Source organism: Ceratotherium simum, chromosome 4 (assembly GCF_057802395.1).
Source record: "Ceratotherium simum simum isolate JZ-2026a chromosome 4, ASM5780239v1, whole genome shotgun sequence".
Lineage (NCBI taxonomy): Eukaryota > Metazoa > Chordata > Mammalia > Perissodactyla > Rhinocerotidae > Ceratotherium > Ceratotherium simum.
The window spans coordinates 655,755-720,079 of record NC_141903.1 but is presented as its reverse complement, the minus strand read 5'-3'; the positions used below and the strand labels follow the sequence as shown (position 1 = coordinate 720,079).

Genomic DNA, 64,325 nt, shown 5'->3' with positions numbered 1-64,325 from the left:
TTACTGCCCTTAATATTTTTCCTTTGTCATTGACTTTTGCCAGTTTTAATATTATATGCCTTGGAGAAGGTCTTTTTGCCTTGATGTAATTAGGAGTTCTATTGGCTTCATGTACTTGTATGTCCAGTTCCTTCCCCAGGTTTGGGAACTTCTCTGCTATTATTTCTTTGCACAAGCTCTCTGCTCCTTTCTCCCTCTCTTCTCATTTTGGAATACCTATAATCCTTATATTGCTTTTCCTAATTAAGTCTGATATTTCTCACAGAATTTCTTCATTTTTAAGAAATATTAGTTCTCTCTCCTCCACCTGCAGCATTTCTATATTTATGTCCTCTAATATACTAATTCTTTCCTCCATAACATCAGCTCTATTTTTTATGGTTTCTAGATTATTTTTTATCTCATTAATTGTATTCTTCATATCCAAAATTGCTGTTTGCTTTTTTTTTTTTTTAGAGTTTCAACCTCTTTGGTGAAATATTCCTTCTGCTCATTAATTTTATTCCTGAGCTCATTGAACTGTCTTTCTGAGTTTTCTTGTAACTTGGTGAGTTTCTTTATGACAACTATTTTGAGTTGTCTGTCATTTAGATTGTAAATTTCTGTGACTTCAGGATTGGTTTCTGGAGATTTGTCATTTTCCTTCTGCTGTGAAGTGTTACTGTGGTTCTTCATGTTGTTTGATGAATTGATCCTTTGCTGGCACATTTGTGGTAGTAATAGGTCACAGATTCCACCTGCCACCACTAGGGGGGAGCAGGAGCTGTGTTTTCTGATCCTGCTCCATCTGCTGGAAGTTGTGTGGGTAGGGCTGCTCCACATTTGTGCATGCTGGCTGCAGCCACTCTGCAGGTTGTTCTCATGTGGGCAGGGCCTCTGCACTGGGTGGGCAAGTCATGAACCATAGGTGGGGCCTCTATGTTTGGCAGAGGGGTTGCTCTTATGCAGGTGGGGCTCCTGTGCTCAGCTGGGGACTGGCTGAGCTGCTGCACTAGGGAGGTGGGTCTTCTACATGGGGGCTGAGCCACCACTTGGTCAGTCTTGCAGGTTGCTGTGCCCCAAAAGCAGGGTGCCTTCTGAGTGGGTAGGGCACCTTCTTGCCTGTGCTGTGGTTGGTGGGTGGGCACCTTCGTGGGGGCTGAGCTGCCACCACTTGGTGTAGAGCATTTCCATTGGCAGGGCTGCTGTGACATGGTGGGCACTTCCATGGTCCAGGCTACAACTCCAAAAGCATTCACACAGGCTGGGCTGCCCCTGCCTCCTCTTACAATCATGATGGCTGCTGCGTGACAATCTGCAACTTGGCTCACTGTTGCCAGAGAGTGGGAGGGGTGCACTCACCTAATTCCACTGCCTCCCATGGATCCAGTCCACCCACCTTCAGATGCACAGCTATGTGGATCTCTCAGGTTTCCTGTTGTGTTGTGTAGGGAATCCTCTGCTGGTTAATGAATGTCCATTTAGTTGTCACTAAGAGGGGAGAGACAAAAGGAACTCACTCTGCCATGATGTTGACATCACTCTAACCAGTTTGCTCTTTTTTTATGTTTTATGACTCTTCCCTGAATTTTTGTTTTGTGGTTACCATGAGGTTTTGTATAAAAGAGCTCATAGATAATATAGTCTTTTTTCTACTGATGGTGTCTTATCTATGAAGGTTCTGTCATTTTCCTCTTTCCCTTTTATGTTTTTGTTGTCACAAATTATCCCTTTTTATATTGTGAGTTCATTACCAAATTGAAATGGTTATAGTTATTTTTAATGCTTCTTCACCCTTTAACCTTTATGTTATAATTAATTGTTTACTAACCTATTCTGATATAGAGTTGCAATTTTCTGATCCTGTCTGTCTATTTGTAACCTTGCTCAAAGCTTTGTATACCTTTGCCTTTTCATTTCAGGTAGGAGAGCTCCTTTAAACATTTCTTGTAAGGCAGGTATAGAGGTGATGAACTCCCTTAGCTTTTGCTTGTCTGGGAAAGCCTTTATTTCTCCTTCATATCTGAAGGATAACTTTGCTGGATAGAGTATTCTTGAATGACAGATTTTATCTTTCAATATTTTGAATATATCATTCCATTCTCTCCTGGCCTGTATAGTTTCTCCTGAGAAATCTGCTCTTAGCCTAATGGGGGGTTCTCTTGTATGTTATTGTTTTTTTTTCCACCCTGGATGCCTTTAATATTCTTTCTTTGTCATTGACTTTTGACAGTTTTATCATCATGTGTCTTGGAGAAGGTCTTTTTGAGTTGAAATGATTAGACATTCTATTAGCTTCATGGACTTCTGTATCCAGTTCCTTCCCCAGGTTTGGGAAGTCCTCAGCTATTATTTCTTTAAATAAGCTCTCTGCTCCCTTCTTTCTCTCTTTCCCTTCTAGTGGAGTCAGATAATTCTTGTAGAATTTCTACATTTAAAAAAAATCTTAGTTCTCTCTCTCCTCTTCTACCTGCATCATTTCTACGTTTCTCTCTTTGAGCTCATTAATTTTCTCTTGCATATGGTCTGCTCTGTTTCCAATGCTTTCTAATGTATTCTTCATCTCATTTATTGAATTCTTCAGCTGTAGAATTTCTGTGTGGTTTTTCTTAGAGTGTCAGTCTCTTTGGTAATATATTGCTTCTCTTAATTGATTTTATTCTTGAACTTATTGAACTACCTTTCTGAGTTTTTGCTCATTGAGTTTCTTCATGACAGATATTTTGAATCCTTTCTCAGTTAGATCACAATCTTCCATGACTTTATGTTTGGTTTCTGGAGAATTGTTATTTTCTTTTTGTGAAACCATGTTACCACGGTTTTTTGTGGTGTTTGCTGAGTTATTCCTCTGCTGGCACATCTGTTGTAGCAAACATTTCTCTTATTTAAGTATAGTTTTATTTGTTTTGATTCAAACTTTTCAACTGATTGGAGATTGGAGGCCTTTCTATTGTTTTTCAGTAAGTGGTGATATATTATTAGTTTTTAGTTTTTCTTACCTGAGCTGCCTTTAGCTATTTTTGAGGATCAGGATGTTCCAACCTCCACCAACTGTATTCCAGCTGTTATTGGTATTCTCATCTTCACCACCTCTGCCTCTGGGGCTACTAATGCTTTGCTGTTGCCAGTATTGCTGTGGTTGCTGGCTTCACCACCAGGAGTACAGAGATGGCTGATGCCTCTGCTGCAGTCATGATCACCTGGATCGGAAGCTTTGCTGCCATGGCAGTGGGTGGGGGAGGGTGGAGTGTGAGCCACATTTGTGAAGCACTGCTTCTGCTGTTACCCATTACCTTGTGGCCACAGGTGCCACTGAAGTTGGGAGGTAAGCATGCCTCTGCTGCTGCTACCAGGCTCCAAGCCACAGCTGGGGGCCTGGGACCATGGAGGTCCACATATGCTGCTGCTCTTTCCCCATGGCTGCATGTACTGCCATGGCTGGCTGGCTGGAGTCTCACCCATGCTTCTGCTGTTGCTTACTGTGTTCTCTGGGGCTAGGGGTGGCTGGCTTAGCTGTTGCAGCAGGGTTCTAGAATCTTGGGCACCACCTCTGCTATTCCTCTGTTTCCACTCCTATGTGTGATTCAATCCATCCACCTTTGTATATACTGACCTGTGGATCTCTCTGGTATCCTGGTGTATTGGGTAATGTAGCCTTTGTTGTGTTATGGATCTTTTACTTACTATACATTGAAGGAGAGAGACAAAGGGATCCTCTCATGCTGCCATGATTATGACATCTCTCATTTTTGTTTATTGATCTTGTATACTGCAAGTCTGCTAAACTAACTTATTAGTTCCAGTAGTTTTTGGTAAAAAGTCCATTGAAATTTCTATGTAGAAGGTTATGTTATCTGTGAATAAAGAGAGTTTTACTTCTTTTCCAATGCAGATGTCTTTTATTTCTTTGTCTTGAGTTATTACACTGGCTAGAACCTCTAATGTAATGTTGAATATAAGTTGTGTGAGCAGATATCCTTGCTTTGTTTCTACTCCTAGGAGATAGCATTTAGTCTTTCATTATAAGTGTGATGAACAGTGACATCAAAGGCTGCAGAGGCCGCACATTTCAGTGGAAACAGACTTCACAGGAAAGTCACTAAACAAACAAAAAGTAGTGTAAACAACAACTTCTGGGGGATCAAAATTCAGGGTTTCTACAATATATTGTCTAGAATGTCTAGTATTCAACAAAAATCTATAAGCCATACAAAGAAATAGGAAACATATATAGGAAAAAAAGCAGGCAATAGAAACTGCCTTTAGAGGACCCAGATGTGGGATTTAGCAAAAAGAATTCAAAGTGGCTAGTGTAGATATGTTCACATATCTACAGATATGTGAACTATGTTTAAGAAACTATGAACTATGTTTAGCAAGAACTATGTTTAAGCAAATAAAGAAAACTATGTCTAAGCAAATAAATAAAATTATGACAATGACATAAAATGGAGACTATCAATAAAGAGGTAGAAGTTAATAAAAATAAAAGGAACTAATGGAAATTCTGAAGTTGAAAAATAAAATAACTGATACAAAAAATTTCTAGAGGGGCTCAACAGTAGAATTGAACTGGCAGGAAAAAGAATCAATGCACTCAAAGATAGATCAATAGAGATTATCCAAAATACAAAAAAAAAAAAAAAAGAATAAAGAAAAATGAACGTAGCCTCAGAGTTCTGTGGGAGACAACCTAGAATAATCAATGTTTGCACAATGGGAGTACAAGAAGAAGCTCAATGAACTCCAAGTTGGATATATTTAAAGTCATCCACACTTATACCCATAATAGTCAAACTGTTGAAAATGGGAGATAGTGAGAAAGTTTTGAAAGTAATGAGATAAAATTGACTCATCATGTACAGAATAACAACAATAAGAATAACAGCTGACTTCTTGTTAGAAACAATGGAGGACACATGTGTGATAACATATTTAATGTAATAAACCAGGAAAAAAACCCTCTCAAGTGAGAATCCTATATCCAGCAAAACCATCTTTCAAAAATGAAAGTGAAATAAAAGCATTCCCAGATAAACAAAAATTGAGAAAAATCATTGTTAGCAGACCTGCATTACAAGAAATACTAAAGCAAATTTTTTCAGTCTGAAAATAAGTGACACCAGACAGTAATTGAAGAATAAAGGACAAACACCAATAAAGTCAATTTTATAGGTAATTATAATACAGTATAATTATATATTTTCTCTTTCTTTTCTTACCTTATTTAAAGATAATTGCATAAAACAATAATTATAAATTGTATTGTGGCCTTTTAGCATATAAAAATGTAATATATGTATAACAATAATAGCACAAAGAAGGTGGTAGAGAATGAAGCTATATTGAAGCAAGGAAACAACACCAAACAGTATATTGAATCCATAAGAAGAAATTAAGAGTACTGAAAATGATAATAAGTAGGTTAATATAAACCAACTCTGTAAATATATTTTTCTCCTTCTCATAGCTTCCATAAAAGACATAAGATTATATAAAATAATAATTATAACACTGTATTATTGGGTTTATAACATATATAGAGGTAAATATGACAATAACAGCAGAAAGAAGGGGGGAAAAATGGAGCTATACTAGAGCAAGCTTTCTGTATTTTACTAGAATTAGGTTTATATTAATTTGAAATAGACTCTGATAAGTTAAGGTGTATATTGTAATCTCTAGAGCAACCATTAAGAAAATAACTTATGAAAATAGTTTAAAAATCAATAAAAGATTTAAAGTGGTACACTAGAAAAATCCATTTAATAGAAAAGAAGGTAGTAAAAGAAGAAACAGTAGAACAAAAATATCATGAGACATATAGAAAACAAATAGCAAAACGACAGATATAATTCCAGCCATATCAAGAGTAATATTAAATGTGAATAGATTAAGTAATCAGATCAAAGGGAAAAGATGTTTCAGATTGGATCAGAAAACAGGATCCAACTATATGCTGTGTAAAGAAGACACTCTTGATTCAAATATACAAATAGGTTAGAAGTAGGATTATGAAGAAATGTATCATGCAAACAGTAACCACAAGAGAGCAGGAAAGGCTATATTAATATCAGGTAAAATAAACTTTAAGACAAAAAAATGTTGCTAGAGACCATGCCAATTTATAATGATTAAAGTCACAATTAGTTAAGAAATAAAAGAATTATAAACACATATGAACCCAACAATAGAGCCCTAAAATATATGAAGCAAAACTAACCAAATTGAAGGGAGACAAACAACTCAACAATAATAGTTGGAACCTTCAATACTCCACTCCCGATAATAGACAGGATAACTAGACAGAAAATAAGAAGAAGGTAAAACACTATCTACAAACTATACCTGACATCTATTGAACACTCCACTCAACACCACCAGAATACACATTCTTCTCAGTGTCTTGACATGGGTACAGCCATGTTTGGCCTTTCCATTAACCTACAGCCACCAGCACACAAAGAAATATAAAGCTGCTTTCTGTGTGGTGGGAACTGGCCTTTTCCCAGGAACTGGCCTTTCTCCCACGGAGATAGTTGCAATTTGTAAGGATTTCAAGGTCCTTTGGGTGTCACGGCCTGGGGAAGACTGGCCATCTGTACCAGGCTGGGATGATAACCAGGGAAAACAATGCATGTACACAACTGTCAGGCTGGGATGATAGCCAGGAGGCTCAGTGCACGTATGCCACTGATAACCATCTGTGCATGGGAACACTGAATGCTTGCTGCGTAAACTCTGTAACTGCTTATATAAACTGCTGGAAACTGAGGCCTGGTGAGAGTCTCACCTGTGGAGGGGACACCTGGCCCAGGACGTGTGATTCCCGCCCAGCCATGTCAATTGAAGCGACTCTGCCCCGGCAGTGGGGCATGGATGTTGTGAGTAATCTATCTGAGGTGCTCTCTTTTCGGTCAACCTGGTGTTTCTCTTTCCAGTTGATTTGTGTCATTTCGCTTCAGTCGATCTGGTGTTTCCCTTTCTGATCGATCTGATGTTTTTCCCTCTCATTATATGACCTATTCGAATCTGCTGCTATCTCAGTCGATGTGGATGTTTTCCCTTTCCAGTCGAGCTGATGTTTTTCCCTCTTAATATTTGACCTATTTGGATCTGTTTGCAGACTATTGCCTTTACTCTCCTCTATATAATAAAATATACCTTCAGTCCATTTGTTTGGAATGGAAAGTTTCTTTTACATCTCCGATCAAATCCCCAAACCTCTCATAACACTGAGGTATACATGGCATAATCTTCAGGCTAGACCATACGCCATACCATAAAACAATTCTCATAAATGTAAATAAATAAATGATGAATAAATAAATGTATAGAAGTCAACAAAAGGAAATTTGGGAATCCACATATATGTGAAAATTAAGTAACACATTTTCAAATAACTAATAAGTAGGAGAAGAAATTACAAAGGAAATTAGAAATTAAGAAATTGAGCTGAATTAAATAAAAAGCACAAATAACCAAATTTATGGGATGCATGTAAAACAGTGTTTAAAGGGAAATTTATATCTTGAAACACATATATTATAAAAGAAGAAAGATCTCAAATCAATAACTTAAACTTCCACCTTAAGAAACTAGACAAAGAAGAGGAAACTAAATCCAAAGTAAGCAGAAGGAAGGAAACCATAAGAATTATAGTGGGAAGAAATTAAATGGGAAACAGAAAAAAATAGAGAAAATTAATGAAACCAAAACTTAGTTCTTTGGAAACATTTAAAAAAATTGACAAACCTTTAGTAAGATTAACCAAGAAAAATGAGAGAAGACACAAATTGATAAAATCAGGAATGAAAGGGGATATCACTACCAACCTTACAGAAATCAAAAGGATTTTAAGGGAGTACTATAAACAACTTTATGCCAACAAATTAGACTTCTAAAATGAAATGGAAAACTCCTAGAAAGACACAAGTTAGCAAAACTGAATCCAGACGAAATAGAAAATCTAAATATATCTGTAAGAAGTAAATATTGATAGTAATTAAAATCTCCTCAAAGTAGTAAGTGTGGCTGTAGTTATTAAGGGGTAGGATTAGAAGGCTTTGTGGTGATGGTAGAGTTCTGAATCTTGATTGTGTTAATGGTTATGTGAATCTACACATGTGATAAAATTGCACAGAGCTACACACACACATGCATGTGCACACATGCACACACACACACAAATGAGTGCACGTAAAATGGTGAAATCTGAGTAGGTGCATTGTACCAATGTCACTCTCCTTGTTTTAATATTGTACTTAATACAATATGCAAGATATTATGCAGGATATTACCATTTGTGGAAACTGGTACACAGGATCTCCCTGTACATTTTTTTTGCAACTTCTTGTGAATGTATAATTATTTGAAAATAAAAAGTTAAAAAAATATTCCCACAATAAAAAAACGCAGGACCAGATGGGTACACTTGTGAATGCTTTCAATAATTTAAATAAGAGATAATATCCACCCTTCACAAATTCTGCCAGACAATAGAGGAGGAAGGATACATCCCAACTCATTCTATGAGGCCAGGGTTATCCTGGTAGCAAACTTAGATAAAGACATCACAAGAAAAGAAAACTATGGGCCAATGTCCTTAGTGAATATAGATATACACACAAAGAAAAATCTTAACAAAATAAAAGCAAACTGAATCTGACAAAATATCAAAATGATTATATACCATGACCACATAGGATTTATCCCAGGAATACAAGGTTGCTTTAATATCTGAAAATCAGTTAATGTCATTCACAATATTAATAGAATAATGGACAAATACCATATGATCATCCCAATAGTTACATAAAAATGTTTCACAAAATCCACCGTCCACTCACAACAAAATTCTTCATAAACTAGGAATAGAAGTGAGTTGCCTGAAGCTGATAAGGAGCATTTGGAAAATATCCACAGCTGACACCATACTTAGTGGTCTTAGTGGTGAAAGACTAGATGCTTTCCATCTAAAATCAGGAACAAGAGAAGAAAGTCTACTCTCACCACTCCTATTCAACATTACACTGGAAGTTCTATCCAATGCCATTAGGAAAGGAAAAAAACCCATCCAGATTGGAAAATAAGTAAAGCTGTCTTTAGTCACATAGAACAAGTTTCTATATATAGAAAATTCCAAGGAATACACACACACACATACACACACACACGTGCTTCTACAACTAAAAAAGGATTTCAAGAATGTTGCAAGACAGAAGATGTATATATAAAAATTAATTTCATTTCTATAAACCAGCAATATATAATCTGAAAGTGAATGTAAGAAAAACAATTTCATTCACATTAGCAGCAAAATGAATCAATACTTAGGAATAAATTTAACAAAAGATGTACAAGACTTGTACAATGCAAACTACAAAACATTGGTGCCAAAAGTTAAAGAAAACCTAAATGAATGGAAAGATATCCCATGCTCATGGATTGGAGACAATATTGTTAAATGGCAATATTCCTTAGTTGATCTAAAAATTCATGCAATCCCTATCAAAATTCCAGCTGGTCTTTTATTTTTTTCCAGAAATTGACAAGTGGATCCTAAAATTCATATGGTAATTCAAGGAACCAAGAATAGCCAAAACAATCTTTAAAAAATAATAAGGTTGGGGAGAGTGATGTCAGCAAAATGGCAGAGTGAGCTGTTCCCTGTGTCTCTTCCCCTTTGAACTACAACTAAAAGGACATTCATTGATCAGCATAAGATACCCACACAGCACACCAGGATGCCAGAGAGACCCAAGAAGCTACACATCTGAAGGTGGATGGACTACCCCCCAAGGAGGTGGTGGAGATAGGTGAGCACCCTCTGGCCCCCAAGCAGCTGAGTGCATATGTGTGACTACTTTCCCAGCTGGAGTGATCATAGCACTGCTGTGGTCCCAAGGGTGGGAGCGTGCCTCAGCGAGACTGTGGAAACAGGTGATGGCAGCCCTAAGCCCCTCATGTGATCGCTTCCCCATCTAGTGGGAGAGCCCTCAGGGCCACACAGCCCACAGAGAGTGGCACAGACTTGGACCCAGTGGGGAAGCCCATCCCACCAAGCACAAAGGCTGGTGCTACCTAGGAGCAGAGGGTGGCTGAGCTGCCTCTCAGGTGAACAAGCTCCTGGCTGCCACGAACACCCATAGTACTGCTGTGGCCTGGAAGGGGAAAAGCGGGTCTCAGTGAGACTGTGGGAGCAGGCGGCAGTAGCCTGGATCCTCCATGTGATCACTCTCTCATCTGGTGGGAGAATCCACAATACCACCCAGTCCCAGGGAGTGGCTTTGGCTCAGTCCCAGAGGGGAGGTCCCACCCACCAAGCACAATGGCTGGTTCCACCTAGGAACTGAGGGCCACTGAGCTCCAAGTCCTGCAAACAAGCTCCCGGCTGCTGTGAACACCCATAGTACCGCTGCTGCCCCGAAGTGGGGAAGCATGTCTTGGTGGGCTGTGAGAACAGACAGCAGTAGTCTGGAGCCCCCATGTGATCACTCTTTCATCTGGTGGGAGAATCCACAATCCCACCCAATCCCAGGGAGTGGCTTTGGCTTGGTTCCAGAGGGGAAGCCCCTCCCACCAAGCACAATGGCTGGTGTGACCTAGGAACAGAGAGCAGTTGAGCTCCGAGTCTGAGCAAACAAGTTCCTGGCTGCCGTGAACACCCATAGTACTGCTGTGGCCCTGAAGGTGGAAGCACAACTCCATGGGTCTGTGGGAGCTGGTAGCAGTAGCCCTGAGCCCCCCATGTGACTACTTTCCCATGTGGTGGGAGACCCCACAGGGCTGCTGCGATCCCAAGGAGTGACCTAGGCTTGGACAGCCACACCTGACAGGGATCATGGCAGTGGGCTCAGATTACACAGCTCCTGCCCACCCCCCAAGTGGCAGCAGGTGGAACCTGCATTCAGAAACTATCACTATGGGCCAGCACAAATCCACTCCATCAAATGGTATAAAGAAATATATTAGTACTCCAGACCAGAAGGAAAAAGACAAACACCCAGAAACCAATCCTGAAGGCATAGATATATACGATCTAAATGACAAAGAATTCAAGACAGCCATCATAAGAAAACTCAACGAGCTATGAGAGAATTCTGAAAGACAGTTCAATGAAACCAGAAACCAAATTACTGAACTGAGGAAATTCTTCACAAAAGAGATAGAAACTATAAAGAAAAACCAAACAGAATTGTTAGAAATGAAAAACACAATGGATGAGATAAAGAAAAATCTGGAGTCTTTAAACAACAGAGCTGGGGATATGGAGGATAGAATTAGCAATCTGGAGGATAGGAACACAGAAGTGCTTCACATGGAGGAGGAGAGAGAACTTAGACTAAAAAAAAATGAAGAAATTCTCTGAGAAATATCCAACTCAATTAGGAAATGCAACATAAGGATTATAGGTATTCCAGAGGAAGAAGAGAGGGAAAAAGGAGCAGAGAGCTTGTTCAAAGAAATAATAACTGAGAACTTCCCAAACCTGGAGAAGGAGTTGGAATTACATGTAAAAGAAGCCAACAGGACTCCTAATTACATCAATGTAAAAAGACCTTCTCCAAGGCATATACTAGTAAAGCTGGCAAAAGTCAATGATAAAGAAAAATATTAAGGGCAGCTAGGCAGAAGAGAATAACCTACAAAGGAAGCCCTATCAGGATTTCAGTGGATTTTTCAGCAGAAACCTTACAGGCTAGGAGAGAGTGGAATGATATATTCAGAATTTTGAGAGACAAAATCTGTCAGCCAAGAATACTATATCCATTGAAAATATCCTTCAGATATGATGGAGAAATAAAAGCTTTCCCAGATAAAAAAAAGCTGAGGGAGTTCATTGCCACAAGACCCATCCTACATGATTTGATCAAGAAAGCCCTCATACCTGAAAAAAAAAGAAAGAAAGGGTTTACAAAGCCTTGAGCAAAGAGATACATAGGCAGACAAAATCAGAAAATTGCAATTCTTGGGGCCGGCCCGGTGGCGCAAGCGGTTAAGTGCGCGCGCTCCGCTGCAGCGGCCCGCGGTTCGCTGGTTCGGATCCCGGGCGCGCACCGACGCACTGCTTGGCAAGCCATGCTGTGGCGGCGTCCCATATAAAGTGGAGGAAGATGGGCACAGATGTTAGCCCAGGGCCGTCTTCCTCAGCAAAAAAAGAGGAGGATTGGCAGATGTTAGCACAGGGCTGACCTCCTCACAAAAAAAAAAAAAAAAAAAGAAAATTGCAATTCTCTATCAGAACAGATTAGCAAACAATTATAACTCTAAATATAAAGGGATGGAAAACATCGAAAATAAATATTATCACTTCATTTTAACCACAACTTCACAACACGTAATGGAATAAGTTGTGACAACAACAACTTAGAAGGAGAAGAGGAAAGAGATGAAACCTGCTTAGACTGAGGGAACAGAGGCTATCAGGGAATGGACTATCTCATCTACGAAATCTTTTATACAAACTACACAGTAACCACTAAACAAAAAATCAGAACAAAGACACAATTGATAAATAAAGAGAAAGCTGAGAAAACCATCATAAAGAGCCACCAAACTGAATTAGCAGTCCAAAATACACAGGACAAGAAACAAAGGAAATACATAACAACTGAAAAACAAGAGATAAAATGGCAGCATTAAGCCCTCATATATCAATAATCACTCTAAATGTAAATGGATCAAATTCCCCAATTAAAAGACACAGAATGGCTGGATGGATTAAAAAACAAGACCCAACATTTTTCTGCCTCCAGGAAACATGTATCAGCTCTAAAGACAAACACAGGCTCAGAGTGAAGGGATAGAAGATGATACTCCAAGCTAATGGCAAACAAAAGAAAGCAGGTGTTGCCATACTTATATCAGACAAAGTAGACTTCAAGATCAAAAAAGTAATGAGAGACAAAGAGGGGCAATATATAGTGATAAAAGGGACACTCCACCAAGAAGACATAACACTTATAAACATATATGCATACAACAAAGGAGTAGCAAGTACATAAAGCAACTATTAACAAACCTAAAAGGAGATATCAACAACAACACAATAATAGTAGGGGACCTTAACACCCCACTTACATCAATGGATAGATCATCCAGATGGAAAGTCAATAAGGAAATAGTGGACTTAAATAAAAACCAGACCAGATGGACTTAGTAGATATATATGGAGCACTCCATCCAAGCACAGCAGATTACACATTCTTCTCAAGCACACGGGGAACATTCTCAAGGATAGACCATATGTTGGGAAACAAGGCAAACCTCTATAAATTTAAGAAGATTGAAATCATAACAAGCATCTTTTCCGACCACAGTGCTATGAAACTAGAAATCAACTACAAGAAAAAAACTGGGAAAGTGACAAAGACATGGAGACTAAACAACATGCTACTGAACAACCAATGGATCATTGGAGAAATTAAATCATATCTGGAGACAAATGAAAACGAAAATACACCATACCAACTCACATGGGATGCAGAAAAAGTGGTCCTGAGAAGGAAATTAATAGCAATACAGGCCCACCTTAACAAACAAGAAAAATCCCAAATAAGCAATCTTAAATTACACCTAATAGAATTAGAAAAAGAAGAACAAAGAAAGCCCAAAGTCAGAAGAAGGAGGGAAATAATAAAAACTAGAGCAGAAATAAACAAAATTGAAACCAGAAAAACAGTAGAAAGGATCAATGAAACAAAAACCTGGTTCTTTGAGAAGATAAACAAAATTGACAAACCCTTAGCCGGACTCACCAAGAAAAAAAGAGACAAGGCTCAAATAAATAAAATTAGAAATGAAAGAGGAGAAATCACAACGGATACCACAGAAATACAAAGGATTATAAGAGAATACTATGAAAAACTGTATGCCAACAAATTGGACAATCTAGAAGAAATGGATAAATTCTTAGACTCATACAACCTTGCAAAACTGAATCAAGAAGAAATAGAGAACCTGAATAGACCAACCACAAGTGAAGAGATTGAAACAGTAATCAAAAACCTCCCAAAAAATAAAAGCCCAGGACCAGATGGCTTCTCTGGAGAATTTTACCAAACATTCAAAGAAGACTTAATAGCTATCCTTCTCAAACTATTCCAAAAAATAGAGAAAGATGGACTACTTCCTAACATATTCTATGAGGCCAACATCGCTCTGATACCAAAGCCAGACAAGGACAATACAAAGAAGGAAAATTACAGGCCAATATCGCTGATGAACATAGATGCAAAAATCCTCAACAAAATATTGGCAAACAGAATACAGCAATATGTTAGAAAGATCACACACCATGATCAAGTGGGATTTATATCAGGGACAGAAGGATGGTTCAACATCCCCAAATCAATCAATGTGATACACCACATTAACAAAATGAGGAATAAAAATCACATGATCATCTCAATAGATGCAGAGAAAGCATTTGACAAGATCCAAAATCCGTTTATGATAAAAACTCTCAACAAAATGGGTATAGAAGGAAAATACCTCAACATGATAAAGGCCATATATGACAAACTCACAGCCAACATCATACTCAACTGAGAAAAACTGAAAGCCATCCCTCTGAGAACAGGAAGAAGACAAGGGTGCCCACTCTCACTACTCTTATTCAACATAGTGCTGGAAGCTTTGGCCAGAGCAATTAGGCAAGAAAAAGGAATGAAAGGAATCCGAATAGGCAATGAAGAAGTGAAACTCTCGCTGTTGGCAGACTACACGACTTTATATACAGAAAACCCTAAAGAATCCATTAGAAAACTATTAGATAATCAACAACTACAGCAAAGTTGCAGGATACTAAATCGACTTACCAAAATCAATTGCATTTCTATACTCTAATGACGAACTAACAGAAAGAGAACTCAAGAAGACAATCCCATTTACAATCACAACAAAAAGAATAAAATATCTAGGAATAAATTTAACCAAGGAAGTGAAAGACCTATACAATGAAAACTATAAGACATTATTGAAAGAAATTGATGATGACATAAAGAAATGGAAAGATATCACATGCACATGGATCGGAAGAATAAACATAGTTAAAGTGTCCATACTACCTAAAGCAATCTACAGATTCAATGCAATCCCAATCAGAATCCCCAGGACATTCTTCATGGAAATAGAACAAAGAATCCTAAAATTCATATGGGGCAACAAAAGACCACAAATAGCTAAAGCAATCCTGAGAAAAAAAGAACAAAGCTGGAGGCATCACAATCCCTGACTTCAAAGCATACTACAAAGTGATAGTAATCAAAACAGCATGGTCCTGGTACAAAAACAGACACACAGATCAATGCAACAGAATTGAAAGCCCAGAAATAAAACCTCACATCTACGGGCTCCTCATCTTCGACAAAGGAGCAAAGAACATACACTGGAGAAAGGAAAGTCTCTTCAATAAGTGGTGCTGGGAAAACTGGACAGCCACTTGCAAAAGAATGAAAGTAGACCATCTTCTTTTGCCATATACAAAAATTAACTCAAAATGGATTAAAGACCTGAAGGTGAGATCTGAAACAATAAAACTCCTGGAAGAAAGTATAGGCAGTACACTATGCGTCATTTGTCGTAAAGGGATGTTCTTGAATTCCATGTCTGCGCAGACAAGGGAAACAAAGGAAAAAATTAACAAGTGAGACTTCAGACTAAAGAGCTTCTGCAAGGCAAATGAAACCAGGATCAAAATGAAAAGACAACCCACCAGCTGGGAGAAAATATTTGCAAACCATATATCTGACAAGGGGTTAATCTCCATAATATACAAAGAACTCACACATCTGGACAACAAAAACACAAATAACCCAATCAAATGTGGGCAGAGGATATGAACAGACATTTTTCCAAGGAAGATATACAGATGGCCAATAGGCACATGAAAAAATGTTCAATATCACTAATCATCAGGGAAATGCAAATCAAAACTACACTAAGCTATCACCTTACACCCATGAGAATGGCTATAATCACCAAGACAAAAAATAACAAATGTTGGAGAGGATGTGGAGAAAAGGGAACCCACCCACTGCTGGTGGGAATGCAAACTGGTGCAGCCTCTATGGAAAACAGTATGGAGATTCCTCAAAAAATTAAAAATAGAAATACCTTATGATGCAGCTATCCCACTTCTGGGTATTTATCCAAAGAACCTGAAATCAACAATCCAGAGAGGCTTATGCACCTCTATGTTCATTGCAGCATTATTCTCACTATAGCCAAGAAGTGGAAGCAACCCAAGTCTCCATCGACAGATGATTGGATAAAGAAGATGTGGTATATACATATATTATGGAATACTACTCAGCCATAATAAAAGAGAAAATCGTCCTATTTGCAACAACATGGATGGACCTGGAGGGTATTATGTTAAGTGAAATAAGCCAGAGAAGGACAAACACTGTATGACCTCACACATATGTGGAATATAAACTAACACACGGACAGAGAGAACAGTTTGGTGGTTACCACGGGGAAAGGAGTTGGGAGGAGGGCACAAGGGGTGAAAGGGTGCGTTTATATGGTGACTCACAAATAATAATGTACAACTGGAATCTCACAATGCTATAAACTATTATGACATCAATAAAAAATAAAAAATAATAAAGTTGGAGGACATATACTTCCCAATTTTAAAACCTATAAAGCTGCAGTAATCAAGACAGTTTGATAGTGGCATAAGAAAAGACACATAGCCAAAAGGAACCAAATTGAGACTCCAGAAATAAACCCTTACATTTATGGTTAATTGATTTTGGACAAAGGTGCAAACAAAATTCATGGGGAAAGGATAGTCTTTTCAATAAACAAGCTAGTGCAACTGGATAGCCACATGCTAAAGGATGAATCTGGACCCTTACCTCACACAATACACAAAAATTAACTCAAAATGGATCATATACCTAAACATAAGAGCTAAAACTATAAAATTCCTAGAAAACAATAGGAGTAAATATTTGAGATCTTGTCACGTATGGAAAACCTCACTCTTCTTCCTATGTGTTTCTCCTGTACTCTCACACTACTACCACACTCACAACACTTCTGACACCAGATGTGTGGGATTTCCCCACACCAAGCAATTCTGTGACACCAGTTGGGTGTCCTACAATTTAACTCAATTATGACACTATCTACCTGGAGATAGCATTTCAAATGCCACAGGTTAAGGGCTCAAGTCCTACAAGACTGGCCCCTACTCATGTGCCAATCACAAGTGGTAGGTCCCCAGGTTACTCACAACTCTGTTTGACTTGGCTATAACCCAAAGTTTCCTGTGACCTCCTTCCCCTCAGATTCAATTATTTGCTAGAACAGCTCACAGAACTCAGAGAAACACTTACTTATATTTATCAGTTATATAATAAAGGATATGATAAATGATATGGATGAACTGCCAGATGAAGAGATACATCGGATGAGGTCTGGAAGGCTCTCAAGTGTAGGAGCTTCTGTCCCCATGGAGTTGAGGTGTGTCACCCTCCTGGTACATGGATGTGTTTACCAACCTGGAAGCTCTTCAAACCCTATACTATTGGGACTTTATGGAGGCTTCCTCATGTAGGCATGACCAATTATTAAGTCCATTTCTAGCCCCTCTCTCCTCTTTGGAGAATGGGGGTGGGGCTGAAAATTCCAAGCTTCTAATCATGGCTTGCTCTTTCTGGTGATCAGCCCCCATCCAGGAGCCATCAAGGAGCCCAACCAGTCACCTCATTAGAACAAAAGATGCTCCTAATGCTCTTATCACTTAGGAGTTTACAAGGGTTTAAGAGCTTTGTGACAGGAATGGGGACAAAGACCCAATATATATATTTCTTATTATAAATCACAATATCACACCTTGAGGTATGCAAAGATTTCTTAGATATAACACCAAAAGCACAAGTGATAAAAGAAAAAATGATAAACTGGACTTCATCAAAATGAAAAACTTTGTTTCAAAAGAAATCATTAATAAAGTGAAAAGATAAGCCATAGATTGGGAGAAAATATTTTCAACTTATTTATCTGATAAGGGACTTGTATCCAGAATACATTGAGAACTCAAATTCAGTAATAAGGAAAATGATCGATTAAACAAAGGGCAAAATATTTGAATAGACATTTTGCCAAAGAAGAAATCTGAATGGCCAATAATCTCATGAAAAGATGCTTAATATCATTAATTATTAGAGAAATGCAAATGAAAACCACAATGAAGTACCACTTCTCACCCACTAGATGGCTACAGATGGAGATGACATAACAACTGTCGGTGAGGACCTGGAGAAATGGAAACCCTCAGACATTGCTGGTGGGAATTTAAAAGGCAGCAACCACTTTGAAAAAACAGTTTGGAAGTTTTTCAAATGTTAAACATAAATTTACTATATCACCCAACAATACTCCCCCCCCTAAAAATGTGTCCCCACAAAGATTTCTATGTGAATGTTCACAGCAGCATTGTTTACAATAACCAAAAAGTGGAAACAACTCAAACGTCCATCACCTGGTGAATGGATTAACAAATATGGTATAATCATATAATGGAATATTTTTCATCCATAAAAAGTAATGAAGACAAAAGAAAGATCATGTGAAGATACAGGAACAAGATGGCTATCTGCAAGCCAAGGAGAGAGGCCTCAGAAGAAACCAACCCTGCTGACACCTTGATCTCAGACTTCCAGCCACCAGAACTGTGAGGAAATAGATCTCTGTTGTTGAAGCCGCCCAGTCTGTGGTATTTTTGTAAGTGAACATAAATGAGGCCATCTTGTTACACTAAATGACCCTTTCCTAGTTAAAACCCTTCTAGCATGTGATCATTATAGATTGCTGCACGCTGTCATGATTTTCTGGCCCTGATCCTGTGCACATACCCCTGCTGAGGTACTCTGATAGCTGTGTTCTTAACAATCTTAATGAATTTTCCTAGGGAATAAGAAGGCTGCCAGGAAGAAAAAACACCTGTAGGATATTCATCATCACTGACAGAAGAAAAGAACAATGAGGGACCCTCGAGTCCATCATGTCTGAAGGCTGACATTTCTAAACCCCCTCCTCACTGCCCATTTTCCCTATATAACCGCCTCAAGATTCTGTAATTCCCAAAGATGAGTTTTTTGAGACATCAGTCACTTATCTTCTGATTATGCCGGCTAATCAAATTAAAGCTTCCTTTCTTGATCCCTAACTCATTGTGATTAATTGGCTCAGATCACGGTGAGCAGAGCAAACTCATTGCTCGGTAACAAATTTCTGGTGAGGAAGATGGGACCCTAGCCTCTGCCCGTGGTTAGCTGACTTGGAGGAGGCTGCTTTGGGACTTTCCCAGCAGCTGCTGGGCAGCTTTTTCTTTTTTGTCCTTCCGCCCAGGGAATTCCCCTTGCGGCTTCCCTGCTTGCTGGCTGCCTCCAACACTTCAGTGATCAGGAAATGGAGGACTGGGTCGTGAGCCGACACGCTTATGACTGCAGCTAGGCGAGTCATCCTGGAGTGCACTCCTGGGCACTGTATTCCGTTCTCCTTGTCTGGGGGCCTGGGGCAGGCCAAGGTCCATCTGGTTTAGGCACCATTGTTTAGAGATAAAGGAAAGTACAGACTGCCTAGCATATTATCTGGAAGACCAGTCCCTGGTTTTTCTGTGGTGTGCAAGCCTATATGTTCTATTCTCCTGAATGTGTGTGTCATTCCACTAGTCTGTGCGCCAGTTTCTCTCTATTTCAGAATAACAGCGTACTTCCAGCGCTTGTTGCATCATTTGTGGGGATGTGAAGTCTGCAACCTTTTCTGTCGAGTGTCAAGCCAGAATTGTACACCTCAGTGTGGGCACTGCTGTTTTTGTGTTCCCTATCTTTATAACCCTTGGGAGGAAGCCATGAGAGCATGGCCTGACCATCTTTCCCCCCTCTTTGTCTGTCTTGTCCAGCACCTTCTTTGCTGTCATTGTGTGGCAGTTGGGTTTGGGCCTAAAGTAAGCCAGACTTGGACTTCCTGCAAAAGAGAAGATTTAAAAACTTTCTGCCAGGCACCTGACTCCCTACACTGGTGTTGGGAAATTAAATCTTTACCCTGCCTTAAACCATTACCTCTTGCCTCTTTGGCTTGTTTAGCACTGGTGCGAGAACTGTGTGCTCTGGTCAGAGTGGGATTTAGAAAAGTCCTATAGTTATCTGGACACCTGAAGTTGAGCCCTGCACCCTTCTTCAAGTCTATTAATCATCAGACACAAACTTTATTGCCACGGGCACCACTTTGTCTGTTCCAAGAAAAAGCCCGCTAGGGTGCATGCTGGCCAATTGGGCTGATTTCAGTTATGAGCCAATGACAAAGAAAAGGATGATCTTTTACTGTAATGTAGCCGGGCCGCAGTATACACTAGGCTCAGGTGAAAAGTGGCCCCCAAACAGGTCACTCAAATATGATATCATCTTACAGATAGAATTGTTCTGCAAGAAGGAAGGAAAGCAGGATGAAATCCCCCATGTTCTAGCCTTTATGCTGCTATATCCAGATCAGGGAAGGAGGGACAATGAACTGAGGAGTCACCTAATGGTACAAAGACCTCTTGTCATGCAGGAGGGGCAAAAGGAAGACGAGGATTTAATGGTTCTACAGACTCTAAACCCTCCAACAGCACCCCTAGTTCCTCCTTCTCCCATGCCTTTCTGGGACCACATTTCCAACAAGGGGAAATGCCTGAGGGACTCTCTCCCTCTTGAACCTGGCCAGGAACCCAGTTCAATCAGAGAATCCTTCCTGGAGCAGGGCAATTTCCACTGCGGCAATATCCCATAGGCATAAATGGACAGGGGCAGCCAGCTGGCTTTGTTTGGATTTACTCTCCCTTCTCTACTTTGGACCTCTTTAATTGGAAAAATAATAATCCGCCATACCGTGAGGACTTCCAAAGGATGACCGACTTGTTTTCTTCTGTTTTTTCCTCATATCACCCCACGTGCGCAGATATACATATTTTGGTGAACATGCTCCTCATGGGGGATGAAAAATGGATGGTGATAGACAAAGCTAGGAAAGAAGCTACCAGGATCCATAAAGCTGACCTCAGTAGCACCTTAGAGCCACTGGCGCTGTTCCTATTGCCGAGTTGGCCTGGGATCCCAATGAGGCAGCAGGAAGGGCTAGGTTGGGACACTATAGAAAGTGCATCCTGGCAGGGCTAAAAATGGGGGTCCCCAAACAGAAAAGCCTAAATAAAGTACAGGGGATTCAACAGAAGCCTGATAAGGATCCCTCTGAGTTCCTGAAGCATATATATCAGGCTTATAGGTGCTACACAGATGCCGACCCTGAGGCTCCAGAGAACATATGAATGGTCAATATGACCTTCATAGGACAAAGAGCTCTTGATATCTGGAAGAAATTGCAAAAGCTTGGTGGGGCATTGGTTATGAATCCCTCCCAGCTTGTAGATACTGCTTTAAAGGTGTATAACAACAGAGAGCACAAAACAAAGCAAGAGGATGCAAAACAGAGCACTGCCCTCCTTGTAGCTGCTCTGACTAGGAGGGGAGCAGCTCCTGGAAGCAAGACTCTCGATTGGAAGAATGGAGGTAAGCCTCCTTTGGGAAGAAACCAGTGTGCCTACTGCAGGGAAGAAGGACACTGGAAGAGAGAATGCCCCAAGAAGGGAAAGGAAAGTGTTGATGGTAGGAAGAGAGGAATAACTCAAATGGTTAGCAGGACTGGAGATTCAGATGAAGAGTCAGGGTGCCCGGGGACTCAAGTGGACTTTCATTATCCTACCCCCAGTTCCCCGCAAGAGCCCAGGGTACAACTGACAGTGAGGAAACAGCTTGTTGACTTTTTGATAGATACAGGAACCACTTATTTGGCTTTGAACACTAAATTAACACAAAAGACAGTGAGATCCACTCCAGTATCAGAAGGGTCAGGAGAAATTCAACAACAGTCTTTTCTCCAACCCCTAGAATGTCAAGTTGGGGACAAGACATTACAACACAGATTTTTATATATGCCTGAATGCCCTATTCCCCTCCTGGGATGAGACCTTCTATGTAAACTGAATGCTCAAGTGACTTTTGCTCCAGGCTAACTAGGGGTGCAAGTGCTGCCCGAACAATCTTAGCAGTTCCAGACAGCCCTGCTAGATCTTCAAACACCACTGCCAGACCCACTGCCACTGGAGATTCTCAAGGAGGTAAGACCAGATGTGTGGGCAGGTGGGAAGCCTGGGAAAGCAAAGAATGTCCAGCCAATACATATACCCTCAAAAACCCAAAAGATAAAGCCTAGCCTGAAACAATACCTGCTAAAACAGGAGGCTCAGAAGCATTCAGCCAGTGCTGCAGAAATTCCTGGTAACAGGATTAATCAGACCTTTCCAGTAACCATATTGTACTCCTATTCCCCCAGTCAAGAAACCCAATTCAGAGGAATATTTGTTTGTTCAGGACCTTCATGCCATAAGTGAGGTGGTTCAGGACTTGCACCCTGTGGTGCCCAGTCCTTACACCTTGCTAACCAACATTCCAGGTGAATATGGCTGGTTTTCAGTTTTAGACTTAAAGGATGTGTTCTTCTGCATACTGCTCGAGGAAGAATCACAACAACTCTTTGCCTTTGAATGGCATGACCCAGATACTCAGGCCACTTAACAATATTGTTGGACAGTGCTCCCCCAGGGCTTCAAAACTCCCCTATGCTATTCGGGGAGGCCCTAGCTAAAGACTTGAGCCACTTACAAGAAGGATTGCTGTTGCAGTACATGGATGACTTGCTGATGATAGTGAGCCCCACTTATGAGCAGTGTCTGGCCAACACAATGAAGACCTTAAATCATTTGGCTGAATGTGGGTACAAGGGCTCACAAAAGGAAGCATGTATCTGCAAACAAAAGTTACATTCTTAGGATTTACATCATCAAAAGGCCAAAGGGAACTGCTGCCAGACAGAAAGAAAGCTATAGCATGCCTAAGCCCTCCCACCACCCGGCAACAGCTACGAGGATTCTCGGGTATGGCTGGTTTCTCTCGGATCTGGATTCCTAACCATGGTCTCATAGTAAAACCTCTCTATGATGCTCTAAAAGGGCTAGATCTGGAGCCACTAGAATGGACAAAGGAGTATCAGGTGACCTTTGATATCATCAAGATGAAGTTAATTTCAGCCCCTGCCTTGGGGTTTCCTAACTTGGACAAGCCCTTCAGCCTATATGTACATGAAAGGCAGGGAATAAGCTTGGGGGTTTTAACTCAAAAACTGGGCATGATCCCCTGGTCAGTGGCTTATCTTTCCAAGCAATTGGGTCAGACTGTCAAGGGCGCCCCCCCCGCCCCGCCCCCGCCTCAGGGCAGCAGCTGCTACCTGTGACATCCTGCAGGAAGCTGAAAAATTTACCCTGGGCCAACCCACAACAGTATATGTGCCACATCAAGTATTCACATTACTGGAACAAAAAGGGGGATACTGCTCACTTCAGGAAGGATGGGAAAATACCAGGCCATCCTTTGGGACAATCCAAATGTACGGATGCAAGTATCGTCCTCCCTAAATCCAGCCACCTTGCTCCCTAAGGAGACATCAGAAGCCTTAGAACATGACTGCTTACAAGTTATTGAGACCGTGTATTCTAGCCAACCTGATTTGTTGGACTGTCCACTGGAAGAACCAGACTTGGAACTCTTCACAGATGGCAGCAGCTTCATGGATCAAGGTAAGTGATGCACGGGGTACACGGTCAACTTTACAAGAGACTTTAGAGGCTAAAGCCCTGCCCCCAGGGACATGGGCTCAAAAAGCAGAAATTGTCACCCTCACTTGGGCTCTACATCCAGCTTGAGGGAAGAGAGTAAATACATACACAGATTCCCGTTATGCCTTTTACGTAGTTCATGCTCATGGGGCAATCTGGAAAGAAAGGGGACTCAACAGCAGGAGAAAAGAAAATCAGACATGGCCCTGAAATCTTAAAACTGCTTGGTGCTATTAATGAGCTTGCTCAGGTCGCTATCATGCAGTGCTCTGGCCACCAGAGGGACAATAACCCTGTTGCCCAAAGAAACAGACTGGCTGACCAAGTGGCCAAATGGGCTGCTAAGATAGACACCCCTGCTACGATGGGATCCCTACTGCCACAGATAGACCTTACTGCCTAGAAGCTGATATATTCTGAAAAGGATAAGGAACAGGCTAAAGAATGGGGATATGACATTGAATGCCCAGGAGGCTGGAAAGGGGATGCCTATGGGGTGATTTTAATACCCGAGGCCCTCTTATATCCTATTCTGAGACAAGTACATGAGAGCACCCATTATGGAAGAGACGCCACCATCCAATGGGTTCAGAAATGTATCATAGGGCCCCACCTACAAAAGACTCCTTGTTATCCCCTACCAATGAGCGCCCCCCCCTTCCGAATCCCTACCCCAGACCCAGAAAGTCCCAACATTACTCAACAAAGGAGGATTATCACCACCATGATTGGAGATAATGTAACTCTTCCTTGTATCTTGACTTCTCTATTCCCTGTAGGCCCTGTTATATGGTAAAAAGAGACTGAGACCAGTAGGGACATATTTTCCTGTTTTAACGTACATATATTCCCTAGAGTCGCTAGTGTAGCAAAACAACCCAGAAAAATAATTTGGACTTTTCAACTTGTATACACAATATTACCTCCCTCGATGCAGGATTTTATTTTTGCACTAAACTTTGAAAAGGGAATAAGGACATTATGATAAAGTCAGGAACTGGGACCCAACTGCTTATCAGTACCACATTTATCCCTACCTTAATGTAGCCTGTCCCTGGGGAACCTGCTGATTCTAGTTTTCCCAGGTGAAATTGGGTAGAAAAGGCTGCTCTAGGTATAAGTATAGATTATGGCCATATGTATTACCCTCCCGAGGGTTATATATTCATCTGCAGCCACAACGGTATACCATGGGCACACAACTGTTTATGGAACTCGACAGACTCAAGGCACTGCCTACTGGGAACCCTTGTAGTACCCTTCAATTTATATTCTAATGAAGAAACCAAATATTGGACAGACTCACTTAAATTACTCACCGGAGTGAGTTGAGATTTGCCAGGTGGAATCCCTGATGATGATGGCAACTTTTTTTGGTTATGGCCTCTTACCTTGTTAGAGGATGGCTGCTAATGAACATGTTCTCTGAAATTTGTCCCAAACGTTAGAAATCATAGCTAAGGAAACTGTTAACTCTCTAACAAATTTACAAACCTCACTAAATTCCATGGCCAAGGTGGTTCTTGATAACAGGGTAGCTCTTGACTATGTCCTAGCTGAGCAAGGAGGGATATGCATGGTGGCAAACATCACCTGTTGCACCTACATCAATACTTCCTCCGAAGTGGAGACTAGCATTCACAAAATAAAAGAACAAGCCACGTGGATGCAGACAACCCTTGATTACCAAACCCCTTTTTTCTCTGGCTTAGGTGACTGGTTTACTAACCTATTTTCCTTGATATCAACTGGGATCCACTCCATTTTAGCGGGAATCATAAAAGAGGGCCTTACACTACTATTTATTGGGGGTATTAATCTTTCTCCTTCTTCAGTTGGGTGTCAAATGCCTATCTGCCGTAAGCTCCAAATTGATCAAGTCAACATCACAACAGCTCCCCTTAAGGGACCCCTCAAATGGATTCAAAAGGAAAGTAACTCTTTTCCATGCTGGTCCCCCTACAACGTCCTGATTCAGCAGGAAGTAGCTAGAGGAATTATGATGCCCTGCCTCCCCCTTTACCATAGGATTATGGGTTACTATGGACAGTGAGGAAATTGTAAGTGAACATAAGTGAAGCCATCTTGTTATACTAAATGACCCTTTCCTAGTTAAAATCCTTCTAGCATGTGATTATTGCACACTGTCATGATTTTCTGGCCCTGATCCTGTGCACATACCCCTGCTGAGGTACTCTGACAGCTGTGTTCTTAACAATCTTAATGAATTTTCCCAGGGAATAAGAAAGCCTCCAGGAAGAAAGAGCACCTGTAGGATATTCATCATCATCAACAGAAGAAAAGAACCATGAGGGACCCTGGAGTCCACCATGTCTGAAGGCCGACATTTCTAAACCCCTCCTTACTGCCCATTTTTCCTATATAACTACCACAAGATTCTGTAATTCTTGAAGATGTGTTTTTTGAGACATTTGTCACCTGTCTTCCGATTATGCCAGCTAATCAACTTAAAGCTTCCTTTCTTGATCCCTAACTCATGATTAATTGGCTCAGATTGTGGTGAGCAGAGCAAGCCCATTGCTCAGTAACACTTTGTTATGGCAGCCCTAACAAATTAAACCAGATTTTGGTACTGGGAAGTGGGGTACTGCTATAACAAATACTGAAGAATGTGGAAGAGGCTTTGGAACTGGGTAATGGATAGAGGCTAGAAGAGTTTTGAGGTGCATGTTAGAAAAGTCTAGATTGCCTTAAAGAGACTAAACATGGGGGCTGGCCCCATGGCAGAAGTGGTTAAGTGCGCGCTCTCCGCTGCGGAGGCCCAGGGTTCGCCGGTTTGGATCCTGGGCGCGCACCAAGGCACCGCTTGTCAGGCCATGCTGTGGCGGCGTCCCATATAAAGTAGAGGAAGATGGGCATGGATGTTAGCCCAGGGCCAGTCTTCCTCAGCAAAAAAAGAGGAGGATTGGCAGATGTTAGCTCAGGCCGATCTTCCTCACACACACACAAAAAGAGACTAAATATGAACATTAAAGGTGATTCTGTGAGAACTCAGAAAGGAAGAACTGTAGAGAAAGCTTCAATTGCCATATATATGTGTGTGTGTGTATATATATAATCATGAACAGAATTTTGGCAGAAATATGAACATTAAAGATGCTTCTGGTTATGTCTCAGATGGATATGAGGAGTGTGTTATTGGAAACTTGGGGAAAGGTAATTTTTGTTGTAAAGAAGTTGGCCAAATTGGGTTCCCATGTTTTGTGGAAAGTAGAACTTGTAAGTGATGAACTTGGACATTTAGCTGAGGATATTTCTAAGAAAATGTTAAAGGCATGGCTCAGGTTCTCCTTGCTGCTTATAGTAAAATAGGAGAGGAGATAATTGAAAAAGGAATTATCAAGCAAAAAGGAACCAGAACTTGAAGATTTGAAAAATTCTCAGCTTATCCATGTTGCAAAACATGAGAAAGTCTGCTTAGGAGAGAATATTAAGGGTGTGGCTGGACAACATTTTCTACAGAGACTACAGGCATGTGACATATGCATCCAGCCAAGCAGCTCAGCGGAAGCACTGCCAGCTTGGACTGACGAGGACAGAGGTGGGGAGAAAGCAAAGAAGGCTGTCGGCCCTCTGGGATTCTACAGGCAGGAAATGGGGCCATGGAGCTGTCTGCCCGCCAACATGCATTATCCTTCAGGAAGAGGGAGGAATGACCCTGAAGGTGGCTCAGAGGTCAGCAGGGCTGCCACTGCTACCATGGGCCAGAGGACACAGGCCCAGGCAGCTAGATTGTCTTCTTTCTGGTTCCAGAGGGTTTTAAACAATTTTTTTTTTATTTTTTTTATTTTTTTTTATTTTTTCCCCCCAAAGCCCCAGTAGATAGTTGTATGTCATAGCTGCACATCCTTCTAGTTGCTGTATGTGGGACTCGGCCTCAGGATGGACGGAGAAGTGGTGCCTCGATGCGCACCCGGGATCCGAACCCGGGCCACCAGCATCGCTGCGCGCGCACTTAACCACCAAGCCACAGGGCCAGCCCATCCAGAGGGTTTTGAGCAGTGGCCCAGGGCCAAGCGGGCAGGGCCATCACCCTGGATGGTCTAGAGGACAGAGCATTGAGCCAAAGAGGATTATTCTTGAGTCTTAAAATCTAACAGAATTTTCCACAAAAGCTTCTTAAAATTAGCTGCATATATCAATGTCTATAAATGTGTTCTATATAAATATTGCAGATGGGAGAGTCAAAGATGAGAGTTCTAGTTCTGATGTTGATATAATACACTGAATCTTCAAATAAATTAAAAATCTAATGGAATTTGTCCTGTTAGGTTTCAGACTTGCTTAGGGCTGGTCCCCTCTTACTTCTTTCCAATTTCTCCCTTTTGGAATGGAAATGTCTATCCTATGCCTGTCCCACCATTGTATTTTGGAAGCAGATAACTTGTTTGGTTTCACAGGTTCACCGTTGGAGGGGAATTTTGCCTCAGGATGAATCATAGCTCTAGTCTCACCCATACCTGATTTAGATAGATGGGATTTTGGACTTAGAGTTGATGCTGGGATGCGTTAAGACTTTTGTGGCTGTTGGGATGGGACAAATGTATTGCGAATTCGAGCACATGAATTTGGGGGAACCAGAGGGCAGAGTGTTATGGGTTAAACTGTCTCCTTGCAAAATTCATAATGAAGTCCTAACTCCCCAGTACCTCAGAATGTGACTGTATTTGGAGATAGGGTCTTTAAAGAGGTAATTAATGTTGAATGAGGTCATTGGGGTGGGCCCTAACCCAATGTGCCTGGTGTCCTTTTAAGAAGAGGAGATCAGGACACACGGACACACACACATACACAAAGGACCATGTGAAGACACAGGGAGAAGATGGCCATCTATAAGTCAAGGAGAGAGGCCTCAAAACAAATCATCCCTGCTGACACCTTAATCTCAGAATAGAGACAAAATAAATTTCTGTTGTTTAAGCCAAAAAAGGCGATGAAGTACTGATACGCACAGATGAACCTCAAAAACATTATGCTAAATGAAAGAAACTAGACACAAAAGATCACATATGGTAAGAGTCCATTTATATGAAATGTCCAAAAAAGGCAAATTTATAGAGATAAAAATATATGAGTGGTTGCCTGGACCTGTGAGTAAGAATGAGGAGTGATCGCAAATAGGCATGAGTTTTCTTTTTGGGTTAATGGAAATGTTATAAAATTAGATTTTGGTGAAAGTTACACTTTGTAATGTTACTAAAAATCCTTGAAGCGTAATCTTAACATGGGTGAATTTTATGGTGTGTGAATTATACCTCAATAAAGCTGTTTAAAAAGTTAATTTTTCTTTTTTTTGGTGAGGAAGATCAGCCCCGAGCTAACACCTGTTGCCAATCCTTCTCTTTTTGCTGAGGAAGATTGGCCCTGTGCTAACATCCATGCCCATCTTCCTCTACTTTATATGGGACACCGCCACAACATGGCTTGACATGTGGTGTGTCAGTGTGCACCAGGGATCCAAACCTGCCAACCCCGGGGCTGCCAAAGCAGAGCATGCACACTTAACTGCTACGCCGCGGGGCCAGCCCTTAACAATTAATTGTTGAAAAGAATTACTCAAGAGATATTTGTTGGGTCACAAAAACGTGATTACATTTTACTTTAATGAGTCTATAACTAAGATTTATTTCTTTAATTGAGAAATGGATTACCTTTAAGCACCTGGGATAATTCCATTAATATTGTGGTAGTATATATACCCCTATCATGCATTTTTCTATTTCATTTAAAAAAGGGCTTTGAAGCACAACAGGCTGATAAAACATTGGGAGGTTGAGAACTCAATATTGTTAAAATCTTTTTGCATAAAAATGAAAGTCAAACTCCTGAATTTTAGAAGCCATTTGTATATCTCATTAAAGTACAGCCCTTTAGGTGTTGGTTACACGAAATAATCCCTGCCTCCTCCGCTTGCTGAGAGCACTACACACGGATGTAACTCCTTTGAAAAACTACCTGACCTAGTAGAATGACATGGGTCATTCACTAAGTGATAACAATCCAGAATTGGCAAAAAGACAAAAACAAAAACAACTAAACCAAAGAAGTGGGGGTAATTACTAGAACATCAAAAAATTTTAAATGGTCTGAATATTTGAATGTGTTCACGATTCAGCTAATAATATTAACTTCAGTCAGAAAGTTTATAGGGAGCCAAATTCTGAGTTCCAACCTGAATTGCCAGGTCACCTCTCCCATCTGGTGGACACAGACTTACTGAAGAAGGACACCAGGGCCTCCACGATCTGTCCAGGCTCGAGGTGCAGGACAGAAAGATTAGGGTGACGGCAAAGCATGACCTTCTAAAGGGGAATGTAGGTTTCAGGTATTAGATAGTACTGCTCCCGGCTGTCGGAGCTGTCCAAAAAGATACCGGTTTTCTACCTCTCAGTTCTGATTTCTAGTCATTATAAACTGTCTAGAATCCTTACTTCCCAGGAGAGGGGAGGAGGAGCCAAGAAGGGTACCTGGACTGTAAGATTCTCTGGGAAGGGAAGTGGGTAGGGGCAGCGACTCTTCTCTGGCATCCCGCGCCTAGGGGGGTTCCCTCCTGCGGTCCTCCTGCCGCCTGGACGCCCGAGTGGCTGTGCCACCCGGCAGGATCTGGGCAGCGCCTGGGCGCTCGGGCTCCGAGCGGCTCTCCTCTCGGGTATGGGGTGCGGGGGGAAGGAAACACCGGCGGACGCATGGTGCCAACCCCGCAACTCCCGCCTCGAGCGGGCGCTGCTGAGCCCGGTGCCGTTCTCGAGGTCGGGGGACCAGGGTCCTGAACCGTCCCTGTCCCCCGACGGAGCTGGGGCCTGGCCGGGGAAAGGGCGACTGCGCCCCCGAGGAGCCCGTCTCCTTCTTGCCAGCAGCTCTGGCCAGCAGCAGGGGCTTGGGAAGCGCCCTGGGAGCGCGCCCTCCCCTCGCGTGGCCGTCGCGCGCCCGCTTCTTCGCTCACGCGTTCCAACGACGCGTCACAGGCGGCACACCCAGCAGTACGCGCTTTGCTGCGGGCCCCTGCGGCAGCCAGCGGAAACCTCTCTGAGCCAGACGCCGTTGGAAGGACGCGACCGTGCAGAACTGCTTCTCATGGGCAGTTACCTGAGCTGGCCTCGTCCTGTGCCGCCGGCCTCCGCTCTCTTGAGCGGGGACCAGCGGGAGAGACGCGGGCGCCTCGAGCCGGCGAACCCCGCCTGCCGTGGGCCCCCGGCTTGGCGGCTTCACTTGGCTGCCCCGGCCCTGGAACTGGCTCGCAGGCAGTCTTACGAGGATCTTGTGGCTTCGCCCCGTCGTCGTTGGCACCGTCGGCGGCTTGTCATAGTCCATCGGAGGCAATATCCGGTCCAGCAGGCCCGGTGTTTATTTCTGGGCGTCTTTTCCTCCGTGTCCCGGAGTGGCCCTCAGAAGAAGCCGGTACTGTCTGCTTGCAGCTGTAAGAAGTTCTGCACCTCGTTGATCCTGAAGATGGCGTCTGCTAGGGACAAAGTGACGCTCCGTTTGGCTCTGAAGCAGACAGTCATCCGTATGTGGTCTTCACTGAATGGTCACCTCCCAAACCCTTTTGTAAAGGAGACTCTGGTGAGGGCCCTCGAAGAGAGCGGTCAGCTGAGAGTCAAGAAAGAGAAGGACCCGACTGCCCTGCGTGAGAGCCAGAAAGGGCTAGCAAAGCAGAAGGAAGGGCACCCAGGCCCCGAGAGTTTTGACGATCAGAGAAGGGGCTCTGGCAGCAGCGGGGGTGCGCAGTCCGCGTTTAGGCGCCTGATGGTCAACGGAGTCCCCTCTTCCTTCGAGCCCAGGCCTGGGCCTCTGGGGAGAGACTTCTGTTTCAATAGCTCAGAGGACAGCCTGATTAAGAAATCCCAGAGCTACTTTTTGAGCTCCTGCAGCAGACGAAACGCCATCATCAGTTCATACAGCTCCACGCGAGGATCCCCACCGCTGTGGAGAAGCGGTCCAAACGCAGCTGGGCTCCGGGGCCCAGCCTCATCCCATCCCCACGTGCCTGCAAACAACACCAGTGAGGAAAGCCATCAGCCTAGGTCTTCAGCCTCAGTGGAACCACAAAGTCAGATCAAGCGTGAAAAGGCTGCAGATGCCCCCTTGGGGCAGAAACAAAACTTGAGGAATTGCTCACCACAATTCGACAGTTCCAGGCCCCAGAAACGCAAGATTCCTCTGCTGCTGCCCTCTAGGCGAAATGGCCCGCTGATCCTGCCCCCAGCCCCCCAGCTAGGTTATAGAGTCACTGCTGAAGACCTTGATTTAGAGAAGAGAGCTGCCATCCAGTGGATCAACAAGGTGTTGGAAAGGTAAGACAGGCCATCTCAGACTGCAGGGCCCTCAGCCTTCCTGTCCCTCCACCCTCACCTGCTGCAGGGACTGTCCCCCTCCAGCCCCCAGCACTAATTCACAGTGGGAGGTGCAGAGCTCCCCAGGCCCAGCCACCTGCCCATAATCAGTAGGGGAGGCTGCCTACCTTCTCTTTGCTCAGCCTGGCTGTAAAACAATTGGTTCCCTTTCCCTGGCCCACCAGGGTCTGTTCTCCAGTACTTTGCTGCTTGGCCCTCATTGGTTCTTTGGAAGAGCCTTGTAGGAGATGATTGGAGTCCAGCTTTGACCTTGAAGAGCCCAGGGTGCTGCTGCTGTGGACCCATTCCCCCGACTCGAGTTGGTCAGCTCTCTCCAGAGAGACAATGTTTCGTCCCCATTGTCTTTCTGCCAGAGGTGCCCCTAGAAGTTGGGTAGCTGGAACTTGTTAGGCCGGTGCACCCCAGTGGTCAAGATCCTTGCAACAGAAGATGGAAGCAGGACGCCCACTGCTGCTGTAGTTGCCTCTTCCCACCTTCCCCATTTGCTTAATTGAGCCCTTGTCCAACCTTCTTAGGGTCTATATAATATTCTCTCTCTATGTATGAATATTTGGTACCTGTTCATTCTGTAAATGAACAAAATCATATCTGGCACATCTATAGTCTATAAATTTATATATGTCATATATATTTATATGTAAAGTCACATGCAATATATAATGTGTATAATAACTTATATTATGTGTATATTGTATGTATTATATATGTATATATCACATATATAATGTAATATATGTAATATATAAGAATACACAGTACATATATTATATACGTACATAAATGTATATATGTATAATATATAATTAATATATAATTAGTATACAATTATAATACATAATACTTTAATATATAATTAACATATGATATATGTATATTATATGTATATATTACTTACATGTGTAATATATGTAATATGTATAATAATGCATATCACATATATGTGTATATAACATATAAATATATAATATGTGCAGTATATTATGTATAGAATATATAATAACATGTATTATATTATGTATAATAATATATATTGAGTATACATATGACTTTTTGTTAATTTATTGAATGTTCCTGTCTCTTTGTTCTTTGAATCCACGGTGGAGGAAGAATTGACTTGTATGAGTGGCAAGACTTACCTATGTCCGGTTTTCTGTGGTCCAGCTAATGGGAAAGTAGCACCACTTGCTGCCTCTAGATGTTAACTGCTGATTTCTGTGTTTTGTATCTGTGGGATGGCAGCCCACGCACTTGCCTTTTCCCTCTTCTGCTTTTCACCTGCCCACTTCACCTCCCTATTGGCTAGATCACGCCTATTGTGTGTTAGGAAATGACTTGTGACAACTTTGGTCTTTTTTAAATTTTTGAATTTGATGTAATTTTAGACTTACAGGAGGTTGCAAAGATGGTACAGAGAATCCCCATCACGTCGTCACAGAGCTTCTCCTGATGTTAATACCTTACAGAACAATTGTTGAAACCAGGAAATTAACATTGATAACAATGCTGTTTGCGAAACTTCAGACTTTAATTGGATTTCCCCAGTTTTTCCAGTGAAGTTTTCTTTCTGTCCCAGTATCAACCCAGAATCCTACATTGTGTTTAGTTGTCATGTCTCCTTAGTCTCCTCCAAACTGTGACTGTTTCTCCGTCTTAATATCTTGTGTGACCTTTATACATCTGAAGAGTATCGGTTAGGTATTTTTTTTTTTTTTGTAGAATTTCCCTCAATTTGGTGTGTCTGCTGTTTTCTCATGAGTATACTGAGGTTACATGTTTTTAGGAAGAATCCCACAGAGGCGATGTTCCCTTAGCACATCATCTCAGAGGGTCCATAATATCCATATGTCTTATAGGAAATGCTAACCTTGTTCACCTGGTTAAGGTGGTGTCTGCCAGGATTCTCTACTGTATAGTTACTATTTTTCCTGTATAATAAATATTTGGGGGGCCATACTTTGATGCTACACAAAAATCATGTTTTTCTTTAAACTTTCACCGTTGATTTTAGCATCATCAGTGGATCTTGCATGCATCAATTATTATTGTTGTGTACTAATTGTGATTTTCTACTTCCCTTGGTTCTTCTACATTTAATTAGAATTCTTCTCTAAGGAAGAGTTATCTCGATTTATTTATTTATTCAATCACTTATATCTGTATGAACTCATCAATATTTATTTTATTCTTTGGGCTATTATCTAATATCACCATTGATTTGGGTGCTCAAATTGTTCCAGATTTGACCATTGTGAGTTCTTTCAGGTTAGCTCCTGAGTGCTTTTAACATGCCTGCATCCCCCTTCCCCCTATTTTCAAGGACTTCTTTACCTGCTAGTCCCATAAGATGCTCCAGGATCATCTTGTACTTTACCCGTCCCAGGCTGGAGTCAACTACTTCTCCAAGGAGCTTTGATTCCTTTTATTGGAGAATGGAATTTGAAAAACAAGTTCTGGACACTCAGGTGTGCTCATAGTTACTAGGGGGGCTCTCCTTCTAGGCCCTCTCAGCAGACAGAACCAGGAAATATATGTTCCCATTTATACATACTTACCTACATTTTTGTATTTCTTTATGTGTGTGTGTGTGTGTCTGCATATGTGTGTGTAAATGAGTTCATACCGATACCTCAGACTCTAATCCAGAACCACAGGGTTCATTCTAGAAATGTCTCCTTTTGCCTATGTGTAACTTCTTTCTCCAGAGAAACCTGGTCTAATTATCTACAATATATTTACTTATTTGTTCAATCCTAGAACACATGTAGAGTAGTTTCAGAATTACCAACCCTGCAAACACCTTACCAAAGTGTGTGTACAATTCTTTCTGTACTTAGCATTACAGTATCCAGTCAAACGCTACTTTTAAAAATTACTTGGTTCGGCTTCTTTCAACTTCCTTTCAGTGGGGTTGTGTGATCCAATTGTAACACACTTAGATTCATTTGTCACAATCTGCGTTCCATTTTGGGTTCCTCCAACAACCTGGTTGATTTTAACTTGCAAACAGTGAAACTCATGCTTGGTGGTGTACAGTTTGCTTATATTTTGTTGAGTATTTTTGCTTCTGTATTCATGAGAGATATTGGTCTGAAATTTTCTTTTCTTGTAATGCCTTTGTCTGGTTTTGGTATCACTTAGAATGAGTTGGGAAGAGTTTCCTCCTCTATTTCTGGAAGAATTTGTAGAAGGATCGATATAATTTCTTCTTTAAATGTTTGGGAGGATTTGCCCATGATGTCATCTGGGCCTGGGTTTTTATTTATGGGAAGATTTTAAATTACTCTTTACTTGTTGTAAGGTCTACTAAGGTTTTCTAATTCTTCTTGAGTCAGTCTCAGTAATTGGTGTCTTTCTTGGAATCTGCCCATTTCATCTAAGTTGTCTAATTTGTTGGCATAAAATTGTTCACAGTATTTCCTTATAATCCTAATATCTGTGAGATAGGCAATGATGTCCTCTCTTCAAGTCCTAATTTTGTTAGTGGTTTTTCTCTCTATCTCTGTCTGTTTCTCTCTCTCATTCTTGCTCTTGCTCTCTTTTTGGTCAGTGTGGCTAAAGCTTTGTCAATTGTGTTGATTTTGTTTTAAAGAATCTATTTTTGTGGTTTATATTTTCTCTATTGTTTTGCTGTTTATTATTTCATTAATTTACTCTGTAATCTTTATTATTTCATTTTTTCTGTTTCCCTTGGGTTTAGTTTGCTTTTCTTTTACTAGTTTCTTAAGATGGAAGATTAGGCTATGGATTTGAGACCTTTCTCTTTTCTAATATAGGTGTTTAAAGCTATAAAATTCCCTGTAAGCACTGCTTTCTTGACATTCCAAAAAATGGTGATGTTATGTTTGGATTACATTCAGTTCAATATATTTTCTAATTTCCCTTGTGATTTTTTTCTTTGACCTATAAGTTTAGAAATGTGTTCTTTAATTTCCAAATATTTAGGGATTTTCCCATATTTCTTTCTCATTTTGATTTGTAATTTTATTCCATTGTGGCCTTAAATCTACATTTAATGATTTCAATCCTTTTAAATTTATTGGGATATTTTTATGGCTAACATATGCTCTATTTTGGAAAACGTTCCATGTGTCTTTGAAAAGAAGGTGCGTTCTGCTGTTTTGGGGCAGAGTTTTCTATAAACGTCAGGTCAAGCTGTTGGATAGTGTTGGTCAAGGCTTCATGTCCTTACTAATTTCCTGTCTAATTTTTCTATCAGCTGTTCAGAGTGGAGTCTTAAAATAACTCAGCTATAACTGTCTTATTGTCTATTTCACATTTCAATGCTGCAGTTTTGGCTGCATGGATGTTGGGGCTCTGTTGTTAGCTGCATGTAAGTTTTAAATTGTTATATCTTCCTGATTATTGATCCTTTTGTCATTATGAATGTCCTTCTTTTTCTCTAGCAATATTTTTAGCCTTAAAATCAGCTTTGCCAAATATTGCCACAGTGACTCCAGCTCTCTTATGGATACTGTTTGCAATGAATATCTATTTCCATTCTTTTAATTTCAACCTGTTTGTATATTTGAGTCTAAGGTGTGTATCTTATAGTTAGCATATAATGGGTCTTGCTTTCTAAAATCCAATCTCTGCTTTTTTTGTTGGGCTTTTTAATCTATTCACATTTATTGTAATCATTACCATGGTTGGATTTACTTTTTCCATTTTGCTACTTATTTTCTATTTGTCTTGTGGGTTTTTTTGTTTTTCTTCTCTGTTCCTCCTTTGTGTTAAGTAGATTGTTTTTAGTGTATCATTTAAATGCCCCCTCCTTCCCTTATTTTACTATTTTTTTGAGTTATTTTCTTAGTGGTTGCCCTAAAAATTACAATATGCATCTTAAATTTTCAAAAACCTACTTTGGGACATACAGATGGCAAATAAGCACATGAAAAAAGTTTAACATCATTAGTTATTATGGAAATGCAAATTAAAACCACAAGGAGATATTACTACACACCTATCAGAATGCCTAAAATAAATAGTGATAGTATCAAATGCTGGTGAGGATGCAGAGAAACTAGATCGTCATATGTTGCTAGTCTAAACGCAAAATTATACAGCCACTCTGGAAAACAGTTTGGCAGTTTGAAAACTAAAAAATGGACTTACCATATGACTCAGAAATTACACTCCTGGGCATTTGTCACAGAGAAATGAAAACTTATTTTCATAAAGAAACTTGTTCACAAATGTTCATAGCAGCTTTATTCCTAATAGCCCCAAACTGGAACCTACCCCAAGTCCTTCAACAGGTAAATAGTTAAACAACTATGTACATCCATACTATGAAATACTATTCAGTAATAAAAAATAAGTGAACTATTGATACACACAATTTAGATGAACTTCAAGAGAATTATGATGAGTAAATAAAGCCAATTCCCAAAGGTTACATAGTATATGATTCCATTTATGTAACATTTATGTTATTCTTGAAATAACAAAAGTATAGAAATGGAGACTGATTAGTGCTTGAAAGGAGTTAGGGACGGAGGGGGAGTGGATGGGTGTGGCTACCAAGAAGTGTCACAAAGAAGTCTTTTGGTGATGGATTAGTTCTATATAATGATTGTGGTGGTGGTAACACAAATCTACATGTAATAGAATTGCATAGAACTATATACACACACATAATGAATGTGTGTAAAATAGTGAAATCTGAATAAACTTTGTAGATTGTACCAGTATCATTTTCCTTTCTATATTGTATGATAGTTATACAACATGTTATCATTGAGGGAAACTGGGTGAAGGGTACATGGGAACTCTCTGCACTTTTTTTTCAATTTCCTGTGAATATATAATTATTTCAAAATAAAAAGTTAAAAGAAATATACCTCAGATTAATGCTAATTAATTAATACTAATTTATTTCCAGTAAATAAGAGAAACTTTGCTCCAATAAATATACGTTCTCTCTCCCCTCCTCTAAGAGAATATTGCGTCTTCATATGTTATAAGCCCAGGTTGATAATTACTGTTACGCAATCTTATGCCTTTTAAATCTCAGGAAGAAGAAGAAGAAAAACAATTGATCTGTGTTTTATGTTTACGTACATATTTTCCTTTTCCAGTGCTCTTTATTTGTTTATATGAATTCGAGTTAGTATCTTACCCGAAGGGCTTTTCTTAGGATTGCTTCTTCAGCAGGTCTGCTAACAACATACTCAGTCTGGGTTTTCTGGGTTTCTCTTTATTTCACCTTCATTGTTGAAAGATAGTTTTTGGATGTGGAATTCTTGGTTGACACTTTTTCCCCCTTTTATCACTTTGACTATATCAATCCACGGCATTCTGGCTCCTTGTTTTCTGATGTGAAGTTAGCCGTTCGTTTTACTGTGATTCCTCTGTAAGTGATGAGTCGTTTTCTCTTTGTTTTCACGATTTTTGCTTTGTCTTTAAACAGTTTGACTCTGATGTGTCTAGGTGTGGATCTCTTCGTCTTTATCCTATTGGTCTTCAGTGAGCTTCTTGGGTCTGTAGATTAGTATGTTTTATCAAATTTGGGAAGTTTTTGGCCATTATTTCTTCGAATATTTTTTCTGCCCCCTCCTCTCCTGTCCTCCTAGGATTCCCATTATACTTATGTGTTGTTTTCCACAGGATTCTTGGGTTCTGTTTGTTTTTCTTCATTTCTTTCTTTCTGTTCATGAGATGGGATAACTTCTATTGATCAATCTTCAAGTTCACTGATTTATTCTTCTGCTATCTCAAATCTGCTGTTTTTTCATTTCAATTATATTTTTTAACTCCAGAATTTCCATTTCATTCTTTAAAAAATTTCTTTCTCTTGATTGAGATTTTTAATTTAAGTCACTATCATATTTTCCTTTAATTCTTTAAACATTTTCTTTTAGTGTTTTGAACATCTTTATAATAGATGCTTTGAATTTTTTCTGCTGTCTCCAACAAACTGGCCCCTTCAGAAACTGTTCCTATTGTCTAGTTTTTTTCCCTGAATATGAGTCACAATTCCCTGTTATTTTGCATTTAAAATTAAAAAAAATTTTTTTGTTGAAAACTAGACATTTTAGATAATACATGTAACAGCCTTGGATTCTGACTCTCCCTACTCTGAAGGTTGTTTTTGTTGCTGCTTTTGTTTATTTGTTTTAGTGACATACCTGGACAAATTCCGTGGAGTCCACCTTTTCTATGGTGAGCAAGTACTGATATCTATGCTCATTTTTTTCTTGTTTTGATTTTTAAGCCTGGCTTCCTAGGGGTTGTCTGTGTGTCAGCACACCTTTGTGATTAGCCAACAATTGGTCAAAAGTTGTGCTGAAACATCTGAGCCAGTGGGTTTCCATCCTTTGCTCATAGATCTGTGTGTGGATTGGGGAACACATCAAAGTTCAGGCGCTTATAAATCTACCTCCAACTTTTAGTTTTCACGATGTCTTCTGCGCATCCCCTGTGCATGCATTGAGACCTCACCTTTGGATGAGTTGCCCATAGCTAGAGCCTTCTCCAGTTGTTCCTGACCCTGTATACAGCCTTGCCCATTGTGCATAGACTTCCAGATCTCTAGGGGTATACGGGAATTTATCAAGACCCCACTATGCCTTTATTATTTCCAAGATATTACTACTAAATTTCTGACTATTCTTCTAGTCTGTTGCTTGCTATAACCAAGAAATCCAGCCTCAGGCTTCCTGTGATGTTGGCCTTCCCGTTTTGTTTCCACCAAGATTGCTACTGTGTCCAACAACACACTCAGGTGTGGTTTATTATGTTCTCTGCCCCACATCAAGTCAGCCACCTGCAGTATAAAGTGTCTGATTTTCACAGCTTGCCCTTCCCTGGTAGAAATACTATGGTGATGGAGCTAGGGATGGGGAGACGGGAGTACCCAGGCTAAATGCAGCAAACTCCCATTGTTCTCACGTGAGGTTCAGTAGTTTTTGTTGATACTTCTCATTTTGTTGTATGCCTTTGGTGGAGTACCAGCATCCTGAAACTTTTATGACAGTTTTGTCCAGTTTTATCATTGCTTTTAAAAATTTTTAATTAATTATATACCACAGGAAATGTACAAGAAGGTCCTATGCACTTTTACCCAATGTTAATATTGTGAATAACTATAGTTATTAATATAAATATTAATATAAAAAATAGGAAATTGACATTGGTACAATCCATAGAGCTTATTGAGATTTCACCAATTATGCATGCATTCATTGTGTGTGTGTATACAGCTCTATGCAGTTTTATCACATGTGTAGCTTCATGTAAACACCACTACATTTACTGTACTAACTGTACTATCCCCACAAGATTCCCTCGTGCTACACCTTTATAGTCATCCCACCCATCCCTAGCCCTTATGAACCACTTATCTATTCTCCATTTCTATAATTATGTGATTTCACAAATGTTATATAAATGAAGTCATGCAGTATGTATCTCCGATGTGTGTTTTCCATCACCACCAAGGTATGAATTCTGACAATAGCTACCTGGAAATAGCATCAGATTCCACAGGTTTAGGGCTCAGTTCTACAAGACTGCCCCTACTTCAGACTCCATTCACAAGTCCAAATTGTTACTTGTGCTTCTGACCGACTGACTACAAACTGGAGGCTCCTACAACCTTCTCCTCAGGTTCGATTAATTTGCTAGAGTGGCTCACAGAACTCAGAGAAGCATTTACTTATGTTTACTGCTTTATTATAAAGGATATTATAAAGGATACAGATGAACAGCCAGATGAAGAGGTATATAGGGTGGGGTCCAGAAGGGTCCCAAGCACAGGAGCTTTTGTCCCCATGGAACTGGGGTGCACCACTCTCCAGGCATGTGGATGTGTTCACCAACCCAGAAACTCTCCAAATCCTGTCCTTTTAGGTTTTTATGGAGTCTGCATTACACAGGCATGATTGATTAAATCATTGGCCTTTGGTGATTGAACTCAATCTCCATCCTCTCTCCCCTCCCCAGTGGTTGGGGGTGGGGAGGAAAATTCCAACCCTCTCGTCATGGTTGGTCCCCCTGGCAACCAGCCCCTCTCCTTAGTTTACCTAGGGGCTTTCCAAAAGTCACCTCCTTAACAAACTCAGGTGTGGTTTAAAGGGGCTTATTATGAATAGCAAGACACTCCTTTCACCTTTATTGTTCTGAAGCTTTTCAGAGACTGAGGACAAAAGAAAAATTGTTATAACAAAAGATGCTCCCATTGCTCTTATTACTTAGGAAAATCCAAGGATTTAAGGAGTTCTGTACCAGAAGCAGGACAAAGACCGAGTATATATTTCTTATTATAAGTCACAACATCACAGTATCATTTGGAGATTGGCTTTATTCACTTAGCATAATTTCTTTGAGGTTCATCCAAGTTATTGTGTGTATTGATAGTCATTCCTTTTTATTGCTGAGTAGTATTGCGTGGTATGGATGTACCACAGTTTGTTTAACCATTCACTCAAAGAACCTTTGGTAGTTTCCAGTTTTGGTCTATTAGAAATAAGAAATATGAATATTTGTGACAAAATTTCTTCATGAAGATGTTTGCATTTTCTTAAGTGCTCAAGAGTGTAATTATTGGGTCATATGGTAAGTCTGTTTTCAGTTTTCAAAGGAACTGCCAAACTGTTTTCCAGAGTGATGTATCATTTTATATTTCAACCAGCAATGCATGAGTGATCCAGTTTCTCTACATCCTTACCAGCATTTGTTATTATGACTATTTTTTATTTTAGCCACTCTGATAGGTGTGTGGTAATATCTCATTGTGTTTTTTGGTTTTTGTTTTGTGAGGAAGATCAACCTTGAGCTAACATGCATGCTAATCCTCCTCTTTTTGCTGAGGAAGACCGGCTCTGAGCTAACATCTATTGCCAATCCTCCTCGCCCTTTTTACTTTTTCCCCCAAAGCCCCAGTAGATAGTCGTATGTCATAGTTGCACATCCTTCTAATTGCTGTATGTGGGACGCGGCCTCAGCATGGCCGGAGAAGCAGTGCATCAGTGCGCGCCCGGGATCAGAACCCAGGCCTCCAGTAGCGGAGCGCGCGCACTTAACCACTAAGCCACGGGGCCAGCTCTCACTGTGGTTTTTTTTTTTTTTTTTGGTGAGGGAGATCAGCCCTGAGCTAACATCCATGCTAATCCTCCTCTTTTTGCTGAGGAAGACCGGCTCTGAGCTAACATCTATTGCCAATCCTGCTCCTTTTTTTCCCCCAAAGCCCCAGTAGATAGTTGTATGTCATAGTTGCACATCCTTCTAGTTGCCGTATGTGGGACGCGGCCTCAGCATGGCCGGAGAAGCGATGCGTCGGTGCGCGCCCGGGATCCGAACTCGGGCCGCCAGTAGTGGAGCGCGTGCACTTAACTGCTAAGCCATGGGGCTGGCCCCCTCACTGTGGTTTTAATTTGCATTTCCCTAATGGCTAATGATGTTAAACATCTTTCCTTTCTTATTTGCCTCTGTATATCCTCTTTGGTGAGATATATGTTCACATCTTTGCCCATGTTTTAATTGGATTGTTTTGTTGTTTTACTGTTGAGTTTTGAGAGTTATTTATATATTTTAGATACAATTCCTTTGTAAGATATATAATTTTCAAATATTATCTCCCAGTCTGTAATTTGTCTTTTCATACTCTGAACAGAGTCTTTCTCAGAGCAAAAGATTTCAGTTTTGATGAGGTCCAATATTTAAATTTTTCCTTTTATGGTTCGTGCTTTTGGTGTCAAATTTAAGAATTCTTTGCCAATTGTAGGTCCAGAATAGTTCCTCTTGTGGTTATTTTTCTAGAAGTTTCATAGTTTTGCATTTAAGTTCATGGTCCATTTTGAGTTAATTTTTCTATAAGGTGTGAGGTTTAGGTTGTGGTTCATTTTTTGGCCTATGTATATTCAATTGCTCCTGCTCCATTGTTTGAAAAGCGTATCCTTCTTCCACTGAATTTCTTTCATCCTTTATCAGAAGTTAATTGCATGTTTGTGTAGGTCTGTTTCTGGGTTCTGCATTTTTCCATTGGTCTGTGTGTCTCCTCCTCCAGTACCACATTGCCTTTATTGTGGTAGCTGTGTGGTAAGACTTAACATTGAGTGATTTCTGCCACTTCATTCTTCTTTTTAAAAATTGTTTTGAGTATTCTAGGGGCTTTTCTTTTCCATAAACACTTTAGAATTAGCTTGTCTATGTGTATGAAAAACTTTGTTGAGATTTTGATAGGAATTGTGTTGAACCGATAGATGAACTTAGAGAGAATTGGCATCTTTATTATGTTGAGATTTCCAGTCCTTGAAATGGTATGTCTCTCCAAGAATTTACGTAGTCTTTCATTTGCATTTTGTAATTTTTATCACACGGATCCTGTGCATATTTTGTTAGATTTACACATAACTATTTCATTTTCTTGGAAGCAATTGTGGTATTGTGGCTTTGATTTGGTTGTTACCTGTTCACTGTCAGTATAAAGAAACGCAATTCATTTTTTTTGTGTGTGTGAAGAAGATCAGCCCTGAGCTAACATCCATGCTAATCTCTTTTTGCTGAGGAAGACTGGCTCTGAGCTAACATCTAATTGCAATTCATTTTTGCATGTTAATCTTGTACCCTGAGACCAGATCAAACTCACTAATTCATTTTAGGAGGTTTTCTTCTTTTTGGCTGAGGAAGATTGGCCCTGAGCTACCATCTGTTGCCAATCTTCCTCTTTTTGCTTGAGGAAAATTCACCCTGAGCTAACATCTGTCCCAGTCCTCCTCTATTTTGTATATGGGTTGCCACCACAGCACACCTGATGAGTGGTGTAGGTCTGCTCCCAGGATCCAAACCTGTGAACCTGGGCCACCGAAGTGGAGCGTGCTGAACTTAGCCACTAGGACACAGGGCTGGCCTCCATTTTAGGAAGTTTTTTTGTTTGTGGATTTCCTTGGGATTTTATTTTATTTATTTAATTTATTTATTTATTTATTTTTTGTAAGGAGATCAGCCCTGTGCTAACATCTGCCAATCCTCCTCTTTTTTCTGCTGAGGAAGACTGGCCCTGGGCTAACATCCGTGCCCACCTTCCTCCACTTTATATGGGACGCCACCACAGCATGGCTTGCCAAGCAGTGCGTCGGTTTGCGCCTGGGATCTGAACCAGAGAACCCCAGGCCGCTGCAGTGGAGCACATGCACTTAACCGCTTGCTCCACCGGGCCAGCCCCTTCCTTGGGATTTTATACATAGACAGTCATGTCATCTGCAAATAGAGAGAGTTTTATTTCTTCCTTTCCAATAAATGTCCCGTTTTTGCTTTTAATTGCCTTATTACAGTGGCTAGAACTTTCCATGTTGAATAAGAAAGAGAGTGAATATTCTTGCCTTGATCTTAGAGGAAAAGCGTTCAATCTTTCATCATTAATTATAATGTTGGCTGTAGGTTTTTTGTAAGATTTTCTTTATAAGGTTGAGGATGATCTCCTCTATTCCTACTGTAGTAAGACATTTTTTTTTATCATGAACAGTTGTTGAATTTTGTCAAATTCTTTTTCTGTTTCCAACTAATATGATCATGTGTGATTTTTCTTCTTTAGCCTATCAATTTGGTGGATTACATTGATTTATTTTAGAATACTGAAACAACCTTGCATACCTGGAATAAATCCCACTTTGTCATGGTGTATTGTTATTTTTATACATTGTTAGATTTGATTTGCTAAAATTTTGTTGAGGATATTTGCATCTACATTCTTGAGCAATTTGGTCTTTTTGTTTATGTATTTATCTGGTTTTGGTATCACAACAATACTGGTTTCAAAACGTGAGTTGGGAAGTATTTCCTTCTCTAATATTGTCCGGACAATATTGTATAAAATTGGTATTAATTCTCCCTCAAATATTTGGTAAAATACTCCAGTGAACCTATCTGGGCTTGAAGATTTCTTTTGTGGGAGATTTATAATTACAGATTCAATATCTTTAATAGTTAATAGGAATATTCAGGTTATCCATTTCATTGGTCTTAGTTTTAGTAGTTTGTGGTTTTGAGGAACTGCTCCATTTCTTCTAAGCTGTCAAATTTATGAACATAAATTTGTTCATATTATTCCCTCATTATTCTTTTAATGACTGCAAGATCTGTTGCAATGTCCCCTTTAGTTACTGATAATTGGTCATTAGTGTCTTCTGTCTTTATCAATGTTGCTAAAGGTTTATCAATTTTATTTTTCTTTTTTAGAGATCTAGCTTTTTGTTTAATTCTTTTTTTCTATTTTCCTGTGTCAATTTCATTGACTGTTGCCTTTGTCTTTATTAATTCTTTCCTTCTGCTTGCTTTGTATTTATTTTTCTTCTTTTTCTAGTTTATTGAGGTAGGAACTTAGATTATTGAGTTCTTTTCTGTTTTCTAATGTAAGGATTTCTTTCTTTTTTTTTTTAAATTTTTTGTTTATTGCAGTAACATTGGTTTATAACATTGTATAAATTTCAGGTGTACATCATTATACTTCTATTTCTGCATCGATTACATCATGTTCTCACCCAAATACTAATTACAACCCATTACCACACACATGTGCTGAATTACCCCTTTCGCCCTCCTCCCTCCCCCTCCCCCTCTGGTAACCACCAATCCAATCTCTGTCTCTATGTGTTTGTTTGTTGTTGTTGTTATCTACTACTTAATGAAGGAGATCATATGGTATTTGACCTTTGTAAGCATTTATTTCTATAAATACCTCTGTCAGCACTGCTTTAGTTGCATCTCACAAATTTTGATATATTGTGCTTTCATTTTTATTCAAGTCTATGTATATTTTATTCCCTGTGGGACTTACTCTTTGACTCATGAATTGTTTAGTAGTATGTTGTCTAATTTCCAAGTATTTGGAGTTTTTTTTGTTGCCTTTCTGTAATTGATTTCTAGTTTTGTTCTAGTATGGTCAGAGGACATACTCTGTATGATTTCAATTCTTTTAAATTTGTTATGGTTTGTTTTATGACCCAGGATAAGGGCTATCTTGATAAATGTTCCATGGGTGCTGAAAAGAATGTGTATTCTGCTGTTGTTGGAGTGTTCTATAAATGTCAACTAAATTCTTTCTATTGACAGGATTGTTGAGTAGTTCTATTTTGCTGATTTTCTGTCTGCTGGTTTAATCAATTGATGAGTGGGGATTGAAGTCCCCAACTATACTTGTGGATTTGTCTGTTTCTCCTTTCAGCTCTTTCAGCTCTTGCTTCATGTATTTTGAAGCTTTATTGTTTGGTACATACACATTTAGGATTGCTGTATCTTCTTGGTGGATAGACCCTTTTATCATTATGTAAGGTTCCTTTTTGTCCCTAGTAACTTTCTTTGCTCTGAAATTTACTTTATCTGATATTAGTGTACATCTGCTTTAAAAAAAATAATGTTTGCATACATTCTTAGTCTTTTTCCATCCTTTTACTTTCAACCTACTTATGTTGTTATGTTTGAGGTGAGGGTTTTGTAGGCAACATATGGTTAGGTCTGCCAATCTTTGTCTTTTAATTTGTGTTTTCAGACCATGCACCTTAAAGTAATTATTGATATATTAGGGCATGCTTCTGCCATTTTATTACGTGTTGTCTGTTCCCACTATTTCTCATTCCTCTGTTTCTTCTTTCTTCCATCCTGTGGGTTACTTGAACATTTTTTAGAGCTCCTTTTAATTTATTTATAATGCTCTTCAGCATATCATTTTTTGTATAGTTTTCTTGGGAGTTAATCTAGACATAACCATACATATATGTAATATCACAGCCTACTGGTGTTGATGTCTTACCACTTCAAGTGAAATGTAGAAATTTTACTTCCCTTTACCATCCTCACTTTCTAAATATAATTTTCTTAAGTGTTTCCACTGTGTACATTAAGCACCATATTAGACGGTATTATAACTTTTGCTTCCACCATAAAATATGAGTAAAGAAACGCATGAGGTGAAAGATTGTCTATTATATTTACTTATATTTTTATCCATTCTGATGTTATTTCTTTTCTGAAGGTCTCAGCCTCCCTCTGTTACTATTTTCTTTCTGTTTGGAGATCTTCCTTTAGTGAATGATTAAGGGTAGATCCGTTAGCAATAAATTCTCTTAGTGTTCCTTTGTCTGAGAATATCATTATTTCCTATTTATTCTTGAAGGATAGTACATGGAATTCAGGATTGAAAGTGTTTTTCTTTCAGCACTTGAAAAATGTGACACTTCTTTATCTTTATGGCCTCCATTGTTTTATTTATTTATTTATTTTTATTTTTTTTAATTTTTGTTTATTGCAGTAACATTGGTTTATGACATTGTAAAAATTTCAGGTGTACATCATTGTACTTGTATTTCTGCATAGATTACATCATGTTCACCACCAAAATACTAATTACAACCCATCACCACACACATGTACGGAATTATCCCTTTCACCCTCCTCCCTCCCCCCTTCCCCTCTGGTAACCATCAATCCAATCTCTGTCCCTACGTGTTTGTTTATTGTTGTTATTATCTACTACTTAATGAAGGAAATCATATGGTATTTGACCTTCTCCCTCTGACTTATTTCACTTTGCATTATACCCCTCAATAACCATCCATGTGTTCACAAATGGCTGGATTTCATCGTTTCTTATGGCTGAGTAGTATTCCATTGTGTATATATACCACATCTTCTTTATCCATTCGTCCCTGGATGGGCACTTAGGTTGCTTCCAAGTCTTGGCTATTGTGAATAACGCTGCAATGAACGCAGGGTGCATGTACGTTTACAAATTGGTGTTTTCAAGTTCTTTGGATAAATACCCAACAATGGAATAGCTGGATCATATGGTACTTCTATCCTTGATTTTTTGAGGAATCTCCATACTGTTTTCCATAGTGGCTGCAACAGTTTGCACTCCCACAAGCAGTGTATGAGAGTTCCCTTCTCTCCACATCCTCTCCAACACATGTTGTTTCCTCTCTTGTTCATTATAGCCATTCTGATGGGCGTGAGGTGATATCTCATTGTAGTTTTGATTTGCATTTCCCTGATAGTTAGTGATTTTGAACATCTTTTCATGTGTCTGTTGGCCATCTGTATATCTTTTTTGGAGAAATGTCTGTTCAGGTCTTTTGCCCATTTTTTAATTGGGTTGGTAGTTTTTTTGTTGTTGAGATGCATGAGTTCTTTATATATTTTGGAGATTAAGCCCTTATCAGAAGTATGGTTTGCAAATATCTTCTCCCAATTGTTAGGTTGTCTTTTCATTTTGTTGATGGTTTCCTTTGCTGTGCAGAAGCTTTTTAGTTTGATGTAGTCCCATTTGTTTATTTTTTCTATTGTTTCTCTTGCCTGATCAGACGTGGTGTTTGAAAAGATGTTGCTAAGACTGATGTCAAAGAGCATACTGCCTATGTTTTCTTCTAGAAGTTTCACAGTTTCAGGTCTTACATTCAAGTCTTTAATCCATTTGGAGTTAATTTTTGTGTATGGTGTAAGGTAAGGGTCTACTTTCATTTTTTTGCATATGGCTATCCAGTTTTCCCAACACCATTTGTTGAAGAGACTTTCTTTTCCCCATTGTATGTTCTTGGCTCCTTTGTCAAAGATTAGCTGTCCACAGATGTGTGGGTTTATTTCTGGGCTTTTGATTCTATTCCATTGATCTGTGTGTCTGTTTTTGTGCCAGTACCATGCTGTTTTGGTTACTATAGCTTTGTAGTATATTTTGAAATCAGGGAGTGTGATACCTCCAGCTTTGTTCTTTTTTCTCAGGATTCCTTTAGCTATTCGGGGTCTTTTGTTGTTCCATATAAATTTTAGGATTCTTTGTTCTATTTCTGTGAAAAATGTTGTTGGAACTTTGATAGGAATTGCACTGAATCTATAGATGGCTTTAGGAAGTATGGACATCTTAACTATGTTAATTCTTCCAATCCAAGAGCATGGAATATCTTTCCATTTCTTTGTGTCTTCTTCAATTTCTTTCAGAAATGTTTTATAGTTTTCGGTGTACAGATCTTTCACCTCTTTGGTTAAGTTTATTCCTAGGTATTTTATTCTTTTTGTTGCAATTGTAAATGGGATGGTATTCTTAATTTCTCTTTCTGCTACTTCGTTGTTAGTGTACAGAAATGCAACTGATTTTTGTATATTGATTTTGTATCCTGCAACTTTACCATATTCGTTTATTACTTCTAAAAGTTTTCTGGTGGATTCTTTAGGGTTTTCTGTATATAAAATCATGTATTCTGCAAATAGTGACAGTTTCACTTCTTCCTTTCCAATTTGGATCCCTTTTATTCTTTCTCTTGCCTGATTGCTCTGGCTAGGACTTCCAGTACTATGTTAAATAGGAGTGGTGACAGTGGGCATCCTTGTCTGGTTCCTGTTCTTAGAGGGATGGCTTTCAGTTTTTCACCATTGAGGATGATATTAGCTGTGGGTTTCTCATATATGGTCTTTATTATGTTGAGATACTTTCCTTCTATACCCATTTTATTCAGAGTTTTTGTCATAAATGGATGCTGTATCTTGTCAAATGCCTTCTCTGCATCTATTGAGATGATTGTGTGATTTTTATTCTTCATTTTATTAATGTGGTGTATTACGTTGATTGATTTGCGAATGTTAAACCATCCCTGCATCCCTGGAATAAATCCCACTTGATCATGGTGTATAATCTTTTTAACATATTGTTGTATGCGATTTGCTAGTATTTTGTTGAGGATTTTTGCATCGATGTTCATCAGTGATATTGGCCTGTCATTTTCTTTTTTTGTGTTGTCCTTGTCTGGTTTTGGTATCAGGGTAATGTCAGCTTCGTAGAATGAGTTAGGGAGCTTCCCCACCTCCTCAATTTTTTGGAAGAGTTTGAGAAGGATAGGTATTAAGTCTTCTTTGAATGTTTGGTAGAATTCCCCAGGGAAGCCGTCTGGTCCTGGACCTTTATTTTTGGGGAGGTTTGTGATTACTGTTTCGATCTCCTTACTGGTGATTGGTCTATTCAAATTCTCTACTTCTTCTTGATCCAGTTTTGGAAGGTTGTATGATTCTAAGAATTTATCCATTTCTTCTAGATTGTCGAATTGGTTGGCATATAGCTTTTCATAGTATTCTCTTATAATCTTTTGTATTTCCGAGGTGTCTGTTGTAACCTCTCCTCTTTCATTTCTGATTTTACTTATTTGTGCCTTCTCTCTTTTTTTCTTGGTGAGTCTAGCTAAAGATTTGTCAATTTTGTTGATCTTTTCAAAGAACCAGCTCTTGGTTTTATTAATTTTTTCTATTGTTTTTTTGGTCTCTATTTCATTTATTTCTGCTCTGATTTTTATTATTTCCCTTCTTCTACTGATTTTGGGCTTGGTTTGTTCTTCTTTTTCCAGTTGCTTTAGGTGCATTGTTAGATTGTTTATTTGAGATTTTTCTTGTTTGTTGAGATAGGCCTGTATCGCTATAAACTTCCCTCATAGAACCGCTTTTGCTGTATCCCATAAATTCTGGCATGTCGTATTTTCATTTTCATTCGTCTCCAGGTATTTTTTGATTTCTTCATTGATTTCTTCGTTAACCCAGTCATTGTTTGGTAGCATTTTGTTTAATCTCCACGTATTTGTGGCTCTTCGGATTTTCTTCCTATAGTTGATTTCTAGTTTCATACTGTTGTGGTCAGAAAAGATGCTTGGTATTATTTCAATCTTCTTTAATTTATGGAGACTTGTTTTGTGGCCTAATATGTGATCAATCCTGGAGAATGTTCCATGTGCATTTGAAAAGAACGTGTATTCTTCGGTTTTTGGATGGAGAGCTCTGTATATATCTACTAGGTCCATCTGTTCTAGTGTGTCGTTTAAGGCCAATGTTTCCTTATTGATCTTCTGTTTGGATGATCTATCCATTGGTGTAAGTGGAGTGTTAAAGTCCCCTACTATTATTGTGTTACTGTCTATTTCTCTTTTTATGTCTGTTAATAATTGCTTTATATATTTAGGTGCACCTACATTGGGTGCGTAGATATTTACAAGTGTTATATCCTCTTGTTGGATTGTTCCCTTGATCATTACATAATGCCCTTCTTTGTCTCTTTTTACAGTTTTTGTTTTAACGTCTATTTTGTCTGATATGAGTACTGCTACCCCAGCTTTCTTTTCATTGCCATTTGCATGGAGTATCTTTTTCCATCCCTTCACTTTCAGTTTGTGAGTGTCTTTAGGTGTGAAGTGTGTCTCTTGTATGCAGCATATATATGGGTCTTGTTTTTTTATCCATTCAACCACCCTATGCCTTTTAATTGGAGCATTTAGTCCACTGACGTTTAAAGTAGCTATTGATAAGTATGTACTTACTGCCATTTTTTAACTTTTTTTTTCCTCAGTGTTTTAGTAGTCCTTCTCTCTTCCTTTCTTCTTCTATACAGAATTGATGGTCACTTTAGTTTGACCTCTGTCTGAAAGCTGTACTCTTAACTCCCCTCCTCCCTCCTTTTATGTTTTTGATATCATATCTAACCTCTTTTTTGTGTATTTGTATCCATTACGTTCTAATCATGGAAATAGATAATTTTTCCTATTTGTGGTCTTCTCTTTTCCCCTTAAATCAGTCCCTTTAACATTTCTTGTAGTACTGGTTTCTTGGTGACAAACTCCTTTAATTTTTGCTTATCTGGGAAAATTTTGATCTCTCCTTCCATTTTGAGTGATAACCTTGCTGGGTAGAGTATTCTTGGCTGTAAGTTTTTTCCTTTTAGCACTTTAAATATATCATGCCATTCTCTTCTAGCCTGTAAGGTTTCTGCTGAGAAGTCAGCTGATAGCCTTATGGGGTTTCCTTTGTATGTAACTTGACATTCTCTTGCGGCTTTTAGGATTCTCTCTTTATCTTTAATTCTGGACATTTTGATTATGATGTGTCTTGGTGTGGGCCTCTTTGGGTTTATCTTGTTTGGGGCTCTCTGTGCTTCCTGTACCTGGATGTCTGTTTCCTTCCTTAGGTTAGGGAAGTTTTCATCTATTATTTCTTGAAATAGATTCTCTGCCCCTTTGTCTCACTCTTCTTCTTCCGGGACACCTATAACATGGATGTTAGTGCACTTGATGTTGTCCCAGAGGTCCCTTAGACTGTCCTCACTCTTTTTAATTCTTTTCTCTTTTACCTGTTCAGCTTGGGGAATTTCCTCTAGTCTTTCGTCCAGCTCACAGATCCGTTCTTCTGTATCCTCTACTCTGCTTTTGTGTCCCTCTAGTGAATTTTTCATGTCCAGTATTGTATTCTTCATTTCTGATTGGTTCTTTTTTTTTTTTTTGATGTTTTAATGGTTTCTAACATTGTGAAATTTGGGTTGTACATTTTTGTTTGTCCATCACCACATACATGACTCCCTTCACCCCTTGTGCCCACCCCCCACCCCCACTGCCCTGGTAACCACAGTCCAGTTTTCTCTGTCCATGTGTTGGTTTATATTCCACATACGAGTGAGATCGTACAGTGTTTGTCTTTCTCTTTCTGGCTTATTTCACTTAATATAATACGCTCCAGGCCCATCCATGTTGTTGCAAATGGGACGATTTTGTCTTTTTTTATGGCTGAGTAGTATTCCATTGTATATATATACCACATTTTCTTAATCCAATCGTCAGTCAAGGGACACTTAGGTTGCTTCCACTTCTTGGCTATGGTGATGCTGCAATGAACATAGGGGTGCATAAGCCTCTTTGGATTGTTGATATCAGGTGCGTTGGATAGATTCCCAGTAGTGGGATGGCTGGATCATAGGGCATCTCTATTTTTAATTCTTTGAGGAATCTCCATACCGTTTTCCATAGAGGCTGCACCAATTTGCATTCCCACCAGCTGTGTATGAGGGTTCCTGTTTCTCCACATCCTCTCCAACATTTGTTGTTTTTTGTCTTGGTGATTATAGCCATTCTAAGAGGCGTGAGGTGGTATCTTAGTGTTGTTTTGATGTGCATTTCCCTGATGATTAGTGATGTTGAGCATCTTTTCATGTGCCTATTGGCCATGTGTATATCTTCCTTGGAGAAGTGTCTGTTCATTTCCTCTCCCCATCTTTTGATTGGGTTGTTTGTTTTTTTGTTGTTCAATTGTGTGAGTTCTTTATATATTATGGAGATCAACCCCTTGTCAGAAGTATGTTTTGCAAATATTCTCTCCCAGCTGGTTGGTTGTTTGTTCATCTTGATTCTGGTGTCATTTGTCTTATAAAAGCTCTTTAATCTGATAAAGTCCCACTTGTTTATTTTTTCTTTAGTTTCCCTAGTCTGGGTTGGCATGTCATCCGAAAAGATTCCTGTAAAACCAATGTCAAATAGTGTGTTGCCTATATTTTCTTCTAGGAATTTTATAGTTTCAGGTCTCACCTTCAGGTCTTTGATCCATTTTGAGTTAATTTTTGTGAATGGCGATAGCACATGGTCCACTTTCATTCTTTTGCATGTGGCTGTCCAGTTTTCCCAACACCATTTATTGAAGAGACTTTCCTTTCTCCATTGCATGTTCTTAGCACCTTTGTCGAAAATTAGCTGTCTGTATATGTGTGGTTTTATTTCTGGGCTTTCAATTCTGTTCCATTGATCTGTGTGTCTGTTTTTGTACCAGTACCATGCTGTTTTGATTACTATTGCTTTGTAGTATGTTTTGAAGTCAGGGATTGTGATGCCTCCTGCTTTGTTCTTTTTCTTTAGGATTTCTTTAGCTATTCGGGGTCTTTTGTTGCTCCATATAAATTTTAGTATTCTTTTTTCTATTTCTGTGAAGAATGTCATTGGGATTCTGATTGGGATTGCATTGAATCTGTAGATTGCTTTAGGTAATATAGACATTTTAACTATGTTTATTCTTCCAATCCACGTACATGGGATATCTTTCCATTTCTTTATGTCATCATGGATTTCTTTCAATAATGTCTTGTAGTTCTCATTGTATAGGTCCTTCACCTCCTTGGTAAGATTTATTCCTAGGTATTTTATTCTTTTTGATGCAATTGTAAATGGTATTATCTTTTTGAGCTCTCTTTCTGTTAGTTCATTATTAGCATATAGAAATGCAACTGATTTTTGTAGATTGATTTTGTACCCTGCAACTTTGCTGTAGTTGTTGATTGTTTCTAATAGTTTTCCAACAGATTCTTTAGGGTTTTCTATATATACAATCATGTCATCTGCAAATAGTGAGAGTTTCACTTCTTTGTTACCTATTTGGATTCCTTTTATTCCTTTTTCTTGCCTAATTGCTCTGGCCAAAACCTCCAGTACTATGTTGAACAGGAGTGGTGAGAGTGGGCAGCCCTGCCTCGTTCCTGTTCTCAGAGGAATGGCTTTCAGTCTTTCCCCGTTGAGTATGATGTTAGCTGTGGGTTTGTCATATATGGCCTTTATTATGTTGAGGTACTTTCCTTCTATTCCCATTTCATTGAGAGTTTTTATCATAAATGGATGTTGTATCTTGTCAAATGCCTTCTCTGCGTCTATTGAGATGATCATGTGGTTTTTATTCTTTGTTTTGTTGATGTGATGTATCACGTTGATTGATTTGCGGATGTTGAACCATACCTGCGTCCCTGGTATAAATCCCACTTGATCATGGTGTATGATCTTTTTAATGTATTGTTGTATTCAGTTTGCCAATATTTTGTTGAGGATTTTTGCATCAATGTTCATCAGCGATATTGGCCTGTAATTTTCTTTCTTTGTATTGTCTTTGTCTGATTTTGGTATCAGGGTGATGTTGGCCTCATAAAATGATTCAGGAAGTGTTCCATCTTCCTCTATTCTTTGGAATAGCTTGAGAAGGATGGGTATTAAATCTTCTTTGAATGTTTGGTAAAATTCACTGGAGAAGCCATCTGGTCCTGGACTTCTATTTTTTGGGAGGTTTTTGATTACTATTTCAATCTCTTTACTTGTGATTGGTCTATTCAGATTCTCCATTTCTTCTTGGTTCAATTTTGGGAGGTTGTATAAGTCTAAGAATTTATCCATTTCTTCTCGATTGTCCAATTTGTTGGCATATAATTTCTCACAGTATTCTCTTATAATCCTCTGTATTTCCATGGTATCCGTTGTAATTTCTCCTCTTTCATTTCTAATTTTATTTACTTGAGCCTTTTCTCTTTTTTTCTTAGTAAGCCTGGCTAAGGGTTTGTCGATTTTGTTTATCTTCTCGAAGAACCAACTCTCTGTTTCATTAATCCTTTCTACTGTTTTTTTGGTCTCAATTTCATTTATTTCTGCTCTGATTTTTATTATTTCTCTCCTTCTGCTGGCTTTGGGCTTTGTTTGTTCTTCTTTTTCTAGTTCTGTTAGGTGTAATTTAAGGTTGCCTATTAGGGCTTTTTCTTGTTTGTTAATGTGGGCTTGTATCGCTATGAGTTTCCCTCTCAGGACCGCTTTTGCTGCATCCCATATGGTTTGATATGGCATGTTATCATTTTCGTTTGTTTCCAGATAGTTTTTGATTTCTCCTTTAATTTCATCAATGATCCATTGGTTGTTCAGTAGCATGTTGTTTAATCTCCACATTTTTGTCACTTTCCCAGTTTTTTTTTCATGGTTCATTTCCAGTTTCATAGCCTTATGGTCTGAAAAGATGCTTGTTATGATTTCAATCTTCTTAAATTTATTGAGGCTTGCTTTGTTTCCCAACATATGGTCTATCCTAGAGAATGTTCCATGCGCGCTTGAGAAGAATGTGTAGTCAGCTGTTTTTGGGTGGAGTGCTCTGTAGATGTCTATTAGGTCCATCTCGTCCAGTTTTTCATTTAAGTCTAATATTTCTTTATTAACTTTTTGTCTGGATGATCTATCCATTGCTGTAAGTGGGGTGTTAAGATCCCCTACTATTATTGTGTTGTTGTTGATTTCTCCTTTTAGGTTTGTTAATAGTTGCTTTATGTACATTGGTGCTCCTATGTTGGGTGCATATATATTTATAAGTGATATGTCTTCTTGATGTAGTGTCCCTTTTATCATTATATATTTCCCTTCTTTGTCTTTCTTAACCTGTTTTATCTTGAAGTCTACTTTGTCTGATATGAGTATGGCAACACCTGCTTTCTTTTGTTTGCCATTAGCTTGGAGTATTGTATTCCATCCTTTCACTCTGAGCCTGTGCTTGTCTTTAGTGCTAAGATGTGTTTCCTGAAGGCAGCGTATTGTTGGGTCTTGCTTTTTAATCCATCCTGCCACTCTGTATCTTTTGATTGGAGAGTTCAATCCATTTACATTTAGGGTAATTATTGATATATGAGGGCTTAATGTTGCTGTTTTGTCACTTATTTTCTGGTTCTTTTGTGTTTCCTTTGTTTCTTGTCCCATTTGTTTTGGACTGCCAATTCAGTTTGGTTGTTCTGTCTTATGATTCTTCTAGTTTTCTCTTTGTTTATCATATGTGGTTTTGCTTTGATTATTTGTTTAGTGGTTACCTTGAAGTTTGGGCAAAAAATCTTGTGTATGAGATAGTCCATTATCTGATGGCCTCCTATTTCCTTATACTAAGTCAATTCAGTCACTTTCCTCTTCCCCTTCTAAGTTGTTCTTGTTATACCTTATTCTATCTTGTGTTGTGGCTGTGTGTTTACAGTGATGAGGTTAAATTTATTTTTGGTGAATTTCTTCCTTTGATCTTTGAGTTTAGTATTTAAGTGGTTGCTAACCTATTCGGGTAAAGATCTACTATTTCTCTGATTTTGTCTACCTACTTTTCTCCTTCCTCCAAGCTTTGTGTTCCCTTTCTCTTCTTTTTTTCAGGCCTGAGGGCCTTCTTGAGTATTTCTTGTAGTGGGGGTCTCGTGGCCATGAACTCCCTTAGCTTTTGTTTATCTGGGAGAGTTACTATTTCTCCATCATATTTGAAGGATATTTTTGCTGGATAGAGTATTCTTGGCTGAAAGCTTTTGTCTTTCAGTATTTTGAATATCTGATTGGTTCTTTTTTATATCTTCCATTTCTTTGTTGACATTCTCACTGAATTCATCTATTCTTCTCCCCAGATCAGTGAGCATCCTTAACACTCTTAGTTTGAACTTTCTGTCGGGTAGGTTGCTCATTTCTGTTTCACTTAGTTCCTTTTCTGGGGTTTTGTCCTGTTCACTTACTTGGAATGTATTCTTTTGCCTCCTCATTTTGCCTCTTTCCCTGTGCTTGTGTCTACGTATTAGGTAGGTCAGCTGCGTCTCCTGCTCTTGGATAGGTGACCTTATGTAAGTGATGCCTTAGGAGGCTTCCAGTGTGCTTCCCTCAGTTCTCAATGTTCCAGGGGTGACCCCTATGTGGGCTACGTGTGTCCTTCTATTGTGGCCTGTTTGCTCTCTCTGTAGGCGCCCAGGGAGGCTGAGTTATGCTCCTGGCCAGCTGTTGTAATGCTCAGCTGCTTGTAGTTGTTGTGGGCGTTTCAGTCTCTTTATCAGGTGTGGGGAGCCCCAGCACAGTTGGCTGCAAGCTCTAATACCACATTTGTGTTGCAGTATTTCTTTTAAGTGAGTAGGCCCCCAGTGTGGCAGGTTGTTAGGCTCAGGGCCTTACAATTGCTGTAAGCCTCTAGCCTATTAGTTCTCTTGTCAGCTCTCTGAGGATTGCAGATGGGTGGGGCTGGCCTCAGACACAGGAGCACCCAATCGTTTCAGGCTTTGGAAGGTGGGGCAAACCTCCTATGTGGGTCTTTGAGAAGCACAAGTCTTCTGCAGCTGACAAGCCCTGCCGCCCACAGGTCCACACACACAGTCAACACAGTCCTGCCCCGTGTGAGCGCCCCGACCTCCCCAAGCGGACCCAGTCTCTCCACGGGAGCCCCAGACACTCCGCCACTGCCCCACACTCTCCAACCGCTCCTTGTGCATGCCCTGCCCCGCTCAAGTCGGCTCAGTTGCCAGGCTGCAGAGAATCCAGTCACCAATCTCTGCAGGCCCACAAGTTGCCTGAGGGCTTGTTGTTGGGTGGGCTGCCTGCCCTGGCTGAGCTGGATTAAATCTGTGCTCTAGCGGGTGGAGCAGACCCCTCGACCCTGGGCTAGCAGGCCTCAGGGAGAACTCCAATGGCGTCTGTGTCAGCACGCCCACACCGGGCCACAACAATGGCCGCCGCCAATGTCCCAGTCCCTGGAGAGGTCTCACCCCTCACCGAGATGCACTCAGGGCCTATTAGGTGATTGTCTTTTCACCACAGCACTGTGCACCTTTCTTTCTGATGATTTTAGGATGCTTTCTGAAACGGGTGAGTTTGTGCGCAGGCCTTTTAAGAGCCAGTTTTAGTTTCTTTGTGAACCGGGTTTTCTGGGGGTGCTCCCCAGTGTTTTAGTAGCAGCCAAAGTCAGATATTATGCCACTGGTCTCGATTGTGCTGGGTCCACAAAATGCCCACAGCGGGGGCGCTCCCCGGCTCAGGGCCCCGCGCCTCCAGGGAGGCTGCGTACCTGTGAGCTGCTCCCGGCAGCCGTGAAGCTGGCGGCTTGTGAAGGCGGCGTTTTTCCTCTCCAGAAGGGAGTCTCTGCCTCTTCTACCTCAGTTAGGATTGTCCATTGTTGCAGGAGTTCCTCTTATGCAGTTTTCATTTCTGTCTCAGGGGTAATTTTTCCACGAGTAGTTGTAAATTGGCTGTGTCCACGGGAGGAGGTGAGTTCCGAGTCTGCTTACGCGGCCATCTTGACTCTGCCTCCCCCCCTCCATTGTTTTAGATGAGAAATCTGCCGTCATTCAAATTGGCATTTCTTTTTGTGTAATATCTTGCTTCTCTCTGGCTGTTTTAAAATTCTTTCCTTGTTAGTTTCAGTAATTTAATTATTAGTTTTCAAAAGTTTAATTATGTTGTGTCTTGGTGTGGATTTTTTTTTTATTATCCTTTTTGGGATTTGCTCAGCTTCTTGAATCTGTAGGTTTGTGTCTTTTGCCACATTTGAGACATTTTCAGCCATTATTTCTTCCAATATTTGTTCAGTTCCACACTTTGTCCTCTCCTTCTGGGGCTCTGATGATATGCATGCCAGACCTTGTGTTACAGTCCCACAAGTCCCTGAGAGTCTATCCTCTTTTTTTTTCTGGTCTATGTTCTCTCTGTTCAGATTGAGTAAATTCTGTTGATTTGTTTTGAAGTTCATTGTTTCTATCTTGTCATCTTCACTTACTATTGAGTCCATCTAGCAAGTTTTAAAATTTTAGTTTTTTATTTTTCAGTTATATGATCTCCATTTGGTTCTTTTTTACAACTTCTATTTTATTGCTTACATTTTTAATTTTTTTCATTTGTTTCAAGAGAATTGTAGTTGATTATTGAAGCATATTTATGATGACTGCTTTAAAATTCTTGTCTGACAATTCCAACATCTTATTCATCTTGGTATTGGTGTCAGTTGATGTTTTTTTCTCATTCAAATTGTGGTTTCCATGGTGCTTGGTGTGAGCAATGATTTTCTAGTTTCCTTGACATTTGGTTATTATGTTAAGAGACTCTTGAACCTATTTCATTCTTCTATTTAGCAGGTAGTTTTGCTGTTTAGGTTTAGCCTGTAGGTTCCAGCTTATTTTTGTGAACTTGACAGTTTAGCTTTCAGAGCCCTGCAATGCTATTCTGGTCTGCTTCACTCTTCTGGGCCTCCTGGGGCTCCTGTTCAATCCCTGCTGGTGCTATCTTTGGGACAGAAAGTGTTTCCTGTGTTGTGTGGTGTCCTTGGGCCACTTTCTGTTGAAGAGGGGGGTGGGTCAGGAGCCACTGCTCCTGGGTCTCCTTATGCCGCTGGTGGAGGGCAGGCAGACCAAGGTCTTTGCTGCTGATGCTGCTGTGGGCATTTGGGGTTGCTTGCTGGTGACTCAATTGTGGAGTGAAGGTTGAGGCTCCCTACTTGGTCTCTGTTGGGCTTCTCTTTTATTGTCCTTTGGCCAGAAAGAGCAGGTTTTTACTGTTGTTGTGTTTTTTGTCTATGCTTGTTGGTAGTTCCAGGTTTCAGACCTCTCTGGCACCAAGTCATGGGTACATGAGAGATTAAAAAGAAAAACAGGAACTCATCACATGTCATTCCTTAAGTCCTGAGGTTCCTGGTCAGTTCACTTTCTTCTTTCCAGTCTTCAGAGTCCTTTTATTATTGTTTGCTTAATAATTTACAGGTATTATTTGCGTTAGAAGGAAGAAGCAGGGAAAAGTAAGTCTCCACCATATCCCCCATCTCACCAGTTGGAGCTGGTGTCTCTAACACTCCTCTCTGAGGAGAGAATTTGCTGACCTCGTTGCTGTGCTGTTCTGGAAGTCTCATCCCCAAATCAGTTTAATTATAAATTCTCTAAAAAATGTTACATTTTTTCCATATTTGTATCCTCTTCACAAGGGTCCTAGCACAAACACCCACTGACTACTCCCATGAATTTTTTATTGTTATTTGGACATCTGTGTTCTTAAAATGGATAAAGAAATTAATTATATTATATAATTATACATTTCTGGGATCATTTTTCTTGTATTTCTGGTCTATTCTGTAGGCCCACCTTTGTTCTTGCTGAAATTATTCTTCAGTGGTTCTTTTAGTGATGCTGTATGGCAGGAAGCTCTCATAATCCCTTTGTATCTTCAATAACTTTTTTTAGCCCCTACTTTTGAAAGATAATATGGATCGGCACAAAGTTTTTGGGTTGATACTGAAATCTCCTTGCCCCCTTGATATTAGGGCATGGTCATCTGAAGACACTGTAAGTTTTGAGTCTGTTGGGCAAGTACACTTCCACGGTAAGATTTTATGTTCTGGTGCCAGGGTCGGCCATCCAAACGTGGATCTTGTACAACCCTGTATGTGTCTTAGGTAAGTTACCGACCCTCTGTTTACTTACAGATAAAATGGGGATAATCACAATAAGTGAGTGTTACACTTGCTTCTGTAAGTCCTCCCTGAGGTCAATTACTTTGCATTTATTACCCCTTTTATCCTCTTCATGTAGTCACTATCGTTTTTGTCTTTTATAGATGATGGAGCTAAGACCCAGAGCAATTAAGTAACTTGAGGATGGTGACTTCATGACCATCTTCTGCCCCTCAAACCTGAGCGCCTAGGCTGTACTCTGTACGTGTAGTGCAATGTCACATTCCACGTAGGGTCATTTTGATACTTAAATAAGATAATCATCTAAAGTGCTAACTGTAGTGTCTGACTTATACTTAAGCGTTCAGTACATGTTATCTCTTATTATGATTTCCTCCCCTCTCGCTACATCTGTGGGCCACACAGCCCTTTAGAGAATCTTCCCACTTCCCTTGGCCATCATGAGAACACTCATGTGTCAGCCATGGTGCTGGCTGAGGGTGCTCCTCAATCCTTCATTCCTCAAGGCACCACAGCGATGCCAGCTTCCATGCAGAGCCTGGGGGAAGCACCCCTCCCTCCCCCTGGGGCCACTCTCTGTGTCATGCCACTGAAGCATCTGTATTTTTGTCCAGAGCATCATAGAACTTCCCTTCAGTGGCAGGATCAGCTTTAACCTCTGATATCAAGTCAGATATGTGGGACCAGATGAAGGACAGATGCCAGTCCGCTGTTCTGCACATACCCTCCTTCTTCTCTCTTGCTTCTGTTGTCCACATATTCCGCCTGTCTTCCCACCCCACTGTCCCACTTCCAGCCACCCATGTTTTCACCTACACATGTCCTCTCCATTGCTAACTTTATCATATCCAATTTAGTGTCCAGCTGTAGGATAGTGAGAGCCACAGGGCAGACTTCAACAATCCAAGGTACAAGAGAACAAGGGGCTGAGACCTGAATCAGAGATAAGTCCTGAAAGAGGAGGGAAGACTGAGGCAAGATGCTCCACCAATACTGGGGCAGAAGGCCCTGTGAGGTCAGTGCCAGAAGAGGGCTAGACTGTTCTAGATTGGGACAGAGACAGAACTGGAGAGGTGAGAACCTAGAGTTAGAGGGAAAAACGATCCCACTCTTAATCATCCCCCAGGCACCCCTTCATGGGTGTGGAGGCAGGAAGGGGTACCATAGCAGCCTGTCTTGGGCTAGGGTCACTCACTGTGAAATGACAGACACCAGGCAGGCAAAATATGACCCTTGCTGCTTTGGGAGCCTGGCATTGTTTGCTGAGCATCGGGGGATGGCAGCACCAGGTGACTTAGAAGGTTAGCTATGGCCAGGACTCCCCTCCTTCCTCCAGCAGTGATCAGATAGCTACACAGCAGGCTGGCCCTCAGCTCAGGGTCTCAAGATATGATAGGTGATTCTGGGGACACACACCATATTCCACAAGGCTTAAGTGCAGGGGGACCTTAAGAGACTCTGGGGTCCTGGAGCAGCAGCCCCTTGGACAAGGCAAGTACTGACCTGGGACAGGGGTCCCCACTGTTGCCACTTCTGAATGGTGTCCTGCAAGAACACGACACCCTGGCTTCTGCAGGTAAGAATCTCTTCCAGAGGCCTTAGGTTTATTATCTGAGATGCTGCATTTAGTATTGTATTCTATTTTGTGTGTTGTGGCCCTGAGAGGCAGGGTTGGGATCTTTCCTGAATGATGTGGATATCCTTTGTATTCTACTTCTGGTAAATCAAGGTGTCCACAGACAGGTGACTGGATATGGAATGATAGATGAGAGCCAGGCAGAAGAAGAAAGCTTGGGGACTCGTGATTGTTTCACTGGAACCCTAATCCCCATGCCCTAGTCCTGCAAACCCTAATGCAGACTCTGAGGCCCCGATCCACGGTGGAGATAAAACCGCAATGCATCACGCCCCTCACTATTGAGGAGCACCAGGAAAAATTTTGCAATAACATCCTTGTATGTGATCTCACTGATTATCTCCTGGGAATGGATATCCAGGAACGAGATGTTTGGGTGTAGGGGCAGGTATATTTTAACGCTATTGGACGTTGCTAAATTGTTTTTCCGAAAAAGATAGATATTTCCTCCTGCGGTATGTGGGAGGACCGGTTTTCCTGCATCACCACCCGAGATAGGATTTATCACCTCGAACTTCTCTCCATTTGAAGTAGCCGTTGATCAGGGGAAGTGGGTGGGAGGACAGGTCTCTACCTATGCATACCTAAACCTAAAAGGGCTCCGGGGCGCCCAGGTACCCCTCCCGAGATCCGCATCCGCAGAGAGGGAGGAGACCTGGGAAGAGGTGCTCCGACCTCCATGCTGACGTCCTCAGAGGGTCCCCGTGGGCCGGCCCTTGGAGGTGAGTGAGGCCCTAAGAGGGCGTCTGGCCAGGACAGGCTGTCGGCGATCGAGGGAGGAGGGAGAGGAAGGGTTTCCCAGCGCCGCCCGAGCAGGGAGCCCACTCCAGCTCTCAGGACGTCTGCCCTGAGACCTCGGCGGTCCCAACGTCCGGCCTCGCCGACCAGGGGAGGGGGTGCTGCAGACAGGGGCTGCTTCTCTGGGCCAGCCGCCCTGCACTTCAAAGATTGGAGCACACCTGTTTCATTGGGAGTGGGAAATCCACGAAAGAAAGGGGAGAATTTGGAAGAGTGGGGGCCAGACGAGCAGAAGCCCGAAAGAAACTCAAGCTAGCACGGAAGGGGACGCAGAGAAAGCGAGAGGGGACACGGGAGACTCCGACGGCGCTGACCGGGCGCCCTAGGCCGGGAGCCCCCAGTCAGGTCAGAGCGGGAGGAGGCTGGGTGAGGGGTCGGGGTCGGTCCGCGCGCGGCGCCCTCCGGGCTCGGAGCAGGGAGCCGCGGAGCGCGTCGCGGGCGGGGCCCTGGAGCCCCCGGTCTGGAGAGCCGGCTCCCGCTCATTTGCATGCGCCCCGTCCCCGCGGGGCCGCCGTGGCTCCCACAGACTCGTGGTGGCGGGGTTCCCCAGGGCGAGAGCCTATTTCTCGGAGAAAGGACCCGAGGAGGACCAGGGCCGCCGCTCTCCACTGACGCACGGAGCAAGCCCATTTTAAGAGCATCGTGAAAATGGAGAGAAGAGAATTCTAGGGAAGAAGATAGAGAGAACAGGACAAAGGAGGGTCAGAGCGTGAAGAGGGCGGATGAGAAATAAAGGCGGGCCTCCTGTCCCCACGGGCACGCCCCCGGGCCGCTGCAGCAGCTGCTGGCGGGGAGGGTTTGACTGTCTGACGAGCCTCCGCTCGCTGGAGTCTTGCTCTGGGGAGAGAGGAAAAGTCCAGGACAGCAACGAGTGGGAGTCCGGGGCAAAGGTGGCCATTCGGCGCTCACAGCCTCCAGGAGGGGCCAGTACTGGGGTTCTAGAAGGTTGGACTCAGGCCTGAGGGCAGAAGGGGCCGTGGGAAGCAGAGCAGTGGAAGCTCCAGGAGGTGGACCTGAAGGGACTCTTGTCCAGAATGAAGCCTCTCACCCTGGAGGGGGT

At 40.7% G+C, this 64,325-nt stretch overlaps 1 protein-coding gene across 1 annotated transcript; it reads left to right on the top strand.

Annotated features, from left to right (window-relative positions):
• The first annotated feature begins 30,757 nt into the window (after positions 1 to 30,757).
• On the top strand, positions 30,758 to 63,877 carry LOC101408299 (nuclear envelope pore membrane protein POM 121-like). Its single transcript, XM_014786221.2, has 3 exons — positions 30,758 to 32,025; positions 62,307 to 62,407; positions 63,222 to 63,877. The coding sequence occupies exons 1-3, from the start codon at positions 30,806 to 30,808 to the stop codon at positions 63,875 to 63,877; spliced, it is 1,977 nt and encodes a 658-aa protein (XP_014641707.2). The 5' UTR covers positions 30,758 to 30,805.
• Positions 63,878 to 64,325: the final 448 nt, after the last annotated feature.

Coding starts and splice junctions, on each gene's coding strand:
- LOC101408299 (XM_014786221.2), top strand. CDS start 30,806: ATGGGCAGTTACCTGAGCTGGCCTCGTCCTGTGCCGCCGGCCTCCGCT. Junction 32,026..62,306: donor ATCAACAAGGTGTTGGAAAG/GTAAGACAGGCC, acceptor GTCCTGGAGCAG/CAGCCCCTTGGACAAGGCAA. Junction 62,408..63,221: donor CGACACCCTGGCTTCTGCAG/GTAAGAATCTCT, acceptor GCGTCTGGCCAG/GACAGGCTGTCGGCGATCGA.